The following is a 71,771-nucleotide window of genomic DNA, read 5'->3' on the forward strand; positions in this document are numbered from 1 at the left end:
TAGATAATAAACAAAAATCGAGATTATGTTAGAGGAAGGGCTTCCCTGGTGCATCAGACGGTAAAGAATTCCCCTGCAGTGTGGGAGACCTGGGTTTGATTCCTGAGTTGGGAAGACCCCCTGGAGGAGGGCATGGCAACCCACTCCAGTATTCTTGCCTGGAGAATCCCATGGAAAGAGGAGCCTGGTGGGCTATAGTCCATGGGGTCACAAAGAACAGGACACAACTGAGTGACTAAGCACATTAGACAAAAGTGGTGGTGAAGCTGAGAGATGAGAGTCCTACAACACAGATAATCAAATGCAATGTAAACTTTAAAAAAATATATGTGGCAAATTCTATTTAATGAAACAATTCATTCTATATTTAAGAAATGTTTAAAAAATCTTTATTCAAAAAATTCCAATGTATTTACTCTGAAGAAAAAAAGATATCCTAAATTGAAAATCATTATGCTTATCAACAAAAAGTTTTTAAATATCTGTCAAGACTGATTTCTACAAGAGTGGCAGCATTCAATACAGCAAAGACCCTACTCTCTCTCATATCAAATGATTATGGTACACAGAAAATTACTATACTGTGAAAAAAGATACCGATTGGATGGATGAAATATTATCACTAAAGATCATTATAAGGCATGATTAATTTTAAGAAATCTGAGATCTAAAGAAAGCATTAAATTTTCTTCATTATTTCTCTCATGTATCTACAGAAAAAGAAAATATAGTCAAAACTAAACAAGTAAACAAAGGATAAAATTGGGAATACAGGGTGATACGTCAGGAAAATATTTTAAGAGTCTGGCTAATCCATTTTCTTATTGCTGTAACCTCTACCACCTTCTCTTAATATCAAAGCAGAATTGTATAAATAATTATGATATAAAAATGCAAGGCATTTTCTTAGGATCAGTTTACACTATGGGTCAATAATATATGCAACGTGTACGATGAAATGGAACTCCTTTCATATCCTCCCTGTGATCACGGGCATAGTCCCATAAGTAGTAATCCAGGAGAATGGAATTGATCTCGCCAGTAGTTTCTTCACCCTTTTTTTCAATAAGCTCCAGAAGACAATCCCGGATCAGCTCGACACACCAAACTGAGCACCCTCTGATTTCCACCTCTTGCCTAGTCCCATAAAAAAGCATTTCTCCTGCAAGGAGGAAAAAGAAAAATAAGCACAATAGTCAATGAAATAAAATGTATTCAAAACTTGACTGTAGGACAAAATGCAGTATTTAAATAGTATTCATTTTAAAATTGTAAATCTCAGACTTTATTTATTTTTGGTAATTTAAACCATTTCTAAACTCTGGCATTAATTCAAAATTGCAAGTTAAGTTCCACAAGGACAGGGATCGTGTCTGACTTGATTGTCTCAATATTCATAAGACCTGGCATAGCACCTTGCATATACTAGCTCCCCAATAAATACCTGCTAATTGAATATGGGTGAGCCATATATTTTAAAGTACAACAGCAAGATTATTAAATTATTTAAAAGAGGGGATTTAAAATTTGGGTTTGATGTAGAAGAAAAAAAAATCACTACAAAATTTGGAGGACTCCTATGGGACCAAATAAACAGCACCTCCCTTACCCTTGAGAATTGAATGCTGCCTTGGGGACACTCTAGATACATCAAGAAAAATCTAGGAGATCAAAATTCTTAGCTTGAGCAAGGAAAACCATGCTTGTTCTTTGGAGTCAGAATCCTTTTGTCAGCTCTGCCTGAATACAGAGCCGCTAGCTCCTATAGGAACTGCAGTCTCCAGAGTATATCTGATCCTGCAAGGTGGACACCGGCAGTGCTTTGCCAGGGAGACTAGAGTTGGGCTCAGCAACTCAACTGTCTATAAAGATGAGGCAGACAGAGTAAGTAGATGCAGCAGCTGGATGCAAAATTAGAGAGCATGTGCTGCCCCATGTCAAGGTAGACAGACCCCAAAGTTTGAGCATTTTTCTTCTCTTGGAAATCAGAAAACTGAATTTCATGTGAAATCTAATTGTCAAGTGCTGATAACTAATTAAAAATTGCTTAAAACACTGTTGAAGCTGAACAAAACACATCTGCAAGCTATATTTGGCCTCTGACCACCAATCGGTACTCTTGCACAGAGCTTCACAGTAGCTGAGAAGCCCTGTGGTCCCCTGAGACCTGGGGACATGCCCTAGCTCCACTGGTTCCACTCTGTCACTTGGTATCTTAAATAGTGTTACTTGTGTCCCTTCCATATGTCGATCTCTGATCCTTGAGGCAGGTGGAGGAACAGACACTGGCTGAGCATTTGAGTTAAGCCTTTTTGGATGTGTAGGATTTGAACTGAATAAAAGAAAATTTGGGTGGGGGAAACCAGGCAAGAAAGTGTTTATAAAGATAAGAATGTGTATTGCATACACCAAAAAAAAAAAAAGAAAAGAAAAGGTCAACTGAATATGGCTGTATGTAGAAGAAGCACTGACTGCTAAAGGTTGTCCCTTTAAAGGTATTCAACAATTAACGATCCCAGACATGAGTATTATGACATAAAACAGCTTGCTATTTTTCAAATGAGGAAATGGGCAAAATGGATTGCCCAAGGCTGCATAAAAAATCTGGTAGAAGCAACCATAGGAATAATGGTACCTTTATATTCTGTGTTATTCTTATTTTGGGTGATTGAAATCTATTTCATGGGAGAAAATTACTCAATCATAAAAACAATTTCTTTTAAAAATAAAGAAAAAAGTAGCTGAAAATATTGCCCCTAAAAGAGAAATTAACATGAAAATTGTACAATATAATTATTTTCCTTATGCAAAGGAATATTTAAAAAGTGGAAAGTTACTTTTCTACAAACACAATTATCTATACTCATTATAAGACTTTCACTCTTGAGAATGAATATTCAAACTCAATAATGGCAAATAAATAAGCCTAGAAAAGTCAGTGACTTGTGCAAGATAAACCAGAGGCAGACCTTGGAGCCTCCTCACTCAAAATTCAGTACATATTATTTATCTTTCAGCCCACTTTCTATTTCACAGTGTAGTGTGCTCTTAAGCTTAATTAATAACACTGTCTTAGTGTTGCACACCTTCATATCATGTGACATAAATTTAGGTGTCATTTTAATACAAGAGTCTGAAATGATGATGTCCAGATAGTGTGATTTCCAGCAATAACCATATTCCACAGTGTAAAAAAAAAAAACCAATTTTCTCTATAATTTAATTGCCCTTACATTCTTTACAATAATAGCCTTTAACAATAATAGTGTTTTTTTTTAAGGGAAGACCTTTTGTGAAAGAAATGACAAAGACTGAACAATTCACAGTACAACAGAGAATGTCTTAATTAAGCTAGCAAACCTGTGAGAAGCTTCTCCAGGAGTTCATCGGAGTATTTCAGGGCTCCCAGGTAAACAAGAACCTGCGGCAATCGATAGTCGGCAAACATGGTGATACTGGAGATGTCCTCAAAGCAGCCATCTCCCTTCCCCTCTAATACACTCCACGTATCTGCCACCAGGATTTGGGCCCTTTTGTAAAAAGAAATTCTTTTCCCCTGATGAATGAAGAGAATATGAATGTTACCTGGGTATCTGAAAGCTTTATGTATACTATTAAAAAAAGGTACACATCGAAAACATTTTTTCAAGGGTAAATAATCTTACTCTTTGGTAAGAATTTATAGACCTTTTATAGAAAAAAAAAGGGAGTCTATACATACTAAATTATCTCTCTCACTCCAGGTTTACTTCCTTTATTTTTCAAAGCACATAAAATACAATTCATGCCATCATGGTACTACTTAGTGTTGTTTATCAATGACATTACTTCATATACATATTTCTGTGCCACTGTAATTTATCTGCTTACTATGTTTAAGGGCTGGACAGCATTTCTTTAGAAAGTTTCTTAAAAATATATATATATGCTTTTCTGACTGCAACATAATTCATGTTAATTATATAAAATATAGAAGCATATGGAAGAAAAAATAATCATCCCTGAACTCACTTTTGGAAGAGAATTACAATATACATTTTTTAACTGTTTCCTTTCAGAAAAAATGATTAACGTATTTCAGAGATAAAGACACAACTGATCAACAGCTGCTGCTGCTGCTGCTAAGTCGCTTCAGTCGTGTCCGACCCTGTGCGACCCCACAGAAGGCAGCCCACCAGGCTCCCCCGTCCCTGGGATTCTCCAGGTAAGAACTCCAGGAGTGGGTTGCCATTTCCTTCTCCAATGTGTGCAAGTGAAAAGTAAAAGTGAAGTCACTTAGTCGTGTCCGACTCTTAGCGACCCCATGGACTGCAGCCTACCAGGCTCCTCCATCCATGGGATTTTTCAGGCAAGAGTACTGGAGTGGGGTCCCATTGCCTTCTCCGGATCAACAGCTAGAATTTATCAAGTCAACCATTTTTGGAAACGGTCCAAGTCAAAATTTAAGTCCATATAAAAAAATAAGCTACCAATTATACATAGCAGAAACAAATTTAACCAAGCATTATAAGACAACGCGTCATAATTTAACTCAAAAATTCTCTATAAACTACAAATGCTCATTAGCACTGACTGTGGAAAAACATAATTACAATCTACACCTAGTCTTAATACCAAGGTTAATGACCTCAAATCATCTCTTATAACTGTGAGTCTGCTAACTGTGAATAAGTATCACTGGCTTCCAAAACACATTCTGACCACCTTGGAGAATGTTTAAATAAGTAAATGACATAAAGAAGCAAATAAAAAATGAAGTTAAATTCTTCAAGGACAGACTCCATATAAAAATTCTTTAAGATGATAATGTAGATTTCTTTATTTATTAAAAAAACTCTATTAAAACTACTTATTTTAAAAATATTGCTATACTATCCTAATGAGAAATAACTTAATACTGTTTAACCTTAAAGAATACCCCCTGCAATCAATCCAGACATACTTTTTATAAGTAAACTAAGTTTTCCATCTTTTTTTAAACTAAATTTTCTAAAGCCACCACTAAGAAACTGAGTATATTGTTTTCTAGGGCAAACACATACACTCATTTTTTGGTGTAAAGTCTGTAAATTACATTGAGTGATAGGGGAAGAAATCACCACTAAGAAATACTTCTGTATCATCTGGGAATAATTCATATTCCCAAACCTACCAAAATATGACAACCTGGCAATTGTTCCTTTATGGATTCTGGACTTGTAGATGGTAACTAGATTTTTAATTCAAGTCAACTTTATTGAACAGCAAGCATAAAACTTAATTCACAAAATAAAACTGCTCCAAAAAGAAGTATTAACCATAATATGCATTATAATAGAAGCTACTGTTTCCTACTTTTAACAAGATTCATAGAGCAAGGGCTTCCCAGGTGGCACTAGTGGTAAAGAACCCTCCTGCGAATTCAGGAGACATAAGAGATATGGGTTCAATCCCTGGGTTAGGAGGATCCCCTGGAGGACAGCACAATGTCTGGAGATTCCCATGGACAGAGAAGCCTGGCAGGCTATAGTCTATAGGATTGCAAAGAGCTGGACATGACTGAAGCGACTTAACACGCATGCATGCATAGACCAAACAGGAAAAATCGAGGAGCCAGACTTATATAGCAAAATCAGTGCCAGCATCTAACGAAACACAAATTGTCACATCATGAGCACTGTTTCCATGGTGGCCAACTAGCATATCATGAAGGTTAGATTATAATATCCTAAAATGAAAACAAAAACAAATTCAAGTGAAGAATCTAAAAATAAACTCAAATCACCTACAAAGCATTTTTTAACAAGCTAATATGGTTTTTAGTTGTCAAATAATTTTAGTAACCAAATCTACATCTCCAAAATATTAACTGATATCACTGAAAATACTAAGAAATCCTCTAGTAACAATTCCCTATATGTTCCATAGGGCTTCCCTGTTGGCTCAGATGGTAAAGAATCCTCCTGCAAGGTGCAAGAGCTGGGTTCAATCCCTGGGTCGGGAAGATTCCCTGGAGGAGGGCACGGCAACCCACTCCAGTATTCTTGCCTGGAAAATTCCCATGGACAGAGGAGCCTGGTGGGCCACAGCCCATGGGGTCACAAAGAGTCAGACACGACTGAGCGACTAGGCACACAGCACACATGTTCCATAATACTGCTTTGCAAATAAAATATTCTCAAAACAGTGCCTTTATAAAGTAATAATCAATGTAACACACTATAACCATGAGTTGATTTTCTGCAACAAACTTATCAGGAACAAACTAGAAAGGTCGAGGATTACAAATGCTTAAGAATAACATAACATGTTATCAATTATGCTTAGTCACTCAGTCCTGTCTGACTTTTTGCGACCCCATGGACTGTTGCCCACCAGGCTCCTCTGTCCATGAGGATTCTCCAGGCAAGAATACTGGAGCAGGTTGCCATGCCTTCCTCCAGGGGATCTTCCCAACCCAGGGATCGAAGCCAGGTTTCCCAAATTGCAGGCGGATTCTGAATCACCAGGGGAGAAAAGCTCAAGCTTTTCATGTATATTTATCAGTATGTCAGCACAAAGGAAGTTGATCTGTTAATTAGGGCTTTTATAGTTACTGAATGGGCTTCCCTGGTGGCTCAGTGATAAAGAATCCACCTGCCAACACTGGAGATGCAGGTTTAATCCCTGGATTGGAAGATGCCCTGGAGAAGGAAATGGCAACCCACTCCAGTATTCCTGCCTGGAAAATCCCATGGACAGAGGAGCCTGGCGGGCTACAGTCACTGGGATTGAAAAAGACTCAGACATGACTTAACAACTAAACAATAGTTACTGAATATTCTAAATCAGAGTCAATTTAAGAGCTTTAAAATAAAGTTCTTTTACCCAGAGATCAGAATCTTTGATGGTGGTGCTTTGGAAATGAATCTGAATTCTGAAGTCTCCTGATTCTGGGGCACAGCCAGGTTGAGAAATCACTCATCTAATCTGTCTCATTTAGACAAATTCTCTAACTTCATTAACTTGTTCACAAAGTCTAAAAACAAATGATAATCTCAGTAAGTAAGTGTAACATTAAAAACAATTATAACTATTTTTATGTAACTTGCTGAAGGTTAAAAAATATAGCAAGTGATACTACTACCATATTATGAAGGAGTAGGGAAAAGGACACTCTAATATGCTACTGCTGATCGTCTTTGTTATTGTTTTCCTGGAGAAGAGTAACCACTTTTATGTATTATAAGTCTGAAAATCCTGGCCACACTCTAACTCAGTAATCTCATTATGGGGAATCCATTGTAAGGAAATAATTAAGGGTGTTAAACTGTTGTGCAATATTGCTTATTTTTACATAAAACTGGAAACAATAAGATATAAAATTTAATTTAAAAATAAAACTATATATCATAATTATTGTGGTAAAATAGTTTGGGCAAATAATTATGCTAATGTACATCAATACAGTGGAGTACTATGAAGCCATTAAGAAGGGTGGCATGGAAAAATATTGTGCTGTGAAAGAATTTTTACTGACATAGATGCTCGTAATATATTAAATTTTAAAACAGTTTACATAGCACATTTCTTCCCACAATAATAGTCACACACAGAGAGAAAAAGACCAGATTGCGAACAATGGTTACCTCTTGGCAGAATAAAGACTGCTGCTCTGTACTATCCAAAATCTGTAATTAGTTTTACTTTTGCAATTAGAAAATTTTAAAAATATGGATAGAAAGACATTTGAGGACTTCCCTGGTGGTACAGTGGATAAGAATACACCTGCCAATGCAAGGGACATGGGTTCGATCCCTGGCCTGGGAAGATTCCACGTGCCTCAGGGCAACTGAGCACAAGTGCCACAACTATGGAGCCCGTGCTCTACAGCCCACGAGCCACAACTACTGAGCCCAAAGTGGGGCAGCTACTGAAGCCCACACACCTAGAACCTGTGCTCTGCAACAAGAGACCCACCACAGTGAGAAGCCCTGCGCTACACCTAGAGAGGAGCCCCCACCTGCCACAACTAGAGAAGAGCCCAAGGACAGCAACAAAGACCCAGTGCAGCCAATAAATAACCAACTACAATTTTAAAAAATACATCTGATTTTATCACTTTCTGAATTCAGCAGCAGTACCAAAAGTTCATCAGAATTCCTTTAGACTTGGAATTGAGCAAAGTGCTTTAATCATTTGTTTATCTTTTAAATGAATATGCAGTCACAGACGTAGAAAACAAACATATGGTTACCAGGGGTGGAAGGTTGGGGTGGGGAGATCATTTGGAAGACTGGGATTGACATATACACATTACTCTATATAAAGTAGAAAACGAATAGGACCTACTGTGTAGCACAGAGAACTCTACTCAATATTCTGTAATGGGAAAAGAATCTAAAAAGGAGTGGACAAAAAAATAAATAAAAAAGAGTAGACATATGTATAACTGATTCACTTTGGTGAATTATTTATGTCACCGGAAACTAACACAAAATTGTAAATCAACTATACTCCATGAAAAATTTTTAAAATAAATAAATATGCAAAGGCAACTTAAAATTAACTAATCAAAGGATTAAGTGAGTCCTCACTTTACACTCAGTGTCATGTGAGGAATCACAGGGATTCAAGAAATATAGCACTTTGGGATAACAATAATGATAATCTTATGAAAATATAAATGAAAAATGAAAAAATGTTAGTAATACTTCTTTTAAAAAGTACTAAAATGTTTAAATTTGATTTTTGTTACATTTTGGGTATTTTTCTGTAAGAATGTATTTTAGAAATGAGTAATGATGGGAAATGGCTCAGGTACTAATTTTCATTTTAAAATGTATCAGTGTCAGACTTCCCTGGCGGTCCAGTGGTTAAGACTCTGAGTTTCAAATACAGTGGGCAGAGGTTCAATCCCCGGTAAGGGACTAAAAGCCTACATGCTGCACGGTGTGGCCAAGAAAAAAAAAATGTGTTATCAGTCTTAAAATTAATCTATATCCTGGTACAGTTTCTAATTGAACTTCTCAGCATATATAACAAATCAAAAGAAAGCACTCTGCTATAAATAAAAGAGAATTTCAGCAAACGCTTAGTAACTCAATCTTATCTACCAAAAAAAATTCACTCCTTTCTCTCACAAAAACAAAAATTCAGGATAACTGGAAAGTAAACAACTACATGATGTCCTGAATTCATTCCATCCTAGTAAGTGAGTAAGTAATTGAAAGTCGCTCAGTCGTATCCGACTCTTTGCGACCCCAAGGAGTATACACTCCATGTAATTCTCTAGGCCAGAATACTGGAGTGGGTAGCCTTTCCCTTCTCCAGGGGATCTTCCCAACCCAGGGATCGAACCCAGGTCTCCCTCACTGCAGGCAGATTCTTTACCAACTGGGCCACCATCCTAAAGTCATGTTAAATTTAATTTTAGCCCTTCTTCTATAACAACCATGTTGATTCTGGAATACACAGATTTCAAGCCACATGAGTGACAGTTTGATTTCTTTTATACACTGTTTAATATATTTAAATGGCCAGCATGATGAAATAAGGAACATGATCCAAATTTTCTGAGAAACAAGGTTGAAATGACATACTTTGAACACTAAGATAAAGCTCATAGTAACCTCTGAATTAATAAAACGGTTCCTCAGAAGAGAATGAAGTTCAACAGTGGCTTAGGGTCTGTTTCCTAGGAACTGCCTGTGTCCATCCATACGACTCTCCACAGTCACACTTAACTGGTCATCATCCATGCCAGGTCAATCAGTCCTTCTCCAGGGGTTTTAGAACTGGAAGCAAGAGAGTTCCTCCCTCTCTCCCTGGTGGCTAAAGTGATAAAATGGGAAACTCTTTTCCCGTTATAGAGTATTGAGTAGAGTTACAGAGTAGACTATTACAGAGAACTGAGTGGAGTTCTCTGTGCTATAAAGTAGGTCAGCTATCTACTTTTCTACTTCATGAAGAAAGTTGGCCTGTGGTAAGAGAAAAACAGAGTCAGCAGAAACAAAGAAGAGAGGACCGAATCCCGATGGCTTTGAGTCCCTGATCCTGGATATTTATCTCCAAATCTTGTTTTGTGTCTGTCACTTGCAATTAAAAGAATCTTAACATACATAATCAGGCATCTTTCACTTTACAGTAGAACTGAAAAGCTAGCTACTTCTTGACTAAATGACCTAAGATATTGTACATTAGCTAACCTTTCTATTTCTGAGACTTTGGTTCCAGGTCTACAAATAGGACTATAATGTTCCTTGTCCTTAGCCCTACAGAACTGTTCTGTGGATCAAATGAGAGTGTGTGCAAGCAAATACCTTGTAAATCATAAAGAGAGATTTGAACAATATTACCAGTCATTTTAGTTGTTGTGATTACAAAAGGGGAGCTTTAAAATTTCAAGTTGACATAAGTACTTATTAACTTAGTCAAGAGATTTATATATATGGTCCCTCTTAAGTTACTTTCAATTCTATTTAACAGTTAAAATACACAGTGATAACAAATTCTAAACGAATTATACAAAAACAAAATCCAGATGTATACTAGGAGAGTATACAAAATGGTCACCATTTTAAAAGTGTGCCTACTTAAATTTTTTTGTACCAAAGAGCAAATAATACTGTTAAACTACCCTGTGTATGAAAAAGAAAATACATAGTATATATATATTAGAACTCAGCAAGAAATTTTTTAAAGAGAAAATTTAGTATACATTCTGATTCTCATCCAATGAAGTAAAGATTTTGAAGTACTAAAAGGACCTCACTATCCCTAAGTGACATCATGTTAAGTCTAGTGTTTTCTTAGGTCTGAAACACTGTAAAGGACAAAAGAATAAAGGAAATACACTGATTAGAAAACATTAAGAGAAGTAATGTCTTTGAAACACTGCTTAACAATTTTGTTACTGTTCTTTGGTTTCATTAGGAAAAAATTCCAGAATTTAAATTTTTATTCTCCAAAGGAGTTCTGAAAGTAAAAGAGTTATCTATGAGAAGATAATTAAGAACTCTAAAATCTCCAGAAGGGGAGCAACTCACCTCAAACTGAGTCACATCTCTGTAAGAAGGAAAGTTTTCAACCACCAGGTGCAATAACTTCTGAGCACTTTTATCACTTTTTTGGACACAATTAAGAAAAGAGCCTCCAAACTTCTCAAGTAGAATTTTCCCGGTTTCATTGAGAATACGATGCCTCTCTTCTATCAAAGGCATGGGGACATCTGTGTCAGACCGGAGTATATGTCGAACCTCATCAAGGGTCACTGTGGCATAGTAGGAAGCACTAGTTATTGGGATCCCTAAGGAAGAAAAGCACATGCAGAGGAACAATGTCATACTTTTATATTCATTAGACCCTTGCTTTTACAACATACAATTAAAATGAAACCACTTAAGTATTACAGGAAAGAACTAAAAGTAGATGAATAATTAAAAAACCAGAAACCGATCCCTCATTCTGTATTTGCTCATCTGTACTTACTCATCCACTTCTAACAATTGTAATATTACATCAAATGTATTCTGACTGTGTAAAGTGTATGATAATATTTGTCCCTTTGCTCCTCAGATGTCATCAGAGGGGTGTTCCCTAGAAAACTGACTTTCAGTCTTAGCTGCGACAGTGGTAAGTATCAGAATCATTTCACACGGAACAAAGATTTCATGCCAGCTTCTCGTACTTTTATTTTAAGCAGAGATACCGGCAATAAATTCGGCTTATCAATACATTATTCCGTGTCCCAACCCACTCTGTGGGACCCTCCCAGTAAAATGCAATCTCAAAGCCACTGGGTCTGACCGGGAGTAGGGGTACCGACCTTCGTCCAGAGCTCTGTTGACCGCGGCGCACAGGGACCAGTACCCACTGTACGTCTTTCCCCCGAACCCCACCAGACATTTGTGCTCGTCACTCTCCGACCAGAAAGAGAAGTTGAGCGTGTCTATCACGAACACCCAGTTAACGGCGGCCTCGTCTGCGCCCCTAGGGTTCAGCTCGTGAATCGCCTTCCAGCCCCCAATGCGCAGCTCGGGCCCCGTGGCCTTGGCCAGCAGCAGCTCGGCCACCCTCCGCACGCCTCCGTGGTCAATGAACACATCTCGACTGTTCTCGGCAATGAATTTTGCAGACTCCCTGGGAGTCAGAAGCCCGTCCATCCCGCACTTCTCCTGTGGGACTGGAACCGACACTTTTGCCGGCGGGCTGGCCAAACGCCCTTCCCTCTCTAGCAGGGACAAAGGCCAGGGTCCCCTACGACTTTCCCTCCCTTCCCACCGCGGGTTCGTTGCCCTAACAGGCTCCCGTCCTCTCAGAGAGGATAAGAGAACCGACAGTGTCCAATCCCCTTACGGCCCCGCGCGCACCACTGGGGCACAGCGAAAACCAGCCCGAGGCCGCAGGCACTTCCGGGAGGGTGGCCCCGCCCACTCGGGCCCGGGCACGCGCCCGAGACCCGCTTCCGGTTCTGAAGGTCCGGAAACCGCCTCGAAGCGTCGGTCGCGCGCCTGCTGGGAGTTGCCCAACCTGAGACCTGAGGGCTTGCTCAGCTGTTTTGCCCGTGCACCCACCCTCCCCCGGGCAGGTGGGCCTGCGAGACGCAGTGGCCCGAGTTTCAACGACTCCAACCAGTGTACTGTGTTGCTCCCAGTCGGCTTCTGCGTTTCTCCTGTCTACTGAGGGCGAAGTCTGGGCAGGACACCGTTGGCGACACGCTGCAGCCAAGTTCCTGGGACTCGAGGAACTTTATGGCCGTGGGTGATCGTGTCGGGGACCGAGCCACCCCAAGACTGCGACACGGGTTGGCGGTCCCCCCAACCCCTCTCCCCCAGGCAGTCCTCTTCATTTTGCTGTATTCTTGGCCCCTTTGGTGGCTCAGACGGTAAAGGATCCGTCTGCAATGCGGGAGACCTGGGTTCGATCCCCGGGTTGAGAAGATTCCCTGGAGAAGGAAATGGCAACCCACTCCAGTATTTTTGCCTGGAGAATCCCCATGGACAGAAGAGCCTGGCGGACTACAGTCCATGGGGTTGCAAAGAGTCAGGCAAGACTGAGCAAATAAGCACACCTGGCCCATTGGGAGATTTAGGACCAGTTGGAATGTTTGGAAAAATGGATGAGGAAACATCTATTTAAATTGTTAAATTAATCTTGTGTGTCTGGATTTGTGCTTAAATACTGAAATACTGAATCCCAGTTAGTCTTGGGCCATGTCAAAAGCAGCAACTGTAATCCCCGGTTTTGCGAGAGAAACTGAGTGGTTCAGTGGTTAGTCCTTGGTCACAGTAGTGGTCTAAGCTGAGATGAGAGCTCCAGTCAAAGGCACTTTCTGTGAACCAAGCTTAGCAATGCCAACTATCCTGGTCAAGTAGGGACTATGTCAGTGGCTCTAATCAACTGAGGAGACATTAGAAGATAGAAGTATCCCCTCACAACCCCAAACTTTAAAAACAACAAAAAACAAAACACAAACTTTCTAGTAGGATGAGGAAAGAATTTTAGAATGACCCAAATTTGCCTAGTGATGAAATTTTAGAAAGGAGGCAAATATTTTTTTCTCCTTTAGAGACATATTTCCATGGGTCATATTATATGTTCACATCTTTGAAAATCAACTATTAAAAACAATCATAAGCAGTCATCTCTAGTTACTGAATTTGGGGAGGATTTGGAACCTTTAAGTCTGACAACTGTGCCCCTAGAAAAGCAGAACATCTTCATCTCTCTAGTTTCTCCATTTGAATGAGAAATAGGAGCTTTAAGAACTCAGCAAGATGCTGCTGAGTCGCTTCAGTCGTGTCCGACTCTGTGCGACCCCATAGACAGCAGCCCACCAGGCTCCGCCGTCCCAGGGATTCTCCAGGCAAGAACACTGGAGTGGGTTGCCATTTCCTTCTCCAATGCACGAAAGTGAAAAGTGAAAGTGAAGTCACTAAGTCGTGCCCAACTCTTTTAGCAACCCAATGGACTGCAGCCTACCAGGCTCCTCCGTCCATGTGATTGTCCAGGCAAGTGTACTGGAGTGGGGTGCCATTGCCTTCTCTGACGATTTGCTCTCCCTGAAAAAGTAACTAGTACAATAACAGGGTTATTGAATAAATGTCAACCTATTGACTATCCCAGCAGTTCTAAGCCTTGGGAGTCAAAGAAGTTGATTAGTACAGAGTTCCCTGGTGGTCTAGTAGTTAGGAGTTGGCACTTTCACTGCCGTTGTCCCAGCTTCAATCCCTGGTGGGCAACTAAACATCCCGCAAGCCATGTGGCCAAAAGAAAAAAAAAGTTGATTGATTAGCAAGAAGTTCTAGCAATCCTCAAAAGAATCCAAGAGGTTAAATAATTTAAGCTATTTTCTGAGGCTTGTTGACAGAAAAATCAACAACTTGAATTCTACTATGTTCAGGCTATTGAGTTAGACACGGGAGTAGTATAAACAGAAGTAAAACATGCTTCCTCCTCTCAAGAAACTTGTTGAGATAAAGTGTAAACTTTGCATGTGTAGGTGGAGGTTTTTTTTTTTTTTTAAAGTATGTTTGCAAGATGCTGGGAATATAAAAAGTGAGTTCTTTACCTACTCAACATCAGAATTTCTTCCCAACAGAATTCCCAACAGAATTCTGATGTTCAGAAATCCCTCTCTCATTCACAGTTGATGTAGCACAGCATCCTCAGCTCCAGAGGTCTGGACTGGTCTAAGGGTAATATTACCCTCTTGCCAGAGATTGGATTAGGATCCTGCACGTTCCCCAGTTCACCTCAGTGAGTTGCAATAGGTTTGAAGGCTGCTTCCAGAAAAATTTTCCAGGAGAACTTTGAGAAGTGATTCACAATTCTTCTGGACATAGTTATTCTTGGGTATGAGGCTTGAAATTGCTACAGTTCTTTTTAAAAAATAATTAATTACTTTTTGGCTGTGCTGGGTCTTTGTTGCTTTGTGAGGCTTTCTCTGGTTGTGGTGAGCAGGGGACTACTCTCGAATTGAGGTGCACGGGCTTCTCATTGCAGTGGCTTTTTTTGTTGCCAGAACTCGAGCTCTAGAGCACAGGGTCCATAGTTGTGGTGAGCAGCATTAGTTTCTCCGCAGCACTTGGAATCTTCCTGCATCAGGGATCAAACCCATGTCTTCTGCATTGGCAGGTGGATTCTTTACCACTGAGCCAACAGGGAAGCCCCCACTACTGTCCTTCTGATACTGGAACAGGAAGTCTACATATAGGGGAAGTCGAAAGAATGGCAGAGAAATGGAACTGGAATCATGGGATTATGTCTACTCTTAAGTTTGTCTTACTTCTAGATCTCCAATTATCTGAGTTAATAAACTTCCTTATAGTTAAAGCCATTTTGATTGGGTTTTCTATTATTTTCTATGAAAGCATCCTAGCTTACACAGGTAGCAGATCCTATCTGACATTTTATGATCTAGTGGGAAAAGTGGACAATCAAATGCCTGGGTAGAGTTATACTTGAGCAACAGAAAACCAGACTCCAGTGACTAAATGAAAAAGAGATCGTTATTATCATGCCATAAGAACTACAGAAGCAGACACTCCAGGGCTGGTGTAGCTATTTGAGAATGTCAGCAAGAAACTAGGCTTCTTGTTTTCTGTCTGTCATTAGTATGTGGCTTTACAGTTGTAAGATGACTCTAAAGGGCCAAGGAAACATAGCAAGGGAGTATGTTTCTTTTGAAAACCTTTACCAAAAGCCCTATCCCTTAGGCATAGGCTTTTGAAGAGAAGATCAGAGAGGGAGGCATGATCAATGATGTTGTGTCCCTATCACTTTTCCCCCTCCTGACCAGTAATCAAGTTTGATTATTCCAATTATCAGGAGAAACTTCAGTCTGAATAGCTGGATTAAATTTTAAGCATTGGCAACAATCATTGCTACATCTGCCATTTTCTATTATGATTGATTATGACAGATACTTAAAGAAGATGAGTTAAAATGCATTTTTGAGCATAAGTTGCAAAAGTTGGCCAGAGCAATGGATGGACAATAGACTAGATGGGAGTAGGGAACAATGGCTAGATAGGAGTAGCTTCTGATATATGTAGAAGGAGGAAAACAAAGAAGTAAAATGGATTTTGTGAAGGTAGGATATCTGTTGTTTTCATTTCTCCTGACTCTCCCAAAGTGATCAATAGACTAAAGCCCCAAGAAGACTTAACAGAAAAGAGATATAGTTTACTACTGTGTAATTTTCCAGTTCAGTTTTTCCTTGATTTATCCATATATAGCATTTAAAATTGACTACATGCATGAGTGCTAAGTTGCTTCAGTCATGTCCAACTCTTTGACACTATAGACTGCCTGCCAGGTTCCCCTGTCCACGGGATTCTCCAGGCAAGAATACTGAAACGGCTTGCCATTCCCTCCTCCAGGGGATCTTCCTAACCCAGGCATAGAACCCCCATCTCTTACATCTCCTGCATTGGCAGGTGGGTTTTTTATTTTTTATTTTTTTTTTTACCACTGGCGCCATCTGAGAAGCCCCTTAAAATCGACTACTTTCTTAAAATTCACTCTCAACTTCTAGGGCACTGTGAAAGTTGAAAGTGGAAGTCACTCAGTCATGTCTGACTCTTTGTGACCCCATGGACTGATGGAATTCTCCAGGCCAGTATACTGGAGTGGGTAGCTGTTCCCTTCTCCAGGGGTCTTCCCAACCCAGGGATCAGACCCAGCTCTCCTGCATTGCAGGCAGATTCTTTACCAGCTGAGCCACAAGGAAGCCCAAGAATACTGGAGTGGGTAGCCTATCCCTTCTCCAGTAGATCTTCGCTGACCCAGGAGTCAATCTGGGGTCTTCTGCATTGCAGGAGGATTCTTTATCAACTGAGCTATCAGGGAATTATCCTAGTTTTCTTAGTAACATTGAAGGCTCTTCTCTTCCTATTCTTATTGTATGTAAAATATCCTACCTATATATTGGTAGGCTTGGATTAGGGACAGAATGGACTCCTTCTGATGAAAACTCTTGAGGATAACTGTATCATTTTCATTATAGATCATTAACATTCTTACTATTGTTCAAAACCAATTAGAATTTTTTTTGAACCATAGTTTACTTTCAGCTAGTGAAATATTAATATTTCCTACTTTGGAGGAAGAAGTATTATAAACAAAACAAAACAAAGCAAAACAGCAACTCAGTTCAGAGCTTCCAGATTGGTGAGATTCAGGGAAAGTAACATGATGGGAGAGCATGAGCACTCTACATCCCTTCCTATATACCTTGCCCTATCCATCTCTTGCATCTGGCTGTTCCTGTGTTGTATCCTTTTACAGTAAACTGATAGTCTAATTACTTTCCTTGCTGTGTACAGATTACACAACAAAGTTCTGGAATAAGCTAGACAGTCCTTGAGAGGTTTGCTGAGTTCCAGTGAAGTTCCTTTAGCAGATTACAAACAAGACTGAAATGTCACTGGAAAAGTGATTTGAATGATATTAGAGATCATCAGTTCCCTGCCTGCCTGCCAAATTCTCACCACCATCCAGACTTGGTGTATGTACTGCTTGCACATGTGGTTTCTTTGAACAATTTTGAACTCACCACACTTCATTTCAGGATATAACACAAAATATTGGTCTGGTAATCAACATTAGCTCAAGGTTGCTACAAGCTGGAGCTGAGCTGTCAGTGGAATGGAGTCTGGAAATCATCAAGAAAGGGGTCGTTGCACTGCTTAAAGACAAGCTAAAGAAGTTTCCAGAACTGATATTCAAATATGTGGAAGTGGCGGGGCGGGGGGGGGGGGGGTAGAAATTGAATGAAGACAGTCAGAAGTTATGAACTTCCAGTTATAAGTACTATTTTAATGTACAACATGCAAAATATAATTAACATTGCTGGATGTTATATATGAAAGCTGTTAACAGAGTAAATCCTAAGAGTTCTCATTGTAAGAAAAACACATTTCCTTTCTTTAATTTTGCACCTATATGAAGTAATGGATGTTCAACTGAACTTCTTATGATCATCACTTCACAACTGATGTATGTAAATCAAATCATTATGCTGTACACCTTAAACTTATACAGTGCTGCATATAATATCTCAAAAATGGAAGAAACCAACCAACCAACAACAACAACAAAAAACACCGAAATATTCAGGAGAGATTCTGAGGAACAGAAGTTGGCAGATTGCCTGGTGTATTTATTTGCAATGCATACTTTGATTTGGAGAATTGGTGCCAGTTGGCAGTAGATCACTTAGATAGTAGTGGGGGAAAAAGAGGTGTGGGCAGAGAGGAGATTCACAACACTAACATATGTGAAAAATCTGCTTTTAAAAAGTGCAAAAATAAATAAATACGAAAGAATACTATGGTGACAGAAGCTGAGGCAGGGATTAAGTGCTAATGTTTTATCTATGAGGTGCATTCTGAGGGCATTGATACCGAGGGAGAGGGAAAGAGGAGGTTTGGTTGGCTTGGTATGTGTGCTGGCTACTGCTTTGTGGGGAGCCTGGAAGAGACACAACTTTGAAACAGCCTACACCACACTGGACAAACTACTCGAAGAAACTGTACCTCAGAGCGGTTTGTGGAGGGAGAAAGGAGAGAGAATTCTCCTCTCTTTCTCTCTTCTTTTGATGTTTTAAGATTTTAATGTTCTTTACCTTTCAACATAAACTTCTGATTGTGTCTAAACAGTAGGGGAAAAGACTCTTCAGGAAAGATCTTCCAGAATTCACAGTATCCCTCTGTTCAAATACTATAAAGAGAACATTCAAGTGAACAAAGGATAAGAGAGTTTAACAGAGAATTTTAGTTCAATGGCTTAACTAAAAAAGAGCCAATCAACCAACCTTCTTTTCTACTCTTTCAAAGGAAAACAAAAGTGAACCTGAGAACTTCTAAATCTTTTTTTAAAAGGGAGGCAGGGTGGAAGAGGAGAGGGCCACAAATGTTGCTAAGATAATACTATAACGCAAGAAGTCAAGGATTCTATCAAATTCTAAAAATCTCTAAACCTATTACCAAGAACCACATTATTGGAAATATAAATGCATAGGATTATAAACTATTTGGTAGTAAAAACAGACTTTGCTGTATAAACATGTAGGATGTCACTTTAATCTCCTGATGAGAATTTAACAGTACAGAGAACAATCTCCAGTTCGCTCTTTAGTCTGGAATTCCTGAACACTCAGGACGCCGTTGGTGTCACCCTGAACTAACAGCTTTGGAACCCAGAAGACCCCACTGCTATCATTTTGTAAAGGATCAAGAATCACGCTCCTAGAGGACACCATCCAGCCCCCACACTGTGTGTTTGTGTGCCTCCAGATACAATTAACTGTAATTTGCATAATTAAGTCCACAATCAAGTCTGAATACTGAGATCCAGCTAGAAAAAGTAGCAGCAAAGGCAACCTAAGCTAGTTTGTTAGAAAAGCAAGAGGAAGATTTCTAAAACACTTCAGTTCAAGTGGGGAATGCCCGGTGACTCAGTGATAAAGAATCTGCCTGCAATGCAGGAGATGTGGGTTTGATCCCTGGGTTGGCAAGATCCCCTGGAGGAGGAAATGGCAACCCAACCCACTCCAGTATTCTTGGCCTGGGAAATCCCTCAGACAGAGGAGCCTGGTGGACTAAGTTCCATGTGATTGCAAAGAGTTGGACACGATTGAAGCAATGATGACATGCATGCAAGTCCCACCAGCTGTGGATATTTTGCTGTTGTTCCTTGAAAAAGAAGAATCTATATCTTCCTGATCCAGAGACAGAACGTTTCTCTTCTCCATTGTCAGGCGGATTCTTTACCACTGAGCCACATGGGAAGCCATAATAACATGTCCAGTCAGGAAAAATGCCATGTTTGTTAAGTTTTTTTGGAGCAATTCCCAAGTTACTTTAAACCTTATACATTATTCAAGGACAGAGTGCATATAGGTTAGGATGTGTTCATCACTGATATATCTCCAAAGAATTTTTCATGGAGGCTACCAACTTCTGAACATCTTCTATCCTGCCACCATTATTCAGAGAAGCCATGATACCTCCCACAGACCCATGCCCTTTCAAGGAGATTATATTGAATTCAAGAGCTTTATCAAGAAATTTTTTATTATAAAGCAGCATCTCCATTGGCATTGCCAATACAGAGGGAAATATTCGTCTTGCTTCTATCCTGGGTTTCACTAGATATACATAGAATCCTTAAGAATTATCAATAACATGATAAATCATTTGAGATTTGATGGAACTAAGCTTCATGGCTGCTCACCACTGTTATTCTTTTTTTGGAAGGGGTGACTTCCTTGACCAGAGATCAGACCCGCACCCCTGTAGTGAAAACATGGTGTCTTAACCACTAGGTTGCCAGGGAAGTCCTTTGCCACTGTTATTCTTTTTCTTTTGCCACTGTTATTCTTGATCTACTCCAAGACCAAGCTGATGCTGTAGAAGCAAAGTAGGGAGCTCTGTTGAATAAAGTACTGTTTCCGGTCTGCACTTTGTATTCCACAATGGAAGGGCACTCTCTGAGGGCAAACCCTAGCAGGATATCTTGAAATATCACCACTGTGACCCCTACAGAGCCAGCATTCTTCTGGGCACCATCAAAAATCACACCAAACTTTTAAACATCAAAATGGTTTATATGGGAAATTTGAGGACATGTCAAAAAGCAGGCACTGCCCCCCCTTGACATCAGGAACAAAGTAAAATTCTGCTCTGGGCCTGATCTCATTTGTGCAGTAATACATGCAGGAGGTGACCTGATTGAGGTTCCAGGGGCTTGCATTCAGAATCTTCCTGTAACTTCTAAGTTTAGAATGGATGACATTCACAGTTCCCAAACTTCAAGGCTTCTGGGGCCTTAGCTGACCAAGTTCTTGTCATCAAATGGCTGGCACACCTTCCTACTTTCAGGTCAATCGGGTTTAAGGGGACAGCATGGAACTGGCTCAACCAACCCTCCTCTTTGCACAAAAATCATTGTCTGCAATGGCTAACAATTTCTGCACAAGATTCTATATGTTATTAATAATCTTAGCTAAAGCTGATAGTCCGTAGCTCATTTCAAGAACATGAATGCCAGCTCCTTTGTGGCCTAATAATTCTTTCTATATCTCTAACAACACACAGCTCAGTAGCTTGGTGGCCTGAGCTGAAATTGACCACCTACCTCCAGGTGTCTTCAGGTAGCGGCATGGGTGGAGTTGGCCAGAGAGGATCTATCAGTGGGCAGTGAGCATCTCTCTTCTATTTTCTTTTGGTCAGAGGTTTCCCTGCTGGGCATGTGAGAGTTGGACTGTAAAGAAAGCTGAGCGCCGAAGAATTGATGCTTTTGAACTGTGGTGTTGGAGAAGACTCTTGAGAGTCCCTTGGACTGCAAGGAGATCCAACCAGTCAATCCTAAAGGAAATCAGTCCTAAATATTCATTGGAAGGACTGATGCTGAAGCTGAAACTCCAATACTTTGGCGACCTGATGGGAAGACCCGACTCATTTGAAAAGACCCTGATGCTGGGAAAGACTGAAGGCAGGAGAAGGGGACGACAGAGGATGAGATGGCTAGATGGCATCACCGACGCGATAGACGTGAGTTTGTGTAGGCTTTGGGAGTTGGTGATGGATGGGGAAGCCTGGCATGCTGCAGTTCACGGAGTTGCAAAGAGTCGGACATAATTGAGTCACTGAACTGAACTGAACTTCCCTACTGGTAGTTAACTCCACTAGCATTTCAGATTGCATCACCCAGCGTTTCAGTGACTGTTAGGGAAGGCAGATCCACTGCTTGTAAGGTGTGGTATTTTATCAGTCTGAAAGTGAAAGAGAAAGCCAGAAACTCGGGGCACGTTGCTAGTTGCTCTGTATGTTCAGTGGCAGCCTTGAGATAGGGCCTGGCACTCTCCTAGAAAATGACTGATTTATGCCCCAAGTGGCATCGCTGTGAAGGCCCAAGTGACACTGGTTGCAGCAGTGGCAGCTGCGGTGGAGCAGGAAGCTCTCACCCACACTTTGTGGCTCTCCTCCCTGAAATTAGCAATGCTGTCTGTACGAGAAAAGCCCCTTAATGCAACAACACGGATGGACTTGGACAAACTACGCTTAGTGGAATAAGCCAGACAAAGACAAATACTGTGTGATATCGCTAACACATGGAATCTAAAAAATTCAACAAACTAGTGAATATAACAGAAGTAGACTCATAGAGCACAAACTAGTGGTTAGGAGTGGGAAGAGGGAAAGGGGGAGAGGAAAGACTGGGATAGTGGATTAAGAGGTACAAACTACTATGTGTAAAATAAATAGGCTACTGGGATATATACTATACACACAGGGAATGTAGCAAATATTTTATAATAACTATAGAGTATAACTAAAAATTGTAACTATGTTGTACACTTGCAACTTACATAATATTGTACATCAACTATGTCTCAATAAAAATTAATTTAAAAGCTTTTTCATTTGATGGGCTGCATATAATAGCAAGTGATCAGCTAATTAATTTAAGGAAAGTTAATTTTTAAAAAAGTCACAAATGGAACTTCCCTGGTGATCAAGTGGCTAAGACTCTGCACTCCCAATGCAGGGGGCCTGGGTTCAATACCTGGTCAGGGAACTAGATTCCACAACTAAGAATTGACATAACTCAACTAAAGATCCTATGTGCAACAGCTTAGATCTGGTGCAGCCAAATAAAAATAAATATAACAAAAAATGAGGAAGTTGTGAAAAATCTCTCGGGATGGACGGGAAGGCTGGGGAACGTGTTTGTAAACAGAAATCAGGCAGTTCTAGAATATTGAGAGCAGAAACCACCCAAGGTTCTACTGATGCTGCTGAAAAAATATGATAATTTTACCTTGTTTCCATTATTTTGTTCAAGGTACAAATCCCTAGGACAAAGTGCATTGTTGGGCAAGTCTGGGTCAAATGCCTACACTTTTGGGTGATAAGGCATCTCAAATGACCAAGATTTTTATCTCATGAAGTCTATATACAACTGGGAGAGAAAAAAATATGAAAAGAAACCCGGGTTCTATTAGAAAAAAAAAAAAAAAAACTGATGCTGTATTATTTATCAAAATTCACCCTTATGGCTGTTCAGCATCAAAAACAATTTTATTCCCATACATATACCTTCAAAAATACTCCTGCCTAATAGAATGCAGCTATTCCTCATTAGGTAAAAAAAATTCTCACTCCTTCTTCAGGAGATAATTCAATGTCTCATGACTTACTGCATCAAAATCTATGTCAAGGACGTCTAAGTGAAATAAATTTTTGCTCTAGCTCCAGCTCAGCTGTCTTAGATCAAATCCCTAGAAGCAGAGCCCAAACCAGGGATTCTTGCGCCAGGGATCTACTGGGGAATTGCTCTCAGATAAAGGGAGAGAGGGCAGCCAGATAAGGCAGGGAATCAGTCAAGCCATGATGTGGTCTCAGTCTGATTCCGCAGAGTTCTAAACTCCAAACTGTACAGAGATTTGGTGCCAGTTTGAAACACAGGTATGAATAAATGATCTAGATTAAAAAGGTCACATGATCTTACCAAATAAAGGCTCTAACCCAACTGGGGCCACCTCCACCTGGAACATATGTAGGTAAGGTAGTGTTAGCCTGACCTTTTCTGCTTTTAAGAGATTTCTAGAGGTCCCAAATTCCGTTATACCCTCTTCCTTGTAAGTTTGAATTCCCATTGACTTTAGAAGAAACACATAAACTTGCCAAGTAAAAGTAGGTTGATCTCTTCCAGTTTAAAATGATCTAATTCAAGGTAGATAATTATTCAGTTCAAGATCAGACCTTTAAGGCTGTTTTCACTAAAAGCTCTTGACCTCCACTTTCCCAAGACTTTTCGAGGTCTGACTGCAGAAGGTTTAGGTTTTCTGATAATAAAGTGAAAGGCCTTGTCAGTAAACTCTGACCTCTGAAGCGCAGTCTGTCTGGTGTCTTAATTTTGGCATCTACTCTCCCTATGGTTACCACTGACTAACCAAACCTAGTGTAACTGGTGGTCTGGTTTCTCCAGCACTCAGCTCAGTAGTTTTCCTTGACCAACTTGATCTCATTTGGCTTTCACTGGTATTGACAATCCTTTGAGATTCTGCTCTGTCTCCAACCAGTCCCTGGCTGAGCTGTCTACCACATAGCTCCCGCTATGCAGTAACTGTCCCCCTTTGTCATGGTGGCCCTAAGGAAAGCCCCTTAGCACTTAACTGGTGTTCCTTTTATGCCACATACGAAGCAAAGGGAATTCTGAGAGAACGAGAAATCTCAGGTTCTCTCTGCCAAACGTGATATGCCTTCATTCTGCTGTGCTTTACAAGTTTATGTGGTCATAGGAACACTTAGCAGGGTTCCAGACAGAAGTCAGTCTTGTTTGGCAACTTAACCTATCTGAAATTTCTGCTCTCACTTGCCCTGCCCCAGGCTGAACCCTAGGGAGGTCTTGGAGGGACCTAGCTGGCACTTTCTACTCTTCTTTCTGCCAAATCTGCCTCATTACTATCAAAATCAGTTATCCTCTGGTCTGAGAAGCAGGTATTCTATGCTTTCCCTCCCTACTATATATACCCTTTCTTCTTACTAGGTAAACAAGGTGGCCCTTCCTTTCCAATGAAGCCTGTCTTTAATGGTAGCAAGACGTCAGGGTAAAAAGGAGCCCAGGGAATAAGATATCCAACAGGGGGAAATGGGGAATTCCCTGGCAGCCCAGTGGTTAGGACTCTGAGCTTCCAGTGCTTAAGGGTGCAGGTTTAGTCCCTTGTCAGGAAACTAAGAGCCCGCCTGAGTGCCTAGGGGAAAAAAGGCGGGGGGGGGGGGGGGGGGGGAAGAGGTGGAGGGGGAAACGTTTAAGGTTTTGAAAAGTGTGGTTTTGGTGACTAAACCTTTATTCCTAATTACAGGTTCTTGGGTTATAGGCTTGAGTTTGGGGGAGCAGGGACAAATAGCGGGGAGAGGTATAGAGAGGGAGGTTAGGAAATTCTTACTGGTCCTGGACAAAGTGAGGTGAACAGAAAGGTTTGAGGTCACAGGGTAGCTAGTGTATCATTTTACCCAAACACTGCTGCTAGTGCATGTTGTTCAGTTAGCAAACAGGGAAGCCCAGTCCCACAAAATGTTTGCATTTTACATTTTCCAATGTGTACTTACACATTCAACCACCTTGATTCAGATTAGCTCCCCATTCTAAATACAAACATATACATGTCTGGGCTTTACTTTTCCAGGTATCCATTTCTCACAAGTCAAATGACTGAAGTACTGAGGTCTGGCTTGGGTAAATGTTAATCTGTGTATACATGCCCCATTTCTTAAATATAAGGATCAGAGGGCATACAGCACACTGTAATTTCCCTCGTTTGACGTTTTAAGCAGCATGCTTGTTAATGTATATACATTCATGTGCATGAATGGATGTTGGTTTCTGCTTCTTAAACACATACAGTACTATGAAGCTTCTAGCTCCATTATGCTTAGTTTTTACATTTATGTTGTAATTATTGGTCTCTCCAAGTGTCTTCGCTAACAACCACTGCCTCTTCAGGAGCTACAATGTACACCTCAGGAATTAAATATTTGATAAATTAGTAAGAAGATACAGAAACTTATGGTTCACTTGAGGAACTTGTTATGCAGATTCCTGGCACCTCTCTATAGAACAGGTGGTTCAGAAGAGCTCTAGTGTGATCCAAAAATTTTATTTAACAAGTACTGTTGATTTTGATGGTGGCCCTAGAACAGCTTGAGGAACATTGCAATATCGCTTCCTGAGTTCAGTGCCTCCATAACAAATTAGGCTGGGACTTTCTTGGCAGTCCAGTGGTTAACACTCTGGGCTTCCACTGCCAGGGACGTTGAGTTCAGATCCCTTATTGGGAACTATGATCCTGCCTAGAGCGTGGCACAGCCATAAAAAGAAAAAAAAAGTGGGGGTAAGTTTTCACTTCAAATTTGCCAACAATGGGCAAACTTAAATAACTTAAGGCTACTTCAATTTACACTCAACCCATCAAGACCGAATCTTTTATGTGGAACAGTAATCCCCTTCAGAGTACCAACAATCTAAGGTGTTTTACATTTTAAGACAATCATTGATATGGTTAAGAGAAAAACTGTTGATTTTCCTAAGATTCTGTGTATTCCAGTGGTTAGACTTAAGAGTAACTGTTGGTTCATTCAACAAATCTTAAAGTACTGTGCATAGACTCATTATGGAAACTATTAACATTTGAATAGCAGGTAAAATTTTTAAATGCCTTCTCACTCCTGAAAATACTTCTGTGCAACCTGGTTTACAACATTATTGTTGGCATATTGATAATTTACAAAGTTAAGCTAAAACCACTTTTGAAAACTATTTAAGTTTTAAAAGTTCAATGCATCAGCTTATACAACTGGTTTACTGTTCCATTTTATTCAGTACCTCTTTCAAGCTTGAAAATTTTCTAACTGCCAGCGTTCAAACACCGTTTGAACGGTTAAGAATGGAAATGACAATTCAACCTATTTTTTAGTAGGTTGTGTTCAAAGTCTTGACTTTTCCTCAAAGGCAAAAATAGGAACACTTTCACCGGTCTATTTACATAATCAATTTCTGAATGACAAGTGAAAACTCTGAAAGCCTGTATTCTCTCCAGGGATACTTTCAATCCAAGCTTGAAAATGAAAGTGAAGTCGCTCAGCCGTGTCCTTGGCACAGGACTCTTTGCAACCCCAAGGACTGTAGCCTACCAAGCTTCTCCATCCATGGGATTTTCCAGGCAAGAGTACTGGAGTGGGCTGCCATTTCCCTCTCCAGGGGAATCTTTCCGAACCAGGGATTGAACAGAGGTCTCCCTCATTGTAGGCAGACGCTCTTTTTACCATCTGAGCTACTCATGCTTAAAATACAGAAGCAGAAAGCTAACCAACATCCAGGTGGCAATTCAGACTAATTTCATCTTTGAGGAGACCTTGTCACAGGCAGCATTAAGTAATGTTGTGATACCACTGTCACTTACCAAAACACTCATTCCCCCTCCTTGAACTAAGAGGGCGATCACTAAAATACTAAACACCTTCGCGTGTACTACTCACACGTTATTTCAGAAAATTCAGCTCACTTCAGCTTATCATATACATTTTTTCTAAACTTAGAATTGCATCCATGAATTCTTTCCCACATAATTGCTGCATTGTTCTCAGGCTTTCTAGATAAGTTGGAGGTTAACCAGTAGCACTTTTAAAGATTTATGAGCCAAGAACTGGGGGAAAAAATTCTCCCAACAAACCAGAGCTATTTTAAAGATAGAAACCTAAGAATCTGCAAGCATATCACAAGTAATATGAGAACAGGAAGACTTGTAAAATTGGTATGACTCAGCTCTATGCTCAACTCCTCTTTAAAATTAAGAACCCATCTACTGGAAGTTTTCAATTTACCAGCCCCATGAAATCTGATTTATAAGTGCTAGAAAAACACTTCACACAAAAAATACATAATTTAAGATTATTGTATTTCCTTACAAGAGGAACGTTTTAACAAATTTTACAGGTGTCAATCAACCCTTGTTCAAAATTGGGCACACATCAAATCTAGCATTACGGGAGTTTTATTTGGAAGTGAACTTTTTAAACTATTAATACAAATGCCAAGAGATACTACACAAAACATCCACAGGAATTTTTTTCATCTTTTTTTCTTTGAATTGTTCACAAACATTTCCTACATAATCCAACATACAACAGAGAAATGGTACATCTTTTTCTTTCAATTTGCATACAATGGAAAAACAAGAATATATATATATTTTACAAAGTTTAACTAATAGACACTACCAAGCTGACAGTTTTAAGTCTATACGTGAGAAATTATCTAATAAAAAATAATCAGAATTTATTTAGCATCAGTCACTTCCATAGCCAAGTATTATTCTGATTAATAAAACTTGTCATTAACCTTCTGGTATAAACTTATACCACTATTCCATCGGTTGTGTTGCTCCCCACCTTGGTTCTTCAGAATTACGAACAGAAAATCGTTGCAAAGTAGGGGCAAGCATTTGCAAAAACAAACAAAAATCCCCAGCTTATTATAAGCATGAATGTGTGGTGGAATTTCCTCCCAAGCAATGAACTTCAAATCATTAAGAATCACCAGAACTGAGTATTGTCAAGATATTTTGCCTAAGTCCAAGAAGAAATGCCATTTATATCCAACAGAGGACTGAAAATTAGTGTTCCGTTTGGGGGTAGGTTGGAGGGAATTCAGCCATTTGAAAAATGACCATCTTAAAAAAAATGACCACCAAAAATAGGTTCACTAAATTTATTTTAAAAATCATAAAACGTTTCTTACAAAAGAGCATTACATTCTGCACACTGCTCTGAATAGATGCCAGGGACATATGGACTACTGTTACTTTTCCTCCCTGTCCCACCACCCCAAATGTTACAGTGACCACAAAGCAAAGTGTTCACAATAATTACATGGGGGGACTTCTTTAAACCACCAACAATGAACAAAAATTAAAATTCACTCACTCTGCTGCTGTTTCAAAATTTCAATGTTAGTTTTTGCACACCCTCCCCCACCCCCCACCCTGTTTGTAAGGAACTAAAACATTACATCTGGTGAACAGCAAAGATTTCACTACACCTCAAATGCAGAACACCTATGAAGCAGAGGAATGTTGGCTTTTTAAACAGAAGCAGATAAAAAAAAAAAGATGCAGGACTCCTTCAGTTCTTCACTAGTCTTAGAAAAACTTTCCAGAATACTGCTTCACACTATAAAAAAGAAAAAATATCTTGCATTAGAATCCTTCAACATCTGCATACTGCTTCACACTATAAAAGAAAAGAAAAAAAAGTACGAATTAGAATTTTTGTTTGTAACATCTGAATCAATCTTAATCAACATTAAGACAATTTCAATGCTAAATTAAAATGATAAACATGTCCATTACACAATTAGAGATAAGAACTAAAACATTAGTAATTACAAATTAGAGCAATGTAAAATCCAAGAAAAAAGATTAATAGCAAATCAGACATTAGTGGAGCAGAATTGTTAATATATGGTAGAAAAGACAAAGAAATGCCAGTTAAAGTGTGAAATGCTGCATTTTACAGCACCAATCATTTGTCCTGTAGAGGCATGGCCTGTGCCATATGGCAGACTGTGATTTGTTGTCGATTCAGTTATCTAAAAACAACAAAATCACTAGTCTTCCACACAGAACTAGACCAACATCCACTGAATCTTCTACATTTTCTACAGGCTCTGTATAATTTGTAACAAGTGGTTTTGGCAGCAGTTTTCACCAGAAAAATGAGAAGTTTGCTTGGTTAAGGCTTCTTCCAGTAAGATTAGTACCGAATGTCTTCGTGTTTTAGCAAGAAGGCAGAAGAAAATTAAAGCAAAGCTATTAGAATATTTAGAAGTTAGGTCCCCAAAAGGTTGAGACACCATGGCTTCTAAAAGAAAAATCAGCTGAGAAAGAGAAGCTTTTTAAGGTTTTAGTATGTGTAGGCTAGTAACATAAAGCTAAACAAACTGACCTGTTCTGCAGCAAATACTGTGCATTCTGTATCTGGTCCTGTGTTCCTGTAATGGTAATGATCCGATCTTCGGATCCTTCTAAAGGCTCATCAATTTTGATCGAAGCTCCTGACTCATGACGGATTTGTTTAATCCGCTGACCACCTTTGCCAATAATAGATCCAGCCAACTGCAAAAATTTTTAAAAGCAAGTGTTTATGATATACTTAAAAAAAAATTATCCTGTATGTTCAGTGACTATCAAGAGCATTCTTGTACAACTTGTTGACTACACTGTGTTAATTTAGTGCCCTCCAACCAGTCAGCGTTTGAATTACAATCTATTTACACCACCCACTGACATTTCCTTTAATAAATGAACTAGGGGCTCAAACCCCTGATAACTGCTTTTAATAGTACTGAACACTTTTTGACAAGGCTTAAAGTGGAGAACACTGAAGTCCTTGAAACACAATTTTAATCCTAAAAGGGAATACTTCTGTTAAAACCTTCGTTAAGTCAGAAAACTCATAAAAATGACTCAGTAAATGTCTTTTTATAATACTAAAAATACTTACATCTTTGGGAATAGTTACTTGTGTAGTAATAATAGGTCCACCAAGATCACCATATGAGCCACGACCCCCTGCATAGGAATAATCTGATTTAAATAATGAGTATTAAGTTCATATACAAAGCATGAAATAATGTTTGATTTCAGAAAGAAGAAAACTTACCATATCCAGAGCCACCCTAAAAACAGAACAGACAAGAACAGAAAGTTACTTTGCCTTCCAAACTTCAGGTAATTAAACACATTCCTAAAAAACCCTCAATTATTATTAGTAACCAAAGCCCTCCCGTATCTTCCCTAGTAAGACAGTTTCAGAAATCAATCTTCAGGGGAAGAAACCATTCAGGCACACAGCGTTCCAAGAAACAAAAACGTTATATAGGGGGAGATAAAATACTTAATTGGTGAGTAAACAAGCATTTTAAAATTATTACTAAATAAACACCCATGATACTCAACCTGTGGTTCATAAGCCATCTGCCACTCTGATGGGCTCCATGTATCTATTGCAGAGTCCCAGGTTTCATCAGCACTGAAACCAACCTGTGTTAAGAGAGAAAACTATTAACATGAACCTGCATGGTATTTGTCAGAGTCACCATTTTTATACAATCAATTTCCATTTCATGTCTCTCTATAAGTTTTCAGTAATCATGTATTTTGGGGGCAAACAAACATGGAACAAATCCTAATATCCCAGCAAAGAAACAGAAACAGATTTAAGTGACTAACATAGTCTATTTGTAAGACAAGTTCTTCAGTTAACACGTTCAATAAAATGTTAGCAATCTGATTTTTAAACCCTTTGGCTCACATAAATACATTAATGAAGTTATCAAAGTTCTTACCATGCCATCATAACGGTCTCCAGGTCTTCCTCTTCTGTCATAGGCCATTAGATCTCTGCAAGCATAGTAATTGTTGTAATCTCAGCTGGTATTTGAAATGAAAACCTACCCCCTTCTATCTGTGAAGTGCTGCTTCTTGTATGTCAATGTGTGGATGAAAGAAACTTACCCTCCTCTAGGTGGTGGTGGTGGTGGAAGAGGAAGATTCCGAGCTCTACTACCACCCCGGCCACCTCGCCCGGGAGGGGGTGGAGGAGGTCCTCGACGAGGGCTCATGTCATCATAATCTCTTCTGGAGGGAGGCATGGGACGCCCACCCCGACCAGGTGGCATTCTGTCAAAACCACCTCTTCCCCTCATTGGAAATCCCACAGGACGTCCACGGCGGTCATCAAACATCATTGTAAAACCACCATAGTCATAGGTCTCATCATAAAAATTGGGATCGTAAGGCTGAGCGCGTCCTTTGATGGGAGACTGAAACAAAAACACAGCAACTTTATAGACTGAGGGAAAAAACCTTAGTTCACACTAACAATTCTCTTAACAGAAAACTTCAAGTACTTTGTATTTCTCTTGGGAGGTACTGTGGTAAGGATAAGGACAGAAACATATACAAACATAATAAATAGAAAGGACTTTTAAAAATGCATTTCTGGTGAGTTTGAAATAAAAAAAATTGGGAGTTTTACTGCTCGTGAGGCAGCAGTTTAATTTTACCCTTAAGAGCTAAAAGACCACAAATTCCTTTCAATTTCACAATGGGGATTATGAAGAAATTACTATCCAGAGGAGATCACTATCTAGGGTGTGCAATGTAGTACTACAGAAGAACCATAAAAACTTCATTTGAATGATCAAAAGTTATTTTAAAACCTCACCAACAATCAAAAGACAACCGTACAGATTCTCCCAAAGTATTTCTAAATTAAACTGATGGGAAAACAGGGTGATAGAAAATTATTAGGGAAAAGTAATTTGTCTTTGGCTTCTGAAATTACTTTTGAATAAGACATCTGTTTTGTGAAATTAAATGCAAATAAAAGTGTTTTGAAGGTACCTCTGATATAAGATCAAGGATGATCTTTATGCACTCTACAACCCTATCAGGTTTTCCTCCGATAAGAACGACTCTGTCGGTAGATTGAGGACAACATTCCTGGAAAAGCTTGATTGTTGTCTGAGTGTTCTGCAATAGGTTTACAAAATAAGCAGCATTAATTAATCAGGAAAAAAAAAAAAAAAAAAAAAGCACTAAAGAAAAAAAAGTTCCAGATTTAGACAGACTTAATTTATATTTTAGTAAAACTTCCCCCCAATGTAAAAACCTTGTTAGTAAGGGTTAGGCTTTGCAATACACTTTTGGCAAGTAACTTGTCTAGTATGGCCAAACCATTCTGCTATATTTTAATTAGTAAACTACGTAATCTTAGGGGGAGGAAACTCAAAAGAGGGAATGAGAAAAGTCTACCAAATCCTTATGAACTATTTTCCAGTAATACAGCAGGAAAAAAACAAAACACTGGCTTTACCTCTCGAAGTTCTTTGATTTTAGCACCTTTGACTCCAATAATTCCTCCTGCCAGACTCTGATGAATCAACAGTCTCAACTCGCAGTCAAAGTCACTTCCTTTATAGTGTTGGTACTGTGGAGGGAGTTACAGAATTTCAGTTCCAAATCAAAGACTCCCCAATACACACTTATCTGCTATAAGCATACCAATATACTGTTGCAGTGAGCAACCTGAATGTATATTTCAATAACTTTACCAGTTATGTGCTATTATCCTCAATAGCCAGGCCCAAAAAGGACATTCTGCACCACCTTAAAAAACTATTTTATTTTCAGGTCCTGCAACACCATACCCACACTGCAGCCATTTAGCATGTCGCTGTTACCACAAAATTATTATTAACATTCAAATAACACCATAATAAAAATGACTGCAAAGCACTTTGCAAATGTAGTTAATTCCCACTGCAGCATGGAGCAGGGTCAACAGTGAGTTGTAAGACCATTCATTTATCATCTTTTTAAGCCTTTTTCTATAGAGACGGGAAAAGTACACTATGTTGAAAATAAAATCGATCCTATGGGCCAGGCTCCATACTTCAGTGGGGTTCAATGGCACTATGACATACATTTAAGCATTCCACAGCATCAGATTCGAGCGGGAGCTGGCTGGTTGCAGTGGGTGATGGCAACTGCAGGCCCTGAAAGTAGAAAAATAAGAGTAATAGGTTAAGTGTCTAGTGTGATCAGGCTATTGTCGCATATATTGGTAAAGCTACTACAACATATTTCAAGACTATCCTTAAATAACAAGAAATTACTTATCTACACTAACAGTCAACATACAATGCTTTTATCTGTACACCTAGCAAACAAGATTACACAGAATTTAAAAATATTCAAACTAGATCAAACATAGTCCTTTCGAACATAGTCTCAGTCAGTAGTCTAACTCAAAACCTCTTCTAAAAATAAAGCCCATAATATACATGCTAAACTCCATGAACTGTGCACGACCACAGGCACTTCCTTCCTATCTACTTCAGAATGGCTAGACTACCATTTTTAAACAAGTAATGTGAGATGTAAAAGAACCCTGCACTTTAAGCAGCAGAGTGTAACACATTGCTGCTAAAGAACTATTATATCCAGTGTCTCTCCGCCTCCCCCATTTTGCCCCATTAAATATTAAGCACCCCCCATTGTGAAGTACATTAAAAAAAAATGAGCCTACCTCTTCCAAGGTAGGGATGATTTTCTTCAGAATTTCTCCAATCGTTTCAATATCAGCACTGATACTCAATATGCTGTCAAACACCACAAATACCAGATAGTACAAAAAAAGGTGGAAAAAAAAATGAGTTTTGTGGTCATCACCAGAAGTCAAACAAACTTTTACAGAGATGAACATACAATTATTTAACAGTCCCCATTTAAAGTAGCCTATTTATACATTTTTCACATGCATTTTGTTTTATGCCCAATACAAACATGGTAACAATATTAGGAGACTTGCAGAGAGACAGAGAGAATGGGCTCTTGGAAGGGCTCAGATTAAGTGGGCAATAAATTGACCAGAACTGAAGCAGAGTTGAATATTTATGTTCCCCGCCACCACTAAGTTAATTAAGGATACCCTCGCTGTTACATTGGAAAAACTGGCACACCTTCTCTCAGGCAAAGTAGGGGAATATGCAAGTGGTAAACATTGTATTTGGAGTAAGGTTATGGATACCAGTTAGAAATTAGATCACTAATGGGCTCTGCAAGAAAACAAATACAAATGCGAGACAAAAACAAAGACAACACAAATGAGAAGTGAAGGAAAGTGAACCAGAGTTAGCATTTCATCAGAAAAATTATGAACAGGCAATGTTGGGAAGCAAGGTGGGCCACAAAGACAGAGCGAGAGACTGTTTCGGTAACAATTTGATTTACAATGCAGCAAATATGCAACACTTGAAGCTGTGCTCCTTCCATTGAAATAAAATTAGTGGATCGTTTGGGTGGGCAACTCACGGTAAAAGTTCAGTGACAAAAAGACTTAATGGGGAAAATAAGACAGAAACTTGAAAAACAATACACCGTCTAAAGGGGATACTATTTAATTATATAAAAGGCAGGTAATAAAATACATTTCTCTCTTTCTAATCAGGCAGTGAGGCATAAACTGTTGGGACATACCGCTCGGGGCCACTGCTGTCTGGGACTGAAACACTGGCATTGTACTGCATTGGTCATTGGCGTTCGTGGATGTTGGCATTGGGCATGGGCATTCAATCAGAAGTTGTCAAGTATGGTACCCGTTTGGCAACGAGCACATTTTTGGGCATAGCCAACCAGGGTTTTCACATGGGCGTTCAGGGGCGGATGGGCCAACGTCATGGTGGGCAACGCAGGGGTAAGTCGATCCAGTACATGGGCAACGGAGATATATGGCCAAAAAAACAAGGAGAGGGAAAAGGGGGAAAAGCAATAAATTTTAATTTAATACAAACTATACTCATACTCTCAATTAATGAAACAAGCTTAAGTTGTTCTGAAGACTAACACAATAATGGACTTCTCTATATTTGACTGTGGCTTAACATTTAAGGACCTTTAATGATGGTACTTTTAAAAAACAAACGATGTTTCAGTAGCAGGCTGGCTCATGAGGGTAGACACAAAACCTGTCATGACTTGAATTCTTGAGGAAATGGGGAAATTGTTAACCCAGATAATTATATAGAACATCTGGATTAAGAGGAAAGAGGTTTGTAAAAGACAAAAATTCCCACACCACCAAAAATCCTACTTAAAGACTAATTTGGTTTCCTGGAGGTTTAAAATGCATTCCTAGATCCTAACAGGCAAGTTTGTAAAATTTCAATTTTTAAGTTCAGTTTACAGTAATCAAGAGGAACATACAAAGATCTGCGACCGAGAGAGAAATGAAATACTATCAAATAAGTTTTCAACACAAAGTTCTTATTTGCCTCAACTTCAGCAAGGAAACATCAAGAGTGTGTAACATGAGAAAAAAATTAAGAAATTTGGTGTAGCCAAGTCCTATAAATATGCTCACTTCTGGTGATACCAACATTTAATGTGTCTAATCACAAGAGTCAACCCACTATAAAATATGAAGACACAAATTATCAGCATTGACAGACGGTCTCCCAGTTATAAAATTATTAGCTGCCTACTCTATTCTTTACCCATACCTAAATCATGCAACCTCAATTTCTTTGTGCTCCATGTGCAAGCTGTTCAAGAACAGATGGGCAAATTGGCGGGAAAAAAAGGGAATAAAAATTTGGAGTTTAATCAGCCACCTGCAATGGTTTCCAGTACTACTGTACTTGGTTCACACATGGGAAATGGTGCAATTAAGGGGTTTTATACTGTTATTTCTAATTAAGATGTTATCTTCCTTGAAGTGAATAATCTGGTGTAAAGTTATTAGAAAGTGAGGAGGTTTAATATGGACCCCCCAACTCAATCTGGGCTTTGTTAGGAATGGCAAATCTTTAGAATTATCTATGTATTCAATTATTATAAAAGGCTTGTATCTAGGCTATTAAATGATTTCTATGATGCAAACCTTTAAAATTTCTAAAAACACATAAACTGAAGCTGCCTGTGTAGTAGTTTAAACTCTTTAATACTTACGTCTGTACGGAGAGCCTTAATATTCTTGCCTCCTTTTCCAATCACTGCTCCAGCATTCTAGAGAAAATAAAAAGAAACATAGTGTGTCTTCTTAAACTTTTAGTCAAAAACAAACACCACACAAGTTTAGTCTATCTAACCTCTTATTTGGTTATAACAATGGAAATCTATTTGGGGATATTAAAAACACCAGGTTAAAACAAAAACCAAGAGTCTATGTTACATGCTCTGGGGACTAAATACCTAGACAGAGCTTTCAAATATTCAGAATGCCAGAAACATACTGAGTATAAATCTTAAGCACTGGCACCAATTTTACAATACCCTTCTGCAAATCAATTAAATTCTAGCAGATACTTTCACATTTTTAGCTATATTATCAGTCAGGTAAGCTGCCAATCAGATGTTATCTCGAACTCACCATGTAATAAAAAATAGCATCTTTAACACATTAATGCTATAAGGACCATTCACACCCATCTCCTAATTAGGCTTGTAATAGTTCACTATGTTAAGGGCTTTCATTTTAATCATTAGCAAAATAACTGCCATTGACCTAAAAAGTCTGTTTAGAAAGAGCCACACAAATATTTTACATTCTGCAGCCTTCTGAAGGCGTCCCAGAAGGCTCAAATGTTTTCTTAACTTCTACTTTGAGTAAGAACCAGTTTCAAAAATAAAATCTATACCTTGCTCTGAAGCAGAATGCGTAATTCAACCATCTCATCAGTGTTTCTAGATCTTTTAAAAGCTTGTTCCTCTTCCATATCTTCAGCAGGGCGTTTACCTAAAAATTAAGAATTTAGATTTCAGAGAGCACCAGCATCTTCAAGAAAGGGTACCTTTATAACTACATTTTAGCTTTAACCTACAGATTAACATTTAATTCCATTCCCTTTGAAGGGATTAGTTGTTAAAGCTTGTTAAAAAAAAAAAAAGGGGGGGGCCCACTCAATCTTCAACTTTTAAATCAAAATACACTCCCTTAATTTTCCAAACACGAGATATATTGTGACAGCACGTCAAAGAATTAGAAATTTCTAAATCCAAGAAAAAAACTTAAGTTTTGTATTACTGGCTTTCATCTTTTAATCGGTTTCCTCACCTACGCAAATCAGTTACTTCTACTTCAAAAAAGTTAATTAACAAGGATCTCAGGGAAAGTAATGATGAAATTAACAAAACAAAAAGAAATTGCTAAAATGTTTTCTCACCAAATTCGCCATTGGTTTCGGTGTTGGGAAAGGTTTCCTCTGGCTGTTCAGTTTCCATTTTCTTGTATTCAAGGGACACACCAATCTGTTAAAAAATAAAGAGGCTAGTACACTTGGTTTCTTGGAAAGTAGACTGTGCAGCGTGCTAAATATTAAAGACAAGGGAAAGAAATGACTATTTCCAGAACATACCAGTTATTAAATATATCCTTCCAGGGCAGAACTGAAGCGTTCTGGGCGGGACCAACTGACACCCTAGTGCTGTAGTAGCCTACGAAAACCAACACAAATCAGTTTTGCTTTTTTGGTTATTACCGAATACTAATGACTACAGATTTGAACACAACAAAAGAGCCATTCCTAAAAGGTGTTTTAGGATCTTAAATTTCCAAAGGACCGCCCTAAAACACAATCCAAAAGACCTATCTGATTTTTCTGTAAAAGCAAAAACACCGTAATTTTTAATCCTTGGATCAAGTTCCACCACAACAATGTTTTATATAAATACATAGAAACCAGACGCATAAGGCATTGAAGCCCCCGAGTCTCGAGTCATGTTCCCGAAAGAAATTATTTTTACATTTGGATTCTAAACTTCTGGGTTTCCTTCCATCGGTGACTTGAAAAGTCTACTTGAAATGTAAAAGCAAATTCAAGCCATACCCAACTGTCAGGTCAATCTACTGGAGCGATAAACAGGCAAACCTGAAACAGGAGTACACCCAAACTGCCTGTACTACTCGACTAACAGAACCCTTGAACACCAATAACATCACTAGCGGGACATTTCAAATTACGTTAAAAGCACTATAACCTGACAATTTCTTTCAGCACCACCAGACTGGCGATAGGACTGTTAACTGTCTTTTTAGCTCCCCTCTCCTGACTGGCAGGCGGCGACATGCGGCTCCCGTTATAAGAGAAATAGCTAAACAGCTCACAGTCATGGCAGTATTTACGCCTTCAACTCTTCCCAGTAACCGAAACGCCAACCTGGCCCAACACTCAAATACTGAGGTGCTACGCAAGGTTTAGATAAAGGGGTCTGACGACAAATAGCAGGCTGTTTATAAGGATAAACCCAATATCCTTCAAGTGCTTTAGGCACCAGACCCAAAAAATCGCTGAGTATATGCGCTACCAGCCAAGGGCAAACATGCCCTCCTCCCCTCAACGCCCGAAACCGGGATCGGCAACCGCCAAGCAACAGGAGTCGAGAAAGCTTCCGAGGCGAGCGCACCAGCGCCGCACCTCTCCTCAGCCCGATCCGACAGGAAATGGCGGCCCGCGTAATGGCGACTACGTGCTACTAGGCGGAGCCGAGCGCGGACCCCCTCCCCCACCCACCACGCGGTCCCGAGACCTCGTCCCCCGCACCCTCCCCCCACCGCGGGAGACAAAGCAACGAAGGCAGCCCCGACCCTTCCAGCTCGCCCGTTCCAGACCCAGGCCCGGAGCGCCCAAGTGCGGCGGGCCCCACACAAAGAGAGCGGCGGCGTTCTCTACCGTCCTCCGGCTCCCTCTCCTTTCCACACAAGGCCTAGTTCCCAACACAACAAAACTCATCCCACCGGCACAAGCCTCGCGACTCTCCGAAGCCTCTAGTACCACAACGCGGACTGCATATATACGCTCAGGGAAATGGCGGAGGTGGGGGGAGGGGAAACCCGGCAACGCTCCCTCCCAGAACCCGCCAACCACCACCAAGCCCCCAAACGCCTTCCCTCAAGTGGAGAAAGTACTCTCCGGCCCTCACCCCCACGCGCCGTTTGCCCAGCCCCATTCCTCACCCGGCAAGGGTACCGTCCCTATGCCGCCGCGCCTCCTCAGCCGGTCACAGCTAGACAGAGAACAAGCGTAGGCCCCCACTGCCCTCCCCCGCCTCCACGCACTCTCTTACCCCGCCGCCGGGCCCGATTGGCTGCACCGGCTACAGCGGTGGCGCGAGAGCGAAGCGATTGGCCCAAGGCCGCGTCAATCAAAGCGCCGGAGGAGGCGACAACCCCGCCCCCCGCCGGCGCCTCCCTTCAGGCTGTGAGGCCGCTAAGGGCCTGAGAAAAATCAGACTTCGAAAAAGTCAACGCAGCCTTTAGGGAGGCCAAAACCCTGCCCGAACCCGCAATGCCCAAGCCCCAATAACTCTAATTACCTATAGGCCGCAAATAAGCGGGAAGTAGGCAAGACGTCGAGGTCGGTGCAGCAGAGAAACAGAGGATAATGGCGTCTGCAGTGCTTTCGCCTGAAGCGCCCTCCTCCTTTCTCGTTCGCGCACTCACTGGCTGGGGCGGGGAGGGGGGGAGCCTCTCGCGAGAACTAAAGGCTGTCCCGTTCTCGCGCACAGGGAGGGGCGGGTAGGGGGCGCTTCTGGACCGCGAGTCTTCAGGGGTGGGAGGAGGGGCGTGAGCGCGCGGCAAATCGGGCGGGAAGCAGCGAAAAAGGGTTAGGGCGCGCGCTGTGGCGGTTCCTAGTCTCACGCTCGCGTGCCCGGGAACCGCTGTGGCGCGAGGGGAAGGCGGGACGCCCAGGTCGGTGTAGGGCCAGACGAATGCCCCCGTCTCTACAACCCTCATTCGCGTCTTCCTCCCTCCCCGGTTCTCCCCTCCCGCCCAGGCTGCAGGGCGAGCTGCGCGTTGGTAAGTGCAGCCCGCTTGCCGGCCCGGCCCACGCCGCGCTAACCCGCTGTCTGTAACGGGCCGCAGCGCCCTTCAGGCGTGGCCCGGGCAGGGGGCGCAGCCAGCAGGTTGCGGTCCGCGGTCGGCTGGCGGCTCGGGCGGGATTCCGAGAAACGCTGGCAGTGCCGCCGGGCTGTGGCGGTCGAGCCTTGGAGTCCTGCGCTATTCGCCGTCTTTGCTTCCGGCCGGGAGCCTGCGCTCGCAGGGTCCTTACCGGGCTCTGCCTTCTAATGAAACTTTATTTTCCCTTTCTTTTCTTTATTAATGGGGCCTGTGATACGAGTATTTTATAGTGTCGTTGCTGTAGTTACGTGTGAAAAATTTCTGAAAGTACTGATTTCATCTCCTACAATGAATGCAAATCGCAAAATGAGTTGTAGACATCCGCCTTCCGTTCACCCACCTTCTTAAATCACCCACCGTGTGTCGGCAGTGACTTAGACTAAACCTCTCGCCCTCATATAGATATGTTATCGTCCTAGGGTGTTCAGGTTATACTTACTTTGTGTTCGGCTCCTTCTGAGGCCTCTGTGTCAGGCTTTGATTATTTTTTTTTTGTTAAGGCCCTTAGGTCTAGAATCGGTGACAAACCTCGGAAATTGCCAGTAGCAGTACCCAGTCTCCACATCCCGACTCAACCCTCCAGCTCTCACCCACAACCCCAAACTTGGGTTGAAAAGGGAAAATGTTGTAAGTGACACGTGAAGCCAAATCTCCCGTTAGAATACACATTTTTTTGGGTAATGATGAATTTGTGCTGATTCATTCCATTGTAATTTGATTTCCCTCTTGAGTACTTTGCAAATTAGATGTAACCAGCGTCTCTAAGAATTGTCTGTGATTTTTTTTTACCACCTATTTTACTTGCTTAATTAGGAAGAAAACTTTTTAGGGGGAACTGAGGTCTTCATGAAGCACCAAATATTTACTGGCGGGAAGGGTAGTTAAGTACTGTTGGAGCATAGTGTCTGGCATTGTGGGGTTTATAAAAGGCTCTTTGAGTTGTAGTTTTTTAATGGCCCCCATGTGAAAAATACTATAGTCTTGTTGGGAAGTAAAACTTAATGTGCGTTTGGTTTTATGATACATAGTTCAAATTTTTATTTAATGTTCAAGAAAAGTTGATTGTATGAAGGGGCTGGGGATATTTGGATTATAGAGATTTAATCTGCCAGTCAGGATTTGCAACATTTAATTGAATCTGTCTTTCAAAACCAGGGATACTTCACTGACACAAATAGGCACATATAGGATAGTGTACTGAGGGTGCTTTCTTTCAAACTAGTATTTCTGTTGAAACCATCATTTTCTGCCTTGATAAACAGTGATGACTGGTGAGCAGGAACGCAGAGTAAGCAGCTCTAAGAACTTCCCAGTTTCACTGTTCTCTGACTGGACCCTCAAAGCTGAAAGCTCTTATTCCCCTTTTCTAGATTTTTTTTTTTTCTTTTTCTAATTGTTTTTTTTTAAATAACAAGAAAGTCTGTTTTTTCCACCGTCTTTTCACACAAACTATTTTACACCTGCTTCATTCAGAGACGACCAGTTTGAAGAAGGTCTGTCCCTTAGCCAACCTTTCTTTCATCCTCTTATTTTCAGCCAAGCTGTGTTTTATCTGTGCTTATTCAAGGACTTACCAGCTTGATTGACATATTGTGGCTCTTGTGTAATTAATTGTATGATTATTTGGGCTCCTGATGAATTTAAGGCTGGTTTTACTTAGCTGTGGAATTTACATTAGATAAACTAATATAATTGAGATTGTACTCTAGTCAGCTGGATGATTATTTAAAATTTTGTAGCTATTATTTTTTGAGTTTGTGCCAGACTTTGTGCTGGCAGTTTAATGCTTATTACAGTCCTGTGCGTAAATTGTGGATAAGACAAAAAGAAGTTAAGGAACAAGTCTAAGGTCACAAAGCAGAGATGTGAATCAGACTCCTATACCTGTTTTCTGTCTTTCTCTTGCATTAGGTTATGGAGGATCCACAAGCAGCTCCACTAATTACTTCTTTCTGATTTAATCCATTAAATATAATTTTTTCCCCATAATTTTCGGAAAGTGTCTTCTCAAAATTCTTGGGTTACCTTAACGTTATCCCCAAGAGTTAAAAACAGACTTATGTGTATTTTTTAAGGTGAAGGCAGTGGAAACATGAAACAGTTATAACTTAAATATTTGTTATCGCTTTTAAGTCTTAACTATTGATTGAATGCCACATACCGTCTCTAAAAGGATGGTACTTCTGCCTCTTGTTCTATTTGTTAAAAAATGGGAATATGTGAGGCTGACTGAAAATTAACTTTCAGGTGAAATTTGTGTAAATCTTAGTAGTGATGAACAACATTATAAAATTTTCCTACTCTGTTCTCTTCTGCTCAGTTCCTGCAGTCAAGATCTAGAATATAGATTGCTGTGTCAGCCAAGTTAAGCAGGAGCAAGATGTAACTCAGTTTTTTAAAAACAATTTTTTCACGTTATAAAATTAATGGAGATTAGTGTAGTTTTACATATGGTCTTTTTTCCTAACAAAATAAAATAACATATTTTCATGTCATTAAATAGTCCTTAAAAATATTTCTTTTAAAACTATTTTCTGGATCCAATGTGATTATGTATTTATTTATTTTACTGTTGTTGAACATTTAGTTTTTTTCCACACTGTAAAAGCTTCGTGACAATACTCTGACACATAAATCTTTGTCCTTATTTCTGATTGTTTTCTTAAGATTAAGTTTTGAAAATAAAAAAGTAGATCCTATGGTGTGAACATTTTTTACTGTACAGTTTCAACAAGGTATACTTTTTTAATATTCTTTTCATGGACAGTGATGTTCTTGAGGATCAAGGGCTGGGAAGTTGCGGTGCTCTAGCTGACACCTCCCCTCTGAGTTGCTTACCTGCAGTGACCATGGTTACTCAATTTCTCAAGAAAAGGAGGAACAAGAACCTTAGAAATTCTCTTGAAGGAATAGATGCAAGTAATACAATTTACTAAATTATTAAGGAGCTCAGTTATTGAAACCCAGTCTAAACTTTATAATTTCACATGATAATACTTTTTCCATTTAACAATTTAATAAGCTTTTCTAATAATTTAATAAGCTTTTCTTTTTTAGCTGTAGAAAAAAAAATTATGTTAGAAGCATCTTTTTATAAAATTGTTTTAATATGCATTTGTAGGCACTAAATTGTGTTTTATGTCACTATGCCGTCCACCTTACTTTCTTTGCTGTTAAATGAAGAATTCTATGCATATTCTATTGAAATGTGCATTTAGTTACGGTAGTATTATTATAAAATTATAGTACATCTCCGGAAGTGGAGATCCAAACCCTAAGGGTAGTATTTTGAGAAAATTATTAATTAGGAATTTGTCCAGACTACTCTCTGAAAGGATTTTTGTCACTGCCGTGTTCAACAACACAAACAAGGAAATGCATGTTTGAAATAAGTACAAAATTAAAAAAATAAATGAGTACATAAGTCTTAAAATATCAGTTTGTGATATTTAAAAAAATTTAAAACTACTTTATGTGGTACTTTAGTAGAGTTACAGCAAAAGGAAAAATAATACTTAGTGATAACACTGCTTTGAAGCTGTTAGAAAGATAGATGCAGTAGGTGGTGTGTTTCTTTCATTTGACTTTGTAAATGAAATAATTTAGGATGTACTAGGTGAGCTTGTCATTTATATGAGATCAGAGAAAAGTCTGTTGATTGTTAATACTGTGGTGCTGTTATAAACTAACCATTTATGAATGTGTTTTGTATGCAAGTGGGTATATGTAAATGAGAGACCAACTTTACTTTCTCTTTTCACTTAAGTCAAACAGTATCTAGAAAAAGGTATAGTAATGGAGATTAGCAGAATCTAGTTCAGAGCCTGCTACTATGTATGATCTTTATGTCTTTAATCTTCATGCCTGTTTGATTCTCACCCAAATCGATGACAGTACCTACCTTTTCTATCATAAATGACTATTTTGAGGTTTAGGTAATATTACAGATGTAAAAGAATATATTTTGAAAAAGTTTAAGATCTTACAAATGAGAGGTTTTAATTTTTACTAACCCTTTTCATTAGTTCTCTGTTTATACAGCTATACTGCTGCTATATAGAATTGACACCACTGAAATTCGTTTGTTTCATTTCATTTTCTGTCCAGCCTTGACCTTTTCAATTCACACTTAGTCAGTTTTCCTTTTTATTGGTTTCTTCCTCCTCCTAGAAGTATTAACAGTATTAACTCCTACTGTTTAACAGGTTCAGGGAGAAAATGGCCTTTGTGTTAAGTGTCTGCATGTAATAACTTAGGGGTGTATATGGGTATATACTGTACATCCTGGGTAATTCATAGTACAAAACATTCTGCAGACAACTTAATTGATGCGGCATTTATACTTGCTAATTCATTTAAATAATTCTAACTACTGAAAGTACACTTTGTCTTGATTTCAGTTTACTTAATGACTATCATCTCATTACAACACCCCTGCCAATTACACTAGGCCCATTTGCCAGTGTTGTGGTGGTTAAATTTTTGTAAAGAAAATAAAGTAACTTACTGAATGAGTATACCTGAGAGCCTTGGATGTAGCTTAATTTTTGAGGTTAATAATGTCAACAGATTAAAAACATCTATAAAGTACAGATCTGTGTCTTGAAGATAAGATATCACTCAACTATGGCCTCATAAAATCATGCTTGGAGATTTTAACGTGCCTTATTTTAGTTAATTTCATGTGTTGATGGTATTTTGTTCTAGGTCCATCTTTTAAGCATACAGCTGAACTTGGTTTATTCAATTTGAGAGTATCTTTTAAGAGGTGAGTTAATCTATGTCATTATGATTGCTGATATATTTAGACTTATTTTTACCATCTTGTTTATTTCTGTTTATCAGTTTAGTTCAGTCGCTCAGTTGTGTCCAACTCTTTGTGACTGCATGGACTGCAGCATGCCAGGCCTCCCTGTCCATCACCAACTCCTGGAGTTTACTCAAACTCATGTCCATTGAGTTGGTTATGCCATCCAACCATCTCATCCTCTGTCATCCCCTTCTCCTTCCTTCAATCTTTCCAGCATCAGGGTCTTTTCAGATGAGTCAGTTCTTTGTATCAGATGTCCAAAGTATTGGAGTTTCAGCATCAGTCCTTCCAATGAGTATTCAGGAGTGATTTTCCTTTAGGATGGACTGGTTGGATCTCCTTGCAGTCCAAAGGACTCTCAAGAGTCTTCTCCAGCACCACAGTTCAAAAGCATCAATTGTTCAGCACTCAGCTTTCTTTATAATCCAGCTCTCACATCCATATGTGACTACTGTAAAAGCCATTTTTTTTGGTGTGGACAATTTTTAATTCATTTTTATTGAGTTTGTTGCATATTGCTTTTGTTTTGTGTTTTGTTTTTTTGGCTGTGAGTCATGTGAGATCTTAGCTTCCCCACCAGAAGTTGAGGCCACACTGGACTGCCAGGGAAGTCCCCCTATTGAATTTTAAAATTCTTTTTGTAGTCTAAATATGTCTTTTGTCAGTTATGTATTTCTCCCAGTCTGTGGCTTGTCTTTTGTGTTTGTTTGGCTTGTCTTTATACTTTTAGCAGTGTCTTTCATAGAGCAGAATTTTAAAATTTTGGTGAAGCTCTATTAGTTTCTTTTTTTTATGAATTATGTATGCTTCTAATGTTGTATCTGAGGAAACTTCTAAGAAACTAAGATCACAAAGATTATTCTAACTTGCCTTCACCTTAAAAAGATGAAACATAATTGACATGTAACATTTTAGTTTCAGTTGTACAACATAATAATTTGATAATTTGTGTTATTGCAGAAAGTGAAGTTGCTCAGTCATGTCTGACTTTTTGCAACCCCATGAACTGTAGCCCACCAGGCTCTTCCATCCATGGGATTTTCCAGGCAAGAGTACTGAAGTGGGTTGACATTTCCTTCTCCAGGGGATCTTCCCGACCCAGGAATTGAACCTGGGTATCCTGCATTGCAGACAGACTCTCTACCAGCTGAGCCATCAGGGAATCCCTGTTATTGCAGAACTCACCACAGTTAAGCCCAGTTGACATCCATCACCACAGTTAGTTACAAAATTTTATATTTCTTGTGATGAGAACTTTTAAGATCTAGTCTCTAGCAACTTTTGTATTTTAACTATAGTGACCATACTGGTCATTACATTTCTATGACTTATTGATTTTATAACTGGAAGTTTGTACCTTGTGACCCCTTTCGTCTGTTTCGCCGACCTCTGGCAGCTGTCGATCTGTTGTCTGTTATATATGAGCTTTTTTTTTTTCTCCTACTTTTTTTAGTTTTCACATTTATATCTGTGATTCACTTAGAATTAATTTTTGTATATGGTATGAGGTACTGGTTGCGGTTTATGTTTTTGTGTATGGAGATATCCTACCTCTCTGAGGATATTAATAATAGTTTACTATTTTCTAAAAATGAGAGGACCTACTATATATATATACACACATATATATATATACAGAAATAATTTAATGCCTTTTCACAAGAGTATATCTTGAGCTAGTGTATGGTACAGGACTTCTTTCCTGGTCCATTTATGCAGTAGTTTTTATGGATCTGCCAGATGTTGCAGACAAAGGCCAAGAGGTTATCTAGGACTTCATCCCTGTTTTGCCAGAAGTAGACCTGAAGGATCGTCATCCCTGGGTCTCCTTTTCCACCTCACTGCTGCAGCTCCCATGGCATCCAGAGCTCTGGCTTCTTTGACTTTGAGCCCTTCTCCCTCTGTAGGTGGTCAGTTTCAATTTCAGCTGCTTTGGCCTGCTTTCACCTTAGGTTGCTTGTGAACCTCTGACATCTTTTTCTATCCTTTAATTTTCAGAGTAGCCCTCTGAAGTAAGTATATAGGCGAGGAAGCAAGCTAAGATAGAGTGTCTAAGTTTCTTATGGTCACTTGCTTTTGTTTATTTCATTCCAAACTTCATGTTTTTATTGTGTACTCTACTCTACCCTGATTGATAATAGGAACCTTCAAAACCATACCATCAAACTCTTGCACTTACAAAAATAGGCCAGTGATTGTTTCTGCAGCTTCCTCTTACAACCTTACTGTTTTTTGTCTTAGCTCTCAGGCCATTTCTGAGCAATAGAGGTTACAAGTACTCCACTGAACAACCAGTTCTAAATCCTGTCATCAAATCCTGTGCTCCTGTTCCAAATGGTAAGTTTTCTTATGGGCATATTAAAACTTTTATAAATTCAGAGTCTACCTCTGTTGAAGGAAGAAATTTAATTTGTGAGAAAAACTTAGTCTTTTTAGTGTTCTGATACTTTTTTTTTATCATACTGAGAAAATCAGAAGTATATTTACGTGATACAACTGTTGAGACTCATTTAGATATGTAAGATGCTTTACATCAGCTAAGAATCTGTTACTTGTTATAATTTTACTTGATTATTATATTAATATAATAACTAACATTGTATGTATTGCATAGGTATAACATTGTGCTTTACAAATGTTAATCCTGTAATCTTCACAACAACCCCATTAAGTAGGAGGTGGTATTGACATTTTACAGATGAAAAAACTAAGTTAGAAGAAGTTAAGAAATTTATGTTAGGTTGTAGAGCTTATAATTTGACAGAGCTAGCCTTCAAACCTTTGTATATCTGTCTCAAATTTTTTGCTTTTCTCATTATACCATCTGATTACTTGTGCATTTGAATTTTTGCTATGTAGAAAGTCAAAGAATTACAGACATGCTGGAGAGAAAGTAAAGGTTTGGTCCTATTTGTGCATTGTAGGGAATTATAGAAACTATTTAGATGTACTGAATTATCATAATTTTTTCGTTTGTTTTCAGGTAATAGATGCCTAATATTTCCTTTATGTGAAAGAAATGAGTGTAACGAGTATTGCATTGAGAGTTGAAACCTGGCTTTTAGCTACATGGCATGTTAAAGTGCCTTTAACATGGCTGGAAGCTTGTATTAACTGGATCCAAGAAGAAAATGATAATGTTAATTTGAGTCAGGCACAAATGAATAAACAAGTGTTTGAGCAGTGGCTCCTTACCGATCTGAGAGATTTGGAGCACCGTCTTTTACCTACTGGCATTTTAGAAGCTCCGAAAGGAGAACTGAATGGATTTTTTGCTCTGCAGATTAATTCATTGGTTGATGTAAGTCAGCCTGCATATGCCCAGATACAAAAGTTGAGAGGAAAGAATACAACCAATGACCTAATTACAGCTGAAACACAAGTAACCCCCAAACCTTGGGAAGCAAAGCCTTCACGAATGCTGATGCTACAGCTAACTGATGGAATTGTACAAATACAAGGAATGGAATATCGGTCTATTCCAGCTCTGCATAGTGATCTTCCTCCAGGTACAAAAATTTTGATTTATGGAAATATTTCTTTCCGTCTTGGTGTTCTATTGTTGAAACCAGAAAATGTGAAAGTGTTGGGAGGAGAAGTTGATGCTCTTTTAGAGGAATATGCCCAAGAAAAAGTTCTTGCAAGATTAATTGGGGAACCTGATCCTACAGTTTCAGTCATACCAAATAATTCTAACCAAAGCATCCCCAGAATTACAGATGTTCTAGATCCTGCGTTGGGACCTTCTGATGAAGAACTCTTGGCAAGTCTTGATGAAAATGATGAGCTTGCAGCAAATAATAACACCTCTTTCGAAAGAAGTTGTTTCATAGGTAATTCCTCAAATACTGTTCCCATCAGACAGTCAGATTTTGAACCAGCACTTGTTATTTCTCCAAGGCCAAAGGAGAAACCACGAAACCAATCTATGCTTTTTACTGATGAGGAATTAGATGACTTTTCATTGGAGGAGGCCTTGCTTTTAGAAGAAACTGTCCAAAAAGAACAAATGGAGATCAAAGAATTACAACTATTGACTTTGAACAGAACTACAGATGAAAGTATAGAGAGGTTTTCCCATCGATCTAATACTCTAAATAGTTTTTCTCTTATTTGCAAAAATGGAAACAATAATTGGAGTGAAAAAAATTTATCTGAGCAAATGACTAGTGAAGACGAATCTCTTAGTTGTCCATCTACTAGAGACCAAAACAGTAGTAGTCTTTCAGTTAATCATAATGTACCCTTACCCCATGATTTTACAAATAAAGATAAGAGCTCAGAGACATATAAAATAAAACAAAATAGCAGTTCAGATGGACATTCTTTAAATAATACAACGTTCAATGGAGAGCTGGTCAGTAATGTACCAAAAAGGAGTTCAGATGTTTCTAATGAAAATGAGCACCATTTACAGACTTGTTCTTTACAATTATCAGAGAATAGCACTGGACTTTCTATCACCATGGATTTGTATTCTCCACCCTTTATCTATTTGTCTGTTCTAATGGCCAGCAAACCAAAGGAGGTTACAACAGTGAAAGTCAAAGCATTTATTGTAACCTTAACTGGAAATCTCTCAAGTTCTGGTGGCATTTGGAGTGTAAGAGCAAAAATTTCTGATGGTACTGCATATCTAGATGTAGACTTTGTAGATGAAATACTTACTAGTCTGATAGGGTTTTCAGTATCAGAAATGAAACGGTTAAAAAAGGATCCTTGTAAATACCAAAAGTTCCTGGAAGGTTTGCAGAAATGTCAGAGAGATCTAATAGATTTGTGCTGTCTGATGACTATTTCATTTAATCCCTCCTTGTCTAAGGCAATGGTACTCGCATTACAAGATGTTAATATGGACCACCTTGAGAACCTAAAGAGGAGATTAAATAAATAATTTACTGAAATAGTGCTAAAAAGCAATTCAAATAAGCAAGGAAATATTTAGAATTAAATTTTTCCTTTTATTTTCACAACTTTTTGAAAAGGAAATTTCATAACTGATTTCACTTTAATTTTATATTGCTTGATCATGATTGTGTGTTTCAGTTTTTTTAATAAAGTTTTTTTATAGGCAGTGTTTGCTGAATGAATTTGATGACCCACTGTTGTTGAGAAATTTTGTTTTCCACTTGTTATTTCACATAAGGTGACTGGTAAAGTATTGTATTGGTGTTTACTGATGAGTCATACTGTTGAAAGAAGGTTAACAGTTATAAATAGGTAGTTGATAACTTCTAATTTGTACCCCAAAAGATTTGTTTGTAATATTTGTCTTAGGAAAAAATGTAAATCCAGTGGATTAGAATGTTAGACTTTCAGATGTTAATTGTTTTGCTGGTTTTTATTTTGCTGATTGTAAATATTTTATCTGGTATATTTAAGGCAATTATCTTAACTAGATACCATTTCAAAGATTATATTGAATACTTAAAAACTTGATTTTCAAGGATAATCTATTAAGATCCAGTTAACTTTGGGGGATTAAAATAAGATGTATGTCTATGCCTTTAGTTGTTATCTCCTTTCTGAATTAGTTTCACATGTAAGTAAGCCTTTAGTTTTGTTGGAAGTGCTGATTTCTTTTTCAGCTGAGGCTGTTTCCGACTTTCCCATTTTGCTGTTAAAAAGTCACATTTGAAAGGTAAAGATTTTTATTATTCTTTTTTTAAAATGTAAATTAAAGTATCTTGAATTTTAAAACATTAATAAAATGAACACATGGCATTTTTAAAGTAATGTAATAGAAAATATCTGGAAGTAAGATAAATACATATATTAAAATATATGGATATAGCAGAAAAATATTCTAAAAATCTTTTGTCATTATTGGTTGAAGGATGATAATCAGAGTTCAAGGCACAATCCAGATTTTGCTGCTATGTCCTCTGATAATAACCACTTCTATGCCCTTGCATAGCTTTTTTACTACATGGATGGCGTTATCTTTCGTTATCTTTCTTCTAAGTGTTCTCCTGTACTCTGTGAGTAGTGCTTGAAAGCTGTTATTAAATTTTGTTTTCTCTTCATATTCAGTTACTGAAGACAGGGTGTAGTACTTAACGGTCTTCCTAGGTGACGCTAGTGTTTAAAGAGCCCACCTGCCAATGCAGGAGACATGAAAGGTGTGGGTTCGATCCCTCGGTCAGGAAGATCTCCTGGAGGAGGGTATGGCAACCCACTCCAGTATTCTTGCTGGAGAATCCCATGAACAGAGGAGCCTGGTGGGCTACAGTCCTCGTGGTTGCTAAGAGTCAAAGTTGCAAAGACACGACTGAAGCTTAACACGCACACACAGTGCCTTACCATGTCAATCCTTTATTCTGTACTGGGGCTTTGTTTCTGACTCTAGTCGTCACTGGCCTGGAGTATTCCAGTAGGCTTACTAGTTGGCCTGTGCCTTATTTTGTCCTTAAGCCTTTAACCATGATTCTGCCTGAATGATCTTTCTGACCGTTCTTGTTTACTAATAAACTTCTTGTTTACTACTCTTTGTTGCCCTCTGATATCAACCTTTTCCAGACTCTTCATCTAGTATGTAAGACCTTTTGCAGTCTGGTCCTTGCCTTCCCTTTCAGCCTTGCCTCGCCTCCTTATTCTTCACCTGCCTCGTCTGCCAGTAAATTTTAGTTGTAGTTGTTCCCCAAAAGGGGGGAATATACTTCATACTTATCATACTCAAGCTCATAGTAATAACCCTCCCTCCCAGATTTCCACTCAGCTTAAGCTTTAGATGGCCATTGAAGTGTTTTATCAATTTCCCTATCCGCTTCCATGCCCTTTGTATGTTGTATAGACTATATATTTATGTTTTAGTATACTTATTTGCTTCCCGTAGTCTACTGCTACATTTTGGGCAGAATAACTCTTTTGTAGAGAGCTGTCATGGGCACCCTTTAGCAACATCCTGGCCTCTACATGTGATGTAGAATCCTTCCAGTTATAGATGAATGGATAAAGAAGTTGTACATATATACAATGAAATATTACTAAGCCATAAAAAGGAATGAATTTGAGTCAGCTGAACTGAGGTGGATGAACCTAGAGCCTGTTATATTAAAACATACATAGAAAAGACAGAAGGACCTGAGATCAAATTGCCAACATCTGCTAGATCATTGAAAAAGCAAGAGAATTCAGAAAAACGTCTACTTTTGCTTTATTGACTATACCAAAGCCTTTGACTGTGGGTTGCAACAAACTGTGGAAAATTCTTCAACAGACGGGAATACCAGACCACCTGAACCTGCCTCTTGAGAAATCTGTATGCAGGTCAAGAAGCAACAGTTAGAACTGCACATGGAACAACAGACTGGTTCCAAATTGGCAAAGGAGTACATCAAGGCTTTATATTGTCACCCTGTTTATTTAACTTATATGCAGAGTACATCACACAAAAGGCTAGGCTGGGTGATGTACAAGCAGGAATCAAGATTGTCAGCAGAAATATCAATAACTCCAGATATGCAGATGACGCCACCTCTATGGCAGAAAGCGAAGAAAAACTAAAGACCCTCTTGAAATTGAAAGAGGAGAGTGAAAAAGTTGGCTTAAAGCTCAACATTCAGAAAACTAAGATCATGGCATCCTGTCCCATCACTTCATGGCAATTAGATGGGGAAACAATGAAAACAAGAGACTATATTTTTTTGGGTTCCAAAGTCACTGCAGGTGGTGACTGTAGCCATGAAGTTAAAAGATGCTTGCCCCTTGGAAGAAAAGCTATGACCAACCTAGACAGCATATTAAAAAGCAGAGACATTACCAACAAAGGTCCATCTAGTGAGAGCTATGTTTTTTCCAGTGGTCATGTATAGATGTGAGAGTTGGACTATAAAGAAAGCTGAGTGCCAAAGAATTGATACTTTTGAACTATGGTGTTGGAGAAGACTCTTGAGAGTCCCGTGGACAGCAAGGAGATCCAACCAGTCTATCCTAAAGGAAATCAGTCCTGAATATCCATTGGAAGGACTGATGCTGAAGCTGAAACTCCAGTTCTTTGGCCACCTGATGCAAAGAACTGACTCGTTGGAAAAGACCCTGATGCTGAGAAAGATTGAAGGCGGGAAGTGAAGGGGACGACAGGATGAGATGGTTGGATGGCATCACTGATGAGATGGACTTAAGTTTGAGTAGGCTCCAGGAGTTGGTGATGGACAGGGAAGCCTGGTGAACTGCAGTCCATGGAGTTGCAAAGAGTCAGACATGACAGCGATTGAACTGAGCTGAACTGAAAACATACACATGGAATTTAGAAAAATGGTGTTGTTGAACCTATTTGCAGGGCAGGAATAGAAACACAGACATAGAGAACAGACTTGTGGACACAGTGGGGGAAAGAGGGGGTGGGGTGAATTGAGAGAGTAGTATTGAAGCATCCCTTACCGGATGTAAAATAGCTAGGGGAAAGTTGTATGACAGAGGGAGCTCAACCTGGTGCTGGCAGCCTAGAAGGATGGCATGGGAGAGGGTGAGAGGGAGGGGAAATGTGTATATTTATCCCTGGAGAGGGAAGATCCTCTGGAGAAGGAAATGGCAACCCACTCCAGTATTCTTGCCTGGGACATCCCCCGAACAGAAGGAACTTGGCAGGCTACAGCCCATGAGGTCTTAAGAGCTGGACAAGAGGTAGCAACTGAACAACAACAACATGGCTGATTTATGTTGTATGGCAGAGACCAATTAAAAAAATCCTTCCAGTTGTGACAAGCAAAGATCTTTCCATAAATAGCAAAATATTCCTGGAGAGACAAAATTGCCCTGGGTTGAGAACCATTACTGTAGTGAAATATAAGCTGCTTGAGGGTGTGGCTAATTCATTACCTTTGTAACTCCACTAAATGTTTACGTTACTATAAATGAATCATGTCATCTGTGTTCCCTTGCTTAATATCTTTTAATGATTTCTCATTATGTGTTCAAATAGCATGGTATTTAAAGCTCCCCAAACCTCTGTATGCATGGCTCCGCAGGTATCTTCAGTGAAAGAATAAATTAGAAAAATCTGCCCAATAGCAAAGCAAAATTGCTCAGTCGTGTCTGACTCTGCGACCCCATGAACTGTAGCCTACCAGGCTCCTCCGTCCATGGGATTTTCCAGGCAAGAGTACTGGAATGGGTTGCCATTTCCTTCTCCAGGGGATCTTCCCAACCCAGGGATCGAACCCAGGTCTCCCACATCACAGACAGACGCTTTACCATCTGAGCCACCAGGGAAGCAAAGGAGAGTATAAAAAAACTTGGTTGACTTCAGCTAGATTCTAATAGAGGGGGGAAAACAGTTTTCTGTGAGAATCTGCAGCTATAGGACTGTTCTTTATTGTTATTACTTATTTTTGGCTGTGCTGCATCTGCTGTGTGGCCTTTTCTCTAGTTCTGGTGGGCAGGGTCTATTCTCTAGTTGAGGTGTGCAGGCTTTTCACTGCAGTGGCTTCTCGTTGCGGAGCATGGGCTCTAGGGCGCCTTGGCTTTAGTAGTTGCAGCACGTGGGCCCAGTGTTTGCAGCTCTAGAGCACAGGCTCAGTAGTTGTGGCTCACAGGCTTAATTGCTTCCCGGCCTGTGGGATCTAACCAGATTCAGGGATTGAACCGTGTCTCCTGAGGTTCAATTGGTTGGCAGGGGAATTCTCTACCACTGTGCTACCAGGGAAACCTGGTCTGTTCTTATATGAGACTAAGCAGACACTTAAGTTACCTGTGTGATAATCTCCAACCGAGAATTTAACATAAAGAATGACCCTGTGGGAACCAGGCAGAAGCAAATGGAAAGGGGAAAAATGGGCATAATCAGATCATCTTTAACTTCTTAGGAGTGAATCTGCTTTCAGAGAGTATATGTTCTTTGCGCCTGCATTCTGTATATCTTATATGTATTGATCACTACTCTAGTCCACCACTGCTTGTGACTGGTGGGTATATCTGCTCAATTCTGGAGTTAGCAGGCAATAAAAGAAATGCTCAGACATGCATGGACTTAGTATGTACAAGAAGAAAACAAGAGATTGAAAATATCAACAGGAGATTGGTTATTTTAAAAAACTAAAAGACTATAACAGCTGAAATTTTGAAAAGTCAATGAATGAGTTTAACACCAGATGAAACACAGCTGAAGACACAGTGAAATTTGGTCAGAAGAAAAAATTCAGAGTATATAGAGACAAGAGGATGGAAAAGAACCAAAAAATGATATACCATGAAGGGCTAACATTAATGTAACTGTAGTCCCCCCAAAAGGAAATAGAGGATACTTAGAGTTAATGCTTAAGAAATTTTAAAATTTAGGGAAATCAAGCTGCAAATTCTGGAAGTCCCACAAACCCCGAGCAAAATATATTCAGAGTAATCATACCTGTGCAAATATCGATACCATTGAAAGCTTAAAAAAAAAAAAAAAAAAAATCCAGAATCCAGAGCAGTGAAAGAAGGCATTATTTCAAAGCACCCAAAAACACCCAGTGTGAATCATGATGTTGTGCACCTGAAACTTACATGCCAATTTTACTTCAATTAAAAAATTTGGGAATCAAAAGACAGGATGGCATTTTCAAAGTGACAAAAAATTAAGTACCAGCTTAGAGTTCTATACAAAGCAAAAATGTCCTTAACAGTAATGGTGCAACTGGTAAAATTTCATATACAAAACTAATTTTTTCCCTAACAAACTACACAAAAATGTCTTTAAGCAGAAGGAAAATGATAACCAGATGGAAGCTTAGAGATACAAGAAGGAATGAACAACTGAAAAGGTAAATATATGGGTTAAATGAATAGTGGTTTTGAAATGGAAATAATGTTTTGAGGGTTTTAAAAAAAAACAAACACAAAGGACTAAACTACATGAAAACAATAGCATTTAAATTAGGTGAGGAATAAAGAAAAGTATTTTAAGTCCTATGTCTAAGAAAAGGTTAAAGTTGTAGTTTTTTATTAAACTTGAATATTCAGAGTTTTATGTTATAATGAGTACACTGAAAGATTTCTAAAAGTTTAGCATTATATACTAATGGAATAAAAAAGAATAATAACAACAAAAAGTGTACTCAATACAAAAAGCAAGAAAGAGAAAAGAACAAAGAAAATGGTATATAGGGAAAACCTTTGGTGAAGTGGTAAATTTAAATCCAAATGGATCAGAAATTACATTAGATGTAAATAAGCTAAGTCTTCCAATAAAAGACAGACATTGTCAGTAACATAATCCAGTTACAGTCGTACTTTGTTTCATTGTGCTATGCTTTATTGCAGCTTTTATAAATTGAAGGTTTGTGGCAACCCTGTGTCAAGCAAGTCTTTGGCACCATTTTTCTGACTTATTTTAAAATATATACCTCTTTTTAGACATAATGCTACACACAGTCTACAGTACAGTGTAAACATGGGCTTTCTAGATGGCTCAGTGGTAAGGAATCTTCCTGCCAACAGAGGAAATATGAGTTCAATCCCTGGGTCAGGAATATCCCCTGGAGAAGGAAATGGCAACTCACTCCAGTGTTACTGCCTGGAAAATTGCATGGACAGAGGAGCCTGGTGGGCTACAGTCCATAGGGGTTGCAAGAGTTAGACATGACTTAGCAACTAAACAACAGTGTAAACATAACCTTTATATGCACTGGGAAAACAAATTTGTGTGATTCACTGAACCCACAATATCTCTGAGGTGTGCTTGTATATATAAGAGAGACACATAAAATGTAAGGATGCAAAAAAATGAAAGGATATAAATATATGTAAACACTGGAGAAAAGCTCCTATGGCTATATTAACATCAAACAAGTTTGGGCCAGAGACTTACTAGTAGTAAAGAGAGTTGATAAGACTAATTCAACAGGAAGATTTGGCAATTCTAAATTTGTAGAATTCAATATATTGTGTCTAAGTTTATCAGAGAACTACAAGGAGAAATAGAGAAATCTGCAATCATAGAGGAAGATCACATAGTAACCAAAATTGGTAGAGTTACAGAAAATACTATTGACCTAATAACCATGTATAGGCTACTGTACTCAACAAATAGATAATACAGTTTTTCATGGACACATGGAACATTTGCAAAGATGACAATTCTCTATACTGGAAAGCACATCTAAACATGATAAAAAAAATTTGTAGCCAGAGCATTATTCTTTGACTGTAATTAAAAACAAAAACAACAACAAAGGGGGGAGGGTAGAAAATGTCATACATACATTTAGAAAATACAAAACATACTCCAAAGTAATGTTGGGTTAAGGAGGAATCCACAATGAAAGTTAGAAAATATTTCATTAAAAAAATAAAGTATCAATTTATGAGGTGTGGATAAAACTGCTTAGAGAAGGACTTTATATCTTTAATTTATTAGAGTAAAGGCTAAAAGTCAGTGAAAAAGAAAGAAAGTGAAGTCGCTCAGTCGTGTCCGACTCTTTGCAACCCCATGGACTGTAGCCTACCAGGATTCTCCATCCATGGGATTTTCCAGGCAAGAGTACTGGAATGGGTCGCCATTTCCTTCTCCAGGGGATCTTCCCAACCCAGGGATCGAACCCGGTCTCCCACATTGTAGGCAGACACTTTGCTGTCTGAGCCAGCAGAGAAATCCTAAGTGAGTTTATCCCAGCATGTTATAAAGTCTGCAAATGAAGCACAAAGAAGAGGGGAGAAATAAAGAGCTTAATTTACTGAAATAGGAATCAGACATCATAAAATTAACAAAGCTAAGAGTTGCTTCTTTGAGAAGATTAAAATGAAGGAAAAAGTATGAAGACACAAATATTGGAAATGAAATGGAGAAAATCACTGCTTCTACATACATTAAAAATCTAAGAGGATATTATAAATAACAATGCTGAGGCATTGAACAGTTTAGATAAAATGATCAAATACCTGAAAAACTACAGATAGAAGAAAGAGAAATCTGAACCATTCCATATTTGCTAAAGTAGTTACTTTTGACAAGGGGAAATAATAGTCTTCAATTAATGGTGTTGGGACAACTCCATAGCCACATGCAAAAGAATGAAGTTGAACCTGTACCTCACATTATATACCAAAATTAACTCCAAGTTGATTGAATACTCATATGTAAGAACTGTAACTTAAAACTCTGGAAGAAAACATAATTGTAAGTTTTTGTGACCTTGAATGGGACAGTGGCTTTTTACATAGAAGCAGATAAATTGGACTTCATAAAATTTTTAAAAAAATTATGCTTCAAAAGACTATCAAGAAAATAAAAACAACTCTCAAGAGTGAGAAAATATATTTGTAAATTACATGTCTGGTTAAAAATTACTATCTAAAATTCCTCAACAATGAAAAGACAACCCAATTTAAAAGTGGGCAAAGTGTTTGAATAGATATTTCATCAAAGAATATCTCTGAATGTCCAGTAAGTACATAAAATGCTTAACATCATTAGTCATTAGGGAAATTCAGTGAAAGACACAGTGAGATACTATATACTCACTAGGATAGCTATAATAAAAAAGACAATGATAGTTATGGCAAGAATGTGGAGAAATTGGAACCTTCATATGTTGCTGGGACTATAAAATGGTACAGCCATTTTGTGAAACAGCCTGTTATTTCCTAAACATTTATGGTATGACTTAACAATTACATTCTTACCTGAGAAAGTTGAAAGTGCTCACACAGAAACTTGTATATGACTATGCATAGCCACATTTTTCGTAATAATGAAAAAGTAGAAATAACCCAAATGTTCATCAACTGATGAATCGGTAAACAAAATGTGGTACATACAATGGAAAACTATTCATCCATAAAAAGGAATTAAATATTTATAAATGGAACAACATAGATGAGTCTTGAAAAACATTATTCAAAGTGAAAAAAGCAACACAAAGGGCCACACAGTGTATGATACCACTTACATGAATAATGTAATCCATAATTACATCCATAATAGTTAAATCCATAGAGACAGTAATTCATGGTTGCCCAGAGCAGGAGGGAGGATGATCAGTGAATGACTGCTAATGGATAGTGTTTCTTTGGGGGATGATTTACATGCTATGAAATTAGATAGTGGTGATGATTGCACAACTTTATTAATATACGAAGAACTACAGTCAATCATACACTTTATAAAGGAGATCTACTGATTAAGAGCTCACAAGTCCAAACTTAGGTGGCATCCCCACGGATTCTTCCAAATATTAAGAGAGTAATACCATCCTACATACATTCTTCCACAAGCTGGACAACAAGAGGATATTCCCCAATTCTTTTTATTAGGCTGACGTAAGTTGGAATCTGCATAGGAGATTGAAAAAAAGAATTGCAGACTAATCTCATGAATATAACTTCAAAATATAAGTTCATCCTAAATACTAGCAATTAAACCTGAAAATATAAAAAGAATACATCATGACAAAGGTTATTTCAGGAATGCAAAGATGGTTTAACCAGTCAATGTAATTCACATTAAAAGATAAAAGCTATAAAGCCATTCTAGTAGATGTGGAAGAACCATTTCATAAAGTTTATGTAGTCATAGAAACAAACTAGTAAGAAGTAGGTTTCTTATTCTAATAAAAGGTATCTACATAAGACCTATAGTGGACCTCATACTTGGTTTTAAGACCAGAATATCTACTATTTACTACTTCTATTCAACTCTGTGCTAGAGGTCATAGCCAGAATAACAAGGCTAGGAAAAACAAAATGAAACAAGTGTTGGAGAAAGAATAAGACTCTTTATTTATTTACCGGTGACATGTATGTAGAAAGTCCAAAATCTATAAACTACTAGTGGGACATGGTACTTGTCAAGGTTCCTGTATATAGGACAATTAAAAAAAAACACTTGATATGTTCTTATATATCAACAACAAATATAAAAAGAGAAACTGCTATTTACTTGCATAAACATTAGATACTTTGGAATGAAAGTAATGAAAGATGTATAAAACTTCTACACTGAAACTGACAAAATATTAAAGATATAAGTACATTAAGTTCATAGATTAGAATATTCAGTATTTTAAAGATGTCAGTGCTTCCCAGATTGATTTATGGATTCAATGCAATATCCAATTTTCAGAAGAACATGTAAGTGTAAATCGAGCTGATTCTAAAATTTATATGGAATTTCAAAAACTTAAGCTGTCACCCCAAATACTTCAGCAAGTATTTCTTGTAAACAGTTACAATATATGTAATTAGAATAGGAAAAAAATTTATATGGAGTAAAGGATGTTGAAACTAATGTGCAATTGGAGGCAAAATTGTTCTTTCCACAGAGAGGATAGGAACTCAGCTGACCCTTTGTCAGATAAGATAATTTGCATGTCTGTAGACAATTATTCTGCATTGCTATCTGGTATCTACAATTTGAAAAGTGAAAGTGTTAGTCCCTCAGTTGTGTCTGACTTTGCAACCCCATGGACTGTAGCTCTGCAAATTTTACTGAGCTGTAAAATAACTCCCTTAGGATCAGAATTATTTGCCTTTGAGGAGAGTTCTCTACACAATACATAGTTTTCTATTGCAGCAGACATTTCCCCCTACAGCAAATATCTTCTCCCATTCATTAGGCTGTTTTTTTGTTTTGTTTTGTTGATGGTTTCCTTTGCAATACAATATTTTAATTCAGTCCTCGGGTTAGTGGAAAACTCAACCACAGAAAATAGTTGCGTTCCCATTACTCAATGTAAAGTTTCCTGAGGACTTTAGAAAAAACTGAATACTAGATGAGGCCCCTCTGCTCCCTAGTCCATGCTGTTTACTGCTGATATTTATGGTATAAGCTCAAATGATTTCTTTTGTGCCATGTGGGGTATATTCAAGTTTACCAAAGACAGAACCTCCAGATAGCCTAGGGAATAAAAATATAGGTGCAGGAAGGTGAAGGATAATGTAAGGTTTTTTTTGTCTCATTAGAATTTGCAAAGATTTGCTTCTTTTCAGCTTCCCCATATATTGACCATAACACTGTTTGATTCTTTCTTTAGGTTGTTGAGCCTTGGTGCTAAGTCCAACTTTCCTAGGTGCATCAATAGCCATTCCGCTTTGAGGCCTGTCACCTATTAGGGCACTGACAGGTGAGGGGATTTGGAGGGGGAATGGATTTTATTATTGAAGGTCCCACACTCTACAATGTACTTTCCAGTTTTGAGGAATTTTCCCTTACCAAATTTCTCATTTTTCTCCTCTTTGCCTTCCTCTAACCTAATTCCCTGAGTGCCTAATTCCAGGCACTTCAAAAAAAAAATTGAAGTAGATTTTTATACATACATAACGTGTATAAATAATAGATATATAATATATATGTGTATTATGTGTATCTCATATAGATATGATCCACGGGCCATCTGTATGTCTTCTTTGGAAAATGTCTATTCAGATCTTCTGCCCATTTTAATTTTTTTAATATTTTCTCTACTCATTTTAAAATTGATGTGTCTGTTTTTATGTCAATACTATTTTGATTATCATAACTTTATAATATAGTTTGAAATCAGGGAACATGATGCCTCCAGCTTTGTTCTTTGTCAAGAATGCTTTGGCTATATGGGGACTTCTGCGATTCCATATAAATTTTAGGATCATTCTATTTCTGTGAAAAATGCCATTGAATTTAGCTAAGGATTGCATTGAATCTATAAATTAATTTGGATAAAATAGGCATTTTAAAAATACTCATTCTTCCAAACCATGTATGTGGAACATCTTTCTATTAATTTGTGTCTTCAAATTTTTTTTATCAGTGTCTTATAGTTTGCATTCTGCAGGTCTTTCACCTCCTTTTTTTTGTGAAAGTTAACCGAAACAAAACAAAAACACATGCATTATTCATGGTTAAGAACATGCTTTCTACTGTCTACCATTTCCCTCATTATTATATTTTTTTGTCCAAAAGATAATCACCTGTCTGATGGCTATTTTGCTCCCTGGTTTTGGGAGGAGATTCCATGGTTTCCATACACAGGCTTTAAACAATTTCCCTGCTTTCAGGCCCAGTTCCTGCTGTCCATCCTAATTAGAATGTCCTGGTTCTAAGCATTTTGGGTTTCTTTAGTAAGATTGGTGCACTACATTCTTTTCCACTCATATTCGAAGTAGTGTTTCCTCTGATCTTACTTTATTAGTCATCAATCTTTCACCTTCTTTTCTGTTTCTAAAGCTTTGTTAAAATAGCATTTTCTGGGACTTTCTTAGTGGTCCAGTGGCTAAGACTCCACGTTCCTAATACAGGGGGCCTTGGTTTGATCCCCTTGATCAGGGGACTAGTTCCTACATGCTGCAACTAAAAATTCTGCATACCACAACAAAGACCTGGCATAGTCAAATAAATATTTTAAAAAAATAAGTAAAATAGCATGTTTTCTAGTGGCTTTCCTTACTTCCTCTTAAATGTTGTGGACTTACACCCTGAAAATAACTTTCAATATTATTTATTTATTTTTTTACACAAAGCTTTTTTGAGTTTTAATTTTTCCCTTGGGTTGGAGATTCATTTTCAATGTTATTTAAACAAGGTTTTCAGAGGGATTAACAAAAAGCATTTGGTTCTTCATCATCTTGAAGAGGAACACATTATCTAATTCTTAGAACAACCCTATACCATTCTATTTTACAGATTTGGAAATATTGGCACAAGGCGTTTAAGTAGATTTCTCTAAGACAAATAAGCTATTTGGTGATGGAGTGGGAATAAAATCCCAGAAGTTCCACTCCAGAGCTTCATATTCTTGTTTTCTCACTAGATTCACTACTATGAAATCCTAAGGCATTTAGAAATATCCTAGGAGACAGCAGAAATATTATATCTTGGACTATTTCATTTTCAAAAACCCAGAAGACACCCAGTTAAGTATATGACTTAAAATTGACTATATTTGGCAGATGATTCTAAAATGTATCAAAGTATGTTTGCTTTGGATTATTCTACCTTGGATCCCCTTATTCAGTTGTTAGTTGTTTCATATTATTTGATCTATTTGGAGCTATTTAATCTGTTGAAAAAAAATTTTTGATCAGAGAAGGGCAATGGAAAAAAGTAGGTATCATTTGGAGACAGAAACAATAACAAAGGTGGAAGTGGGGTGGCTTAAAGTGGCATACATTAAGCATAAGTTTGTTTCTACATCCTTTTCCCTAAAGCCTTATTCTTAAGGGACTGCTGTAAAACAAATCTATTGGGTTGACCAAAAAATTTTTCAGTTTTCTGTAACATCTTATGAATGAACTTTTTGACCAACGCAATACTAGCTAGCCATGCTGAGATCTGGTTAACACCATCCAATACTGCTTTATAAACTCTAGATGAAATCTGTGTATTTGAACATAGCAACCTATGTATTGAATGCCAGGAACTTGGTTTTGAATATTCAGGGTATATCCTGGCGCTGACCAATGAGTTGACTTCTTGATTTTCCATCCTGTTTTGCCATTGAGAATGAGCAAATCGTGTTCTCAGAACCCCCGTTTCCTTACATATGCAGTGAAAAGGCTGGACCAGATGATCTCAAAGATCTTTACCTCTCACAGAATTCTAATTCTATTATTCAGCTCTTCTTATTTTATTTTTGGTGGTTTTTAATATATTAATACCTTTTGGGCTTCCCTAGTGGCTTAGCGGCAAAGAATCTGCCTACAATTCAAAAGCAGCGGGAGACTCAAGTTCAATCCCTGGGTCAGGAAGGTCTCCTGGAGTAGGGCATGGCAACCCACTCTAGTATACTCGCCTGGAAAATCCCGTGGACTTGGCTATAGTCCATGGGGTCTCAAAGAGTTGGACATGACTGCAGTGACTGAGCACAAGCAATGTACCTTTTGATCAATACTTTATTACAGTTTACACATGGTTTAACACACAAATTTAAAAGATTGCTTGATAATCAGAAAACCCAGCTTTATTGAGATATAATTAACATACTATGAAATTCAGCTGTTTATTATGTACAACTCAATGGTTTCTAGTTTCTTAACAGATTTTTCAACCGTTACCATTATTTAATTTTAGAAAAATTTCAATATCCCCCTACAAAACCTCATACACATTAGCAGTCACTGCCAATTCTCCTTTTCTCTCTTTCCCCTCAGCCCTTAGCACTTGCTAATCTATTTTCTATCTTTCTATATTTGTCTATTTTGGACCTTTAAGTCCATATTGTAAGATATTGTAATATCTTACAATATGTGGTCTTTGTGATTGGTTTCTCTCATTTAGCATAATGTTTTTGAGGTTTATTTGTGTTGTAGCCAAATGTCAGTATTTCATTTCTTTTTGTTGTTAAAAAGTGTTCCATTTTATGTATATAACATATTTTGTTTATCCATTCATTAGATGGTGGCCATTTAGGCTTTTTCCACTTTTTGGTTACAGTGAATTATGCTACTGTGAACATTTATGTAGGCATATATTTATATTTCTCTTGGGTAGAGACCTGGGAGAATTGCTGAATCATATGGTAACACTATGTTCAGCATTTTGAGGCACTGCCAAACTATTTTCCAAAGGGTTTGTAATATTTTACATTTCTACCAGAAATATATGAGGGTTACCACTTTATTATATCTTTACTAACATTTATTATTGTTCTTTTTATTATAGCCATTTCTATTATGAGGGAAGTGGTATCTCATTGTTCACTTTTTATACATCTACACTTTCATGATCCTCACCCAGATAAAGATATGTAACATTTTCTTTGTCCTGAAAGTTTTTTTGTGCCTTTTCTCAGTCAACATCAGTTCCTTGCTCCTAGGTAACCACTTTTCTGACTTAAAAACACCATAAATTAGTTTTACCTGTTCTTGAACATCATATAAATGGAATCAGACATTATGTTTGATTTATAATCAAAGTACATGAATGTTCATAGCAGCGTTATTCCTAATAGCCAATAGTGAAAGCCACTCATATCTCCATTAACTGATGAATGGATTGGCAATATACAGTATATCTGTAAAATGGATACTATTTGTCAATAAAAAGGAAAGAAGTACTGATACACTCTTTAGTGTGGGGCTTCTTTTAGTCAATGTAATGATTTTGAGATTTTTCCCATGTTATTGTGTGTATCAGTAATTCATTCCTTATTGTCGCTGAGTAGTATTCCATACAAATAATGTAAAACCTCAGACCTATCACAGTTTTTGAGGAAATGACGTTCAATAAACATATACACTTGTTTATAAAATCTCTTAGCCAACCTAGGAATATGAGGAATTTACTCAAGGTGGTGATAAGGATATCTCAAAGGAAATTTAGCATGTGTCATACTTAATAGTAATACCTGAAAAGCACTCTCAATTATATCAGGAATGGACCTTAGTTTGGAGTGTATTAATTGCTGTAAAAACGAACTCCAAAATTTCAGTAGCTTAACAAGATAGAAGTACATTTCTTGATAATATAACAGTACAATGTGGATGTTCCTCATCAGCAGATGACTATTCTAGAGCTCATTCAGAGACCCCAGGCTTCTTCCATATCCTTCGAGAGTTCACAGTTCTCTGCTTATAGCCAGCAGAGTTAGAAAGGGTGGTGAAGACATGCCTGTTTCTTAATTAACTTTGTCTAGAAGTGACAGATACCATTTCTACTCATAACTGCCACTATACCCCAGGGAGTTTTAAATCTAAATTATAAACTGAATTTAAATTGTAAACTAAAATCTGAGTGCTTTTAATACTATCTCAATCAATGGCTTCTTCCTGAGGCTACATCTTGTAGAATAGAAATATGAAATCAAGCACATTTTGAAGAAGAAAGTAGAATAAGTTATGACTTAGAGGGCAAAACCAAAGACTGAGCAACACAGTTTAATATAGTGAGAAGATTTCCCATATTAGGGTAGCAGTATTAAAACTGTGACTACACGTTTTTAAAAAACTTCACAGTTTTCAGACAAGTCTAAAACCTTGGATGTAATTTAGTTGGAGTTGTTGTATTTAACCTCACTTTTACATTTCTTTCCTATTCTTAGTGATTATCTATATCCATGGTTCCCAAACTGTTTGCTGAGGTGCTCTAGGCATTCCAGTGAACTTACAGGAACCTACATTTTTAAGAGACCTGGTGTCAAGTGTTGGATTCCATGCAAATTATTGCTACTAGGTTCTGAACATAGCTAATAATAAACGGAAATGGTTGACTATTTCTTTGACCTATGGTTCTTGGTGATGTTGAACATGTTTTCATGTGCATATTGGCCATTTGCATAGCTTATTTGGAGAAATGTCTATTCAGGTGCTTTATCCATTTTTTAGTTTGGCTTTGTTGTTGAATTGTCAGAGTTCTTTTTTAAAAAAATATTTTAATATTTATTTCATCTCAGTTGCAGCACAAAAGCTCTTCCTTGTGTCATACAGTCTGTTTAGTTGCGGCAGATGAGATCTGGTTCCCTGACCAGGGGTCAAACCCTGGCCCCCTGAATTGGGAGCATGAAGTCTTTGCCACTGGTCCACCAGGAAGGTCCCTGGAGTTCTTTACATATTCTGGGCATTAATCTCTTATAAAATATATGTTCTTTCATTGTGTGGATTGACTTTTTGCTTTATTTATTGTGTCCTTTGATGCACAGAAGTTTTACATTTTGATGTAGTCTAATTTATTTTTTCTTTTATTGCATGTGCTCTTGGTGTCATATCCAAGAAATCATTCTTGAACTCCAAGTCAATATCATTAAGCTTTTCACCTATGCTTTCTTCTAAGAGTTTCATGTTATAGTTAGTTCTTTGACCTATTTTGAGTTAATTTTTACATATGATATGTATAGTGTATAAGAGTTCAACTTCATTCTTTTGCATGTGGATATTCAGTTTTTCCAACACCATTTGTTGGAATGGTATTGAATGATCTTGGCACTCCTGTCAAAAAGCATTTGATCATATATACAGGGTTTTTTGGTGGGAGTTGGGGGGGTGTCTCTTATTTTATTTCATCATTCTACATGTGTATCTTTATGCCGGTACTTCTCTGTTTAGGTTACTGAACTTGGCAATAAGTTTTGAAATCAAGAAATGTGAAACCTCTGACTTTCCTATTCTTTTTCAAGGTTGTTTTGGCTATTTGGGGGTCCCTTGAAATTCCATGTGAGTTTTAGGATAGATTTCTTTCTTTCTGTGAAAATACAATTAGGATTTTGGTAGGATGGTTTCTGAAATACTATAATGTTAGCTGTAACTATTGTTGTTATTATTATTATTACGTTATTATTATATTAAGTTTAAAATCAATTTGGTGACCTGAAATTCCTGTATACAGAGTTTAGGAAAAAAATTACATATATATATTTTGAAGAATTAAACTTCTATAAGCTTTTTAAAAACTTAACTTTATTGAAATATAATGTATGTACAATAAGCTGCATGCTTTTAAAGGGTACAGTTTGATGAATTTTATATATACCTTTAAAAAAACTACCATAATCAAGATACAGAACATTTTCATCATCACCCTCCCTGCCGATCTTCCTCTTGTGTCTGTGAGGTCTATCCCTCCTGCTCCAGGCCTCAGGCAATCACTGATCTGTTTTTTTTTTTTTTGGTCACTATAAACTAGTTTGCATTCTTGTGCTTTTTGTGTAAATATCATCATATAATGTTGCACAGAGTTGGACACGACTGAAGCGACTTAGCAGCAGAAGCAGCATCATATACTGTGTGCTCTTTTGTGTCTGGCTTCTTTTACTCAGCATAATGAATTTGAGGTTTATCCATGGTGTGTATATAGGCATATCAGTATTTCATTCCTTTTTTGTTGCTCAGTAGTATTCCATTCTGTGGATATACTATGTTTTGTTTATTCATTCATCTGTTGATGCATATGTGAATTGCTTTCAGTTTTGGACTATTGTTAATAAAGCTATTTTGAACATTTGTTGCAAGTCTTTGTGTAAACGTGCGCTTTCATTTCTCTTGGATACACACCTAGGGGTAGAATGACAGGATCATATTGCAGATGTATGATTAATTTTAAGAAACTCTTGAGCAGTTTTCCACAGTGGTAGTATTATTTTACATTCCCATGAACAGTGTATTAGAATTCTCTTATGGCTTTTTAAACAAATGTTTACATAGATGGTCCATTTTTATTGTAGAAATATTTAAAAATATGTGAGTATACAAAATAAATCACTCAAAATCCTACCAGAAGCCATCATAAGTTAACAATTTGGAATATGTTCTTCTAGTTTTTTTAATACCTATGCTAATTTTTTTATGGTTTAATAGGCTTTTTAAAAAAGTGAGGTATAATTGATGCATAACATATTAGTTTCAGATATATAACACAATGCTTTGATATTTAATACACTGCAAAATGGTCCGTACAGTAAGTCTAGTCACCATCCATACTTACACTATTTTTAATAAAAGTTGTACTATATATACTACTTTGTATTTTACTTTTCGCACTAAACATGGACTAATTTCTATTTCAATAAGTATAAAGTTATACCATCATTTATAATAGCCATACAATATTCTGTTGCATCAATGCATAATACACTGAAGCTGCCATTTGGCTATTATTGAACCTTTAGGCTGTTACCTCTTCCCCTTCTTATAAATAAGGTTATAATGGACATAATTGTATTAATATAGTGTTTATTTCACTGCTTATTTCTTTATGATAAACTCCAAGGAGAACTGCTCTATCTAAAAATATAGAAATTTAAAAGATATTTAATATTCATTGCCAAATTGCATTCTAGCTCTGTTGTTGTTTTTCACTATCTTTATTTTCTTGGGTATGTTACTTAACCTTATCTGAGCATCATTATCTCCTCATTCATAAAACAGAGATAATGTAAAAATGTAATTTTAAAGCAGTTAGCACAGTATCTGCTGCTGCTGCTGCTAAGAGGCTTGAGTCGTGGCCGACTCTGTGCGACCCCATAGACGGCAGCCCACCAGGCTCCCCCGTCCCTGGGATTCTCCAGGCAAGAACACTGGAGTGGGTTGCCATTTCCTTCTCCAATGCATGAAAGTAAAAAGTGAAAGTGAAGTCACTCAGTCGTGTCCAACTCTTAGTGACCCCATGGACTGTGCCTACCAGGCTCCTGTACCTACCACATGGTAAATACTCAGTGATAGCTATTATTTTCTTTTCTTCTTCTTCTTCTTTTTTTTTTTTTTTGCAGTTTTTCTAGTTCATATTCCTACCTGGAGTGTTTAAGAGTTTGTGGTTTCTCAACATCTCAGATACAAGTTTATTATTATGAAAAAAATTCACTGCCGATCTGATTGTTGTATTTCTTCTTTTGTGAATTGTCTTCCTTGATTATAGTCTTAAATAATTCTCAGACACTGAGATGAGCAATAGGCAGGCAGATTCTTTACTGTATGAGATATAGTAGAGTCACAATAGAACACTGAGGTTTTATTAATAGAAAGGTCTCTAACAATTAGGTGTGAAAGACAGGTGATTTATTCCATTAGTAAAGTCAATAAATTTGGTGTTTTTATTATATTTGTGAATTTATGTTATTGGTGTTCATTGTGACTTTGAGATTCAGGGCAGCAAACTCAGAGTGCATTTAAAAGATTCAATACAAATCAGCTTTAAATATGTATTTGACATTATTACTTTTCCATGTTGGCCTGGTTTTTATGCCAATTTTTATGTTACCTCAGTGCTAATGAAATGAAACAGAGCTGCATAAGCTCAGCTTTATTTAATCTGATTTTTTCTTCTTTTTTGTTTTCTGAAACAGAACCAGAGAGCTGAGATGTTTTTGTTAGGTTACATTTCCGGGGAATCCATAGTGACAGATTGTACTTGGTAATTTTATGTTATGAACACCACTATATGTAATCAAGCTATTTACTTAAGAGCTTTCAAAATTTTTCATGTTTAACTCTGAGTGGTGGTAGGGGAAGTAAGAGTAGATGGTGGAAGGAGAATGGAAGAGAAGAACATCAAGTGTTTCTGTTTTGGCTTTGTCCTTGGAGTTCACAAATGTTTAGAAGGGAGAACAAGTTCCTGAAGAACAAGAACAAGACTCCTGAAGACAGCAGTCTTCTATGATGGAGGGGAATGTAGCTAAGGGGCAATGAGAAGGTACCTCCTGACTAGCTTCCCCCTCCCAAATTGTCATATATGTGTCCAAAACAAAACAAAACAAAACAAAATCTTTCCCTCTCCTCCAACCTTCTAAAGATTTAAGGAATTAATCTATTAAAATGCTTTTGCTTAATATGAATTACAATGGTTAGACATTCAATTTTCAACTCTTTTGTGGTTGTTCACTGACTGATAACCCACTAATAATAATGAAACTGTTGACTGAAAAAAAAACAAACCCACAACCCAAAGGTTGACAGTTACATTTTATTTGGTGGACATTCTTAGGAGTTCAAGCCCAGGAAACAGCATCTCAAATAACTCTTAAGAGACTGCACAGAAGGGGCAGGGGCCAGGGGGCAGAGGGGAAGCCAGGATTTAAGTTTTTGCACCAAAAATCCAGATAGTTGGAATATCAAAAGATTATTGTTACTAAAAGAAAACCAGATATCTCAAGAAATTTAGTGCTTTTCTATGTATGGGAAGATGCAGGAAATCTGGGCTTACTGAAATCATTCATTTGATATGAATCTAGACCATTTGGGACTTCCCTTGTGGCTCAGCAGGCAACCTGGGTTGCAATGCAGGCAACCTGGGTTTGATCCCTGGGTTGGGAAGATACCCTGGAGAAGGGAAAGGCTACCCACTCCAGTATTCTGGCCTGGAGAATTCCAAAAGGGGGTCGCACCAATTTTGTGTGTTCACTCATAGAAGTAATAGAAATAATAAATCTAATATAGGATTGCAGGCCACTTGCATGTCTTTTACAATTTTTCTGTATGTTTGGCTATCTCATCTTGGTAGTAAGCCCAAGTTTGTGTGCCTGACATACAGTGAGACCAAACTAACTGAAACATTGAAGTTTGGAGCAGGGAAATGTTTATTGAAGAGCCAAGCAAAGAGATGGTTTGCTCATCTACCTAACCCCCAACCCTATACTCTCTGAAAGTTTTCAGCAAACCATTTTTGAAGGCCAGGTGAGGGGGGGTTGTTGCAGGGTTTGTGATCAGCTACTACCTGTTTCTCTGACTGGTGGATGGTGAGGTAATAGGATGGTGTCACGGGGGTTAACATTATCAGTCCTTAGGCTCTGGGAAGCCTGGGGCTATGTGCTCATGGTCATCAGATACATCTTCCATTTGGTAGGGGTTTTTCACATCTATGAAACATCTTGGGAAATGTGCATTAGTTCAGTTTAGTTCAGTTGCTCAATCATGTCCGACTCTGCGACCAAATGGACTGCATGCAGCATGCCAGGCCTCCCTGTCCATCGCCAACACCTAGAGTTTACTCAAACTCATGTCCATTGAGTTGGTTATGCAATCCAGTCATCTCATCCTCTGTCGTCCCCTTCTCCTGCCTTCAATCTTTCCCAGCATCAGGGTCTTTTCCAATGAGTCGGTTCTTCACATCAGGTGACCTAAGTATTGGAGTTTCAGCTTCAACATCAGTCCTTCCAATGAATATTCAGGACTGATTTTCTTTAGGATGGACTGGTTGGATCTCCTTGCTGTCCAAGGGACTCTCAAGAGTCCTCTCCAACACCAAAGTTCAAAAGCATCAATTCTTTGGTGCTCAGCTTTCTTTTATAGTCCAACTCTCACATCAATACATGACTACTGGAAAAAAACACAGCTGTGACTAGACAGACTTTGTTGGCAAAGTAATGTCCCTGATTTTTAATCTGCTGTCTAGGTGGTCATAACTTTCTTCCAAGGAGCAAGCGTCTTTTAACTTCATAGCTGCAGTCACCATTTGCAGTGCTTTTGGAGCCCCCCAAAATAAAGTCTGACACTGTTTCCACTATTTCCTCATCTATTTGCCATGAAGTGATGGGACTGGATGCCATGATCTTAGTTTTCTGAATATTGAGTTTTAAGCCAACTTTCCCACTCTTCTCTTTCACTTTCATCAAGAGGCTTTCATCAAGTTCTTCACTTTCTGCCATAAGGGT

General features: G+C 38.3%; 3 protein-coding genes and 1 pseudogene across 22 annotated transcripts; 1 reads left to right on the forward strand and 3 right to left on the reverse strand.

Annotated features, from left to right (window-relative positions):
• Positions 1 to 382: 382 nt before the first annotated feature.
• On the reverse strand, positions 383 to 12,347 carry QNG1 (Q-nucleotide N-glycosylase 1). Its single transcript, XM_065946703.1, has 4 exons — positions 11,786 to 12,347; positions 11,007 to 11,266; positions 3,361 to 3,556; positions 383 to 1,162 (listed from the first exon to the last, which is right to left on the reverse strand). The coding sequence occupies exons 1-4, from the start codon at positions 12,120 to 12,122 to the stop codon at positions 930 to 932; spliced, it is 1,026 nt and encodes a 341-aa protein (XP_065802775.1). The 5' UTR covers positions 12,123 to 12,347; the 3' UTR covers positions 383 to 929.
• Positions 12,348 to 19,880: 7,533 nt separating this feature from the next.
• LOC136176855 (phosphoserine aminotransferase-like) lies at positions 19,881 to 26,944 on the reverse strand (annotated as a pseudogene).
• A 462-nt stretch (positions 26,945 to 27,406) lies between these two features.
• On the reverse strand, positions 27,407 to 39,538 carry HNRNPK (heterogeneous nuclear ribonucleoprotein K). 12 transcript variants are annotated; one of them, XM_065946559.1, is made up of 16 exons: positions 39,407 to 39,538; positions 37,258 to 37,342; positions 36,733 to 36,830; positions 36,044 to 36,100; positions 34,574 to 34,617; positions 33,624 to 33,696; positions 33,019 to 33,090; positions 32,409 to 32,522; positions 31,937 to 32,065; positions 31,046 to 31,353; positions 30,877 to 30,931; positions 30,488 to 30,571; positions 30,192 to 30,207; positions 30,033 to 30,100; positions 29,475 to 29,644; positions 27,407 to 28,760 (listed from the first exon to the last, which is right to left on the reverse strand). In XM_065946559.1, the coding sequence occupies exons 2-16, from the start codon at positions 37,313 to 37,315 to the stop codon at positions 28,727 to 28,729; spliced, it is 1,380 nt and encodes a 459-aa protein (XP_065802631.1). In that variant the 5' UTR covers positions 37,316 to 37,342; positions 39,407 to 39,538; the 3' UTR covers positions 27,407 to 28,726. The 12 variants fall into 12 exon arrangements, with proteins under 12 accessions (XP_065802631.1, XP_065802629.1, XP_065802626.1 ...); XM_065946557.1 differs by having other exon boundaries at positions 27,407 to 28,700; positions 30,033 to 30,115; XM_065946554.1 differs by having other exon boundaries at positions 30,033 to 30,115.
• Positions 39,539 to 39,660: 122 nt separating this feature from the next.
• On the forward strand, positions 39,661 to 49,874 carry RMI1 (RecQ mediated genome instability 1). Of its 9 annotated transcripts, XM_065946369.1 has the most exons (6): positions 39,661 to 39,890; positions 40,493 to 40,619; positions 44,700 to 44,760; positions 45,763 to 46,020; positions 47,044 to 47,139; positions 47,786 to 49,874. In XM_065946369.1, the coding sequence occupies exon 6, from the start codon at positions 47,822 to 47,824 to the stop codon at positions 49,694 to 49,696; it is 1,875 nt and encodes a 624-aa protein (XP_065802441.1). In that variant the 5' UTR covers positions 39,661 to 39,890; positions 40,493 to 40,619; positions 44,700 to 44,760; positions 45,763 to 46,020; positions 47,044 to 47,139; positions 47,786 to 47,821; the 3' UTR covers positions 49,697 to 49,874. The 9 variants fall into 9 exon arrangements, with proteins under 9 accessions (XP_065802441.1, XP_065802439.1, XP_065802436.1 ...); XM_065946367.1 differs by lacking the exon at positions 45,763 to 46,020 and having other exon boundaries at positions 40,493 to 40,669; XM_065946364.1 differs by lacking the exon at positions 45,763 to 46,020.
• The last annotated feature ends 21,897 nt before the right edge of the window (positions 49,875 to 71,771 follow it).

The sequence above is a fragment of the Muntiacus reevesi genome, chromosome 10 (assembly GCF_963930625.1).
Source record: "Muntiacus reevesi chromosome 10, mMunRee1.1, whole genome shotgun sequence".
Taxonomy (NCBI): Eukaryota; Metazoa; Chordata; class Mammalia; order Artiodactyla; family Cervidae; genus Muntiacus; species Muntiacus reevesi.

What these genes read in the sequence shown, in the direction of transcription:
- RMI1 (XM_065946367.1), top strand. Translation starts at nt 47,822, where the DNA reads ATGAGTGTAACGAGTATTGCATTGAGAGTTGAAACCTGGCTTTTAGCT.
- QNG1 (XM_065946703.1), bottom strand. Translation starts at nt 12,122, where the DNA reads ATGGACGGGCTTCTGACTCCCAGGGAGTCTGCAAAATTCATTGCCGAG. An exon ending in CAACAGAGCTCTGGACGAAG is followed by an intron (nt 11,267 to 11,785) that starts GTCGGTACCCCT and finishes TTTCTTCCTTAG; the next exon opens with GGATCCCAATAACTAGTGCT. An exon ending in GAGATGTGACTCAGTTTGAG is followed by an intron (nt 3,557 to 11,006) that starts GTGAGTTGCTCC and finishes TTCATTCATCAG; the next exon opens with GGGAAAAGAATTTCTTTTTA.
- HNRNPK (XM_065946554.1), bottom strand. Translation starts at nt 37,315, where the DNA reads ATGGAAACTGAACAGCCAGAGGAAACCTTTCCCAACACCGAAACCAAT. An exon ending in GCATTCTGCTTCAGAGCAAG is followed by an intron (nt 36,101 to 36,732) that starts GTATAGATTTTA and finishes TATTTTCTCTAG; the next exon opens with AATGCTGGAGCAGTGATTGG. An exon ending in TTAAGGCTCTCCGTACAGAC is followed by an intron (nt 34,618 to 36,043) that starts GTAAGTATTAAA and finishes TGACCAATGCAG; the next exon opens with TACAATGCCAGTGTTTCAGT.